Source organism: Nicotiana tabacum, chromosome 1, assembly GCF_000715075.1.
Source record: "Nicotiana tabacum cultivar K326 chromosome 1, ASM71507v2, whole genome shotgun sequence".
Classification (NCBI taxonomy): Eukaryota; Viridiplantae; Streptophyta; class Magnoliopsida; order Solanales; family Solanaceae; genus Nicotiana; species Nicotiana tabacum.
In genome coordinates, this window is record NC_134080.1 from 2,884,794 (window position 1) to 2,956,882 (window position 72,089).

The window sequence follows — 72,089 nt, forward strand, 5'->3', positions numbered from 1 at the left end:
CAACCGCAGGTGCTGTTATGACAGAAACCAAATGCTTCAACTGCAAAAACTCAATTCCAAATTCTTCCGTTACCCATCCAGAATCACCCCTAGGCCCCCGGGACCTCAGCCAATAGTACAAACAAGTCACATACCACCATTCAAACTTGTACCAATCTTCAAAATACCTCAAACAATATCGAATCACCCAAAACACATCGGATTCAAACCGAAGCTTCCAAAATCTTCCGAATTACGTTTTCGATCAAAAACTATACCAAACCACGTCCAAATGACCTGAAATTTTGCACACTCATCCCAAATGCCACAAAGTAACTATTGAAACTTCCAAAATTCCATTCCGTCCCCTATATTAAAATCTCACCTATCAACCGGACAACGCCAAAATCTCAATTTCGCCAATTCTAGCCTAAACCTTTCACGGGCTTCCAAAATGCATTCCGATCACGCTCCTAAGTCCCAAATCACCTAACGGAGCTAACCATAAAAATTATGATCCGAGATCATATACCAACAAGTCAAATCTTGGTCAAACCTTTCAAATTTCAAGCTTCAAACTGAGAACTGTTTCTTCAAAATTCATTTTGGTTACCCTAAAAACCAAAACCGACGATTTACATAAGTCATAATACATCACACGGAATAAGTCATGCCCGAGAACTAGCGAGTAAGGTGCAAAATCTCAAAACGACCGGTCAGGCCGTTACAAGCTGGTCTGTGTTTAACCAAAAATAAGTCTTTTGGGCAAAATTTAATTTTAAAAGAAAACGGGTTACTGATAACCAAGTTTTACTTCACTTTCACAATGATATCAAAGGAATTTAATAAGAATAACTTAGGAAATAATTGATAGACAAATTGCAAAGTCAAGGTAGAGAATTTCGAGAAAGCAGAAAAGTAAAGAGTATATTTCAATATTCTCTCATATTTGTCTCTACATATAGTCTTGGTTCTATTTCTAACCGTGGTTCTCCCTCTCAAATTAGTGTTGTCAATCCCTCTTCTTTTAGACCTAGGGCTCATACCCCAAGATTTTCTTCTAGAGATAAAGATTCAACTGAAGCTTTATGTAAACCCACTGTCAATGAAATTGTTCCTCAAGAGTTTTCCTTTGTAACTGATCGTGAATCTATGAAGAATCAAGTTTCTTCCATAGCTTCCCTTGATCGTGTTGATCGTTATCCAACTTTCATTACTACTGGTCTTCTCGCTCTGGTTCGAAGAGAATGTTATTGGAAACCTGACTTCCCAATTTTAGTTCCTGGTGCTAACTAGAGAATAACTTCATATCAGACTGGTTATTCCTTCGTATACACATATCCCTTTACCCTAGGCTTTAAACCTCTTATTGATCTGGTGATCATTGAATGTTGGCGTTACTTCAATGTGTGCTTAGGACAGATTGGTTCTATTGTTTGGAGAGCTGTTGCATGCCTCCGTTATTTGTCAAACTTGGCTTCTATGCCTTTTACTTTTCGTCATTTGCTTCATCTTTACTACCCTAAATTATTTCGTGAAGGAGTTTTTTCCCTTGTGGCCAGAAGCAAGAGAGTATTAGTTAGCCCTGAAGATGACAGAGACCGTGGCTGGTATGCCCACTTCATTGCTGCTCCCACTAGTGCTCTGGTGGGTGAAGAAAACATGCATTTTCCAGAAAAATAGAATTTTGCACGTAAGTACTTCTACCTTGTCTTTTTCCTTTCTAAAAAAGATACTCATGTATTCTCGTGCCTACTTTTTCAGCAACCATGGAAGTTTTTGAGGAGATTACTAACTTCCGTGTTTAGATAGAGAAGTTATTATCTGTTGCCTCTATGGAGAGAAGATCTTGGAAATATCTTTCACAGAGATTCAACTGGAAAGTTAAGACACACGGTACTTTTTCCCGCTTAGTCTTTTTCTTTTTCTCTTTTGCTAACTTAAGAGCTTCTTACCATGCCCTTTTTCCTTTGCTAGGATTTCCTATTTATGGCGTCAGTCCTGCTTCTGTTTCATCCACAAGACTTACTGTGAGTCTTGCTTAAGAAAGAATTTTGAGCAAAAGAAAGGTTGATGGAGCCCGTGGCTCTGAGGGTGAAGAAGAAATAGGAGACGCGTTATTTCTGATGATAAAGCTACCCCTCCATCAAGCTCAGTTCCCTCTAGACCTTTGGACGAGCCAGAAAGTGCCCCGTTAGTGATTTGTGATGAAGAAGTGAATGATCCCCTCCTACTTCTGTTGAACAATTATTTACTCATGGCTTCGGAAGTGAGGAAGCCTTTGAACCCGTTTCTGAGGAGTTTCCCCTTACCTCTTTTCCAACGTCAGTCCCCGATTATCCTCGAGTTACCTTACCTGAAGTTGTTGTTGATGTCCTCCCCCTCCCCCCTGTGATTGCTTTCACCACATCTGTCATTTTAGCTGCTACTACTTCTTACATAGAAGTTGATCCATCCAGTAGCAAGAAGGCGATGAAGAAAATCATTGTTGAGGTTCCTGAAGGTGGGAACTTATTGAAGAAGTCGGGTCAAGGCGACGTGTGGTTGAAATTTTTGCTTGGTCCTATGGAGAAGGAAAAGTTGGAGAGTCATAGTTCGTTGACTTGGATGAACGATATTGTTCATTCATCTTTAAAGGTTCCAATTTGATTTTACTCCTTCTTTCTTCTCTTTTCGTTTTATCCATAACCCCTTTTTTATAGATCAATTTGATAGGTACTGAACTAATGAAAAGGATCGTCCATGATGAGCAATAAATTATTGATTACCGCACCGAGGCTGGTAATTGAAAAGAACAATTTGAAGGTCTTCAATTAGAGAAGGAAGTGTTGGCAGAGGAGAAGGATGCCTTAGAGCAACAAATGCAAATTATCGCTGTTGAGTTAGCGATTGAAAAGGATTCTTCAAGTAAAGTTGGTAAGGATAAGGATATCCATGAGTCCTCATTTATTGAGAAGCTTTTGAAGGCAACCGAAGAGATAATGAGTTTGAGGGAACTCCTTAACCAGAAAGAGACTTATGCAGGAGAGTTGGTTCAAACACTTACTCAAACTCAAGAAGATCTCTGTGCCTCCACTGATAAGGTTAAATTCTTGGAAAGTTCCCTTACACCTTTGAAAGCATCTTTTTATGCTTTCAAAATAGAGAAGGAATAGTGATAACCGAGATTGATTAGTGGGAGAAAGACTTTGAGGCTCTCGAGGAAAAGCTGTCACTTGAAGTGAGTAGGGCTTTTTTGAATACTCGCCTCGAGACTATAACGGAAGCCAACCAGGAGGGTTTTGACCTTAATGCTGAGATTGCTAATCCTAAAGAGGCAATTGAAAAAACTCAGCAGAGTCAAAGCTTTCTTTCACATGAATTTGAAGTTCCCCAAGATGATGGACTTGCTCCTGGTGAAGCTAACATTTAAGCCTCTTCTTCTCAAGCTGACCCCTCTACTTCCGTCAATGATGCTTCCGTTGCTGATGTTCCAATTGATGATGCCTCCTAATGTTTTTTGTTACTTGATTGTTTTGTTTAGAACTTTTTGGTGGGAAGTTTTTCTTTTCTTTATTGGAATGGTTGTTGGTTTACCCGTATCTTGTTCTGGGGTTTGATGACAAACATTTTTTTTACAAAGTTTAATTTATAAATCTCGGCTTTCTTTTCCGCCTATTTTGATGTTTGAGTTTTTGTTCCACTTTTTGACGTTCAATCTTGCATTAAAAAATGCTTTAACAATTCGTAATTTTGATAGACAAGAAATTTTTATAAAAGAGAGCCCTTTTATAAGGGACACTGATGAAGTTGATGTCTCATCTTCATATTTGTGTAAATATATAAAAGAAGTAGAAAAAGAAATAATTTGAGGAAGTTTTATGCTTTGAACTTTCAAATTTTGTACATCATTCTTTATTTATGCAATACAACAGTTACAACTCTTTCACAACTGCTTTATTTGTAACATGTTTCAAAATTCTGGGTCTATTGTCCCATGACTAATTATTGACCTTAACCTAAAAACTCATAAGAACTTGGAGTATATCTTGTATCCATCTTGTGTCCTTTTTGCGAGTTTTACCCTTTCTCAAGGTTTCTTCAAAGGTTTTTGATTCAGGCATGATTTTTGGCTCTTAGGCTAATTCAGGCTTGAATTCTGACTTTTTGTCTTCTTTGACTCTTCATATATATATATATTATCCCCCAGTGTTAGAGCTTTGAAGTATGAAATCTCGAGCACTAGATTGTTTCTTCCTTTTGGTCCATTTCCCAAAAAGGAAAATACTCACGGGACTTGGAGGTATATATTTAGATAATGACTGGTTAACCCTTTTTCTCCATCATAAAGGTTGTAACCTAGACCGAGATTAATTCAGTATTTCTCGTGTCTTTCTGGTCTAATATCATCATTTGGTATGGGCTAGTTTTTTGCCTATCATCTAAAATGGTTAGTACAATTAAAAAGAACAAAATAAAATCATATTTGAGTGATACCTGATCATGGGTACTTCTTTTGCTAGAAGTAATACTTCTTTAAAGGAATAGCATTCCAATTTGATGATAGTACTTTGCCTTCTATGGTTTCCAACTCATATGCTCCCTTTCCAATGATGCTTCGAATTCTATAGGGTTCTTCCCAACTTGGACTCAACTTTCCTGCATTAGCTGCTTTTGTTGATTGAAAGACCTTTTTGAGGATGAAGTCCCCAATCTTGAAGTATCTAAGATGAGCTTTCCGGTTGTAGTACCGCTCAATAATTTGTTTCTGAGCGGCCATTCTTATTAGAGCCGCTTCTCTCATTTCTTCAAGCAAATCTAAATTTATTCGCATCTCTTCCTCGTTTGATTCCTCAGTTGCTTGTGTATATCTTGTACTTGGTTCACCTACTTCAACTGGAATTAAGGCTTCAGCACCATAAACAAGTAAAAATGGAGTCTTTCCCGTACCTGTCTTTGTTGTCGTTCGATAAGCCCATAAGACTCCCGGTAACACTTCAGGCCACTTGCCCTTTGACTCCTCTAATATTTTTTTCAAGTTATTAATAATAACCTTGTTTGTCGATTCGGCTTGTCCATTGGCCACATGGTGGTAAGTTGTGGAAGTTATCCTTTTAATCTGCCAACTCTGAAAAAATTCTGTGATTTTCGTGCCTATGAATTACGGGTCATTATCACACACGATTTTTTTGGAACTCCGAACCGACATATAATGTTTCGCCAAATAAAGTCCCTGACTTCTTTCTTCCGTACCTGTTTGAAGGCTCCTGCTTCTGCCCATTTGGTAAAATCATCCATTAATACTAATAAAAAACATACCTTTCCTTTAGCTTGTGGTAGTGGACCCACAATATCTATCCCCCACTTCATAAAAGTCCATGGTGAAATAACCGGATGTAATAGCTCCGCTGGGCGATGCATGTTATTGCCATATTGTTGGCATTTGTCACACCTGGCCACAAAACATTCTGCATCTTCTTCCATTTTTGGCCAATATTATCCTGCTCTTATTAGAGTTTTACCAAGGATCTTCCTCCTGCGTGATTTCCACAATGTCCCTCATGTACTTCTCTCATCACATATTCTGTTTGAGAAGGTCCGAGACATCTTGCTAAAGGTCCTCCGAACATCTTTCGATACAGGTTTCCACGAACCAAAGAGTAACGGGCAACTTTTCGTCAAAGTGACTGAACCTTTTTCTTATCTTCAGGTAGAATTCTGTACTGCAGAAAGTTAACAAATTCGTTTCTCCAATCCCAAGTTAAATTATTGAAATTTACCTCATTTTAATCTTGGTCGAGTGCCGAATGAAACAAATGTATCACGGTAGCATTTTTGCATTTGTTACTTCTGCAACATATGCGAGATTAGCCAGTGCATCTACTTCCTCATTTTTCTCCCTGGGTATTTGCATGATTTTCCATGATTGGAATTGTCTGATTAACTTTCGTGCCTTTTCCAAATATTGCTGCATTCGTACCTCTCTAGCTATGTAAGTCCCCTGCATCTGGTTAATTACCAGCTGCGAATCACTTTTGATTATAATCTGCTCCATTTCGAGTTCTCGTGCCAGTTCCAGACCTGCAATTACAACATCGTACTCTACTTCATTGTTAGCAATAGGATGGCACCTTATTGCTTCCCTTATGATTTCCCTCAAAGGTGGGATTAGAACAATACCTAAACTCGCTCCTTTAACATTCGAGGAGCCGTCAGCAAATAGGGTCCAAGTACCCAGATTAGATCCGGTGAATAGATGCAGTTCCTTTTCTGCTTCAGGAACTATTCCTGCGCTAAAATCTGCTAAAACTTGTGATTTTATCGCTGTTCTAGGCTGGTACACAATATCGTATGCATTGAGTTCTATAGCCCATTTAGCTGACCTACCTGATAGCTCTTGCTTATGCAATATATTTCTTAGGGGATAAGTGATCACTACAGAGATAGGATGATATTGAAAATAAGGCCTCAACTTTCTAGATGCCATAATTAATGCTAAAGCAAGTTTTTCTAGTGAGGATATTGAGTTTCAGCATCCAACAAAGATTTGCTAACATAATAAATTGGAGATTGTTTACCTTTATCTTCTCGTACCAATACTGCACTTACCTCCATTTCTGACACGACGAGATAGATGAGTAGCCTTTATCCATCCTTCGGTTTAGCTAGTAGGGGTGGATTTGACAAATGTGCTTTTAGATTTCTAAGAGCTTGTTGACATTCATCAGTCCACTCAAATTGGTTTTGCTTTTTCAATATTGAAAAGAACTTATAACTTTTCTTCGAGAATTTGGAAAGAAATCTTCCCAAAGCTACTATCCTACCCGTCAACATGTGCACCTCTTTTTTGCTCGTGAGTATGTCTGGCATCTCCTAAATGGCTTTGATCTGTGCAGGCTTTACTTCAATACCTCGGTTAGAAATAAGAAAACCTAAAAACTTACCTAAAGCCACGCCAAAGGCACATTTTTCTGGATTTAACTTCATATTGAACTTGCGGAGAATCTGAAAAGTGTCCGACAAAGGCTGGATATGATCTCCTGCCTGTGCCGATTTTACTAGCATATTATCAATGTAGACTTCCATAGTTTTCCCAGATGTTCTTGAAATATTTTTGTTACCAATCTTTGGTATGTGGCTCCAGCATTTTTTAGACCAAAAGGCACGACTTTATAACAGTAAGTCCCCCTGTCTGTGATAAAGGAAGTTTTTTCTTCATCTAAAGGGTCCATCTTTATCTAGTTATACCCTGAATAGATATCTAAAAAACTTAACAACCCATGACTTGCAGTAGAATCAATTAGTTGGTCTATGTGCGGTAAAGGGAATGAATCTTTAGGACAAGCTTTATTTAAGTCAGTATAATCTACACAAATTCGTCATTTCCCATTCTTTTTTGGTACTACTATGGTTTTATCTAGCCAGTTAGGATATTTTACCTCTCCTATTGACCCAATTTTAAAAAGTTTTTGTACCTCATCTTGGATCACCTGATTTTTAAAGGATCCCTGCTTCCTTTTCTTCTGTTTGAGAGGTGGATATGATCGATCTTCATTCAGCTTGTGGTCATCACCTCTAGTGGTATACCTGTCACATTTGAATGCGACCAAGCAAAGCAATCTGTGTTAGCTTATAAAAATTTGAAAAGTTTACCTTTCATTCCCGGGATTAGCTTCTTTCCAACATAAACTTTTCTATTTGGCCACTGCTCGAAAAGTGTGATAGCCTCGAGTTCCTCAATTGTTGTTTTGATATTTTCATTCTCTTCTGGCTCTTGAATGACATCAGGTCTTGAATCTACATCCGTTTGTCCTGAACCATTTTCAGTTGAGGTTATATGACCATTTTGTTATGGCGATCCCATTGCCTAAACCGAGGAGAATTCTCAGGAGGCTTAACACAAGTCCCATTAATAAATCCGATCTTATTTCTAGCAGACAATGAGACAATATGAGTGTAATTGCAAATTTTTAATGGAAAAATTCGTAATTAATTATGGTGGATATTAATTTCGAAAATTGTAAATTAATTACATAATTGGAAGCCTTGTTAAATAAATCCTGCGGTCCCTGCTGTGCGTAAATAATAAGAAATAAAAGAAATCCTTTTCCTAGTGAAAAAGAAACCCCAACAGGTTTTGGAAAAGGGTCCCCGGATTAGGGCGGACAACTTTTAAATTACAAATGTGATGCTTACATTGCTAGAGCAATAATGATTCTTCACCGGAGCTCCGAGTCAAAATGCATACAAATATTTGAAGGGGTATGTGGATAATTATTGGGGAAGTAAACATGCAAACGTCTCCGAGGATACTTTAAGGTTGAGGCTATTTCACTTTTCTGTACGGGGAAAAGCCTTGAATTGTTCCTTTATAGGACCGCAACATTAGTTTACAAAAATCTGAACTCAAGCTATAAATAGAAGAGACCAATGACCTTTGACTACAAAATTTAGCTCTCGGAATCTGGCTCAGACATATTCTAAACCATGCAAAACCTTCAAATACCTCCAAATAACTAATTTGTTATTTGTCCTCACAGCCTATGCCAGGTGGTTTTGACTTTTGATAGTTTAAAGAATACATTAGTAGTCATATGCATTTTGGATCTTAGACACGCTTTGAGTAAGAAAAGTAGCCGATGAAGTTCGAAAAAATTCAAGATTTTACAATAGTTCACCAACATTCAACTCACAAATAAAAGGAATTGGGTAAAATCTAAAACAAGAAGAAACAGAAGACAAGATAGTCAGTACCATTTGTCATCTAGTTGCCAATTTTACTACAGAAATAGTCAACTTTTGTAGTTAAACTTAAACCAACAGCTGCTTAGTTGCTTCTATTCTTTTTAACAAGCCAGCAATCTCAGACTGCATTCTCATTTTCATCTTGTAGTAATCACATTGTGAATTCTCCAATACTTTAAGCTCTTCCAACTTTTTCCTCCTCCTTTCCTCGGTCTCCTGCAAGCAGAGTTACGCAGAATATTTTGTAAGCGATATCGATATTTAAAGAAGTGACTAAATGAATGATCATTATATTATTGTATTAAAATAAATTGCAGAGGAGGATGAATAATTTTTAAAAATTAGGATTGCAAGTATGCTGAAATAATTCTTGAACAAACAACGCACTAATTTTCACAATAAAACTTAAAAGCGTGCACATTATATATAGAATTGAGTATCGATCCCTTAATCTCTCCTAAATGAAAGAAGCGCTTGACCAGTGAACTAAGCATGTGTGTTTGTTCAGTAAGATTATTTTAGAATATATATTCGAATAAGATGTTCTTGCATGTAATTTACCTATATATTTTATGAAATTTTCCGGCGAAGCGGTGTCGGATGACACCGCTTGACACTAGGTAGTGTTGAATTTGGCAAAATTTTGTCCCACATCGGTGGGCTCTTGAGTTTTGGGGGGATTTTCCCCCTATAAAAGAAGGCCTAATGTTTAGGATTTAAACACACCTCTCATTTGCCTTCTCATTTGTTTAAGGCATTTGTATCTTCTCTCTTTAGTATTTTTTGGAGTGAAATAAAATATTGGCTGTGTCCGAGGAGTAGGCAGAATTAGCCGAACCTCGTAAATTTTGGTGTTCCCTTTATTGTTGCTTTATTGTCTTATTTATTATTTGGTGGCTGTCATAAATTTTTGGTATAGTAGTTGTGACTTATTCACACTATATACATTTGGCTTCCGCAACAATTGGTATCAGAGCCAAGGTATTGTCTAAGTATGCTCTGTGGTTGCAGCATAGTCTGATCTTCCACATCAGAAAAGATTTATCTTGGTAACTGAGTCAAGGTTCTGTCTGAGTATGCTCTGTGGTTGCAACTTAGTCTGATCTTCCACACCAGAAAGGAAATAATCTTGATTTGTGTCGTCAGCTATTAAATAATATTTGTGTCAAAGATGGGAGACAATAAACAAGAAGAATCTACATCAAGTGTCAACAATACGTCATCATTGGCATCTTCGCTTATGACAAGAATTGTGTCAAATGCGAAATTTGCGGTAGAAATATTTGACGGGTCCGGACATTTTGGGATGTGACAAGGCGAGGTTCTAGATGTCCTTTTTCAACAAGGGCTAGATCTGGCCATTGAAGAAAAGAAACCAGATGTTATTGGAGAAGAAGATTGGAGAATTATCAACCGTGTTGCTTGCGGTACCATTCGATCCTACCTTGCTAGAGAGCAGAAATATCCATACACAAAGGAAACTTCTGCTAGTAAATTATGGAAAGCACTGGAGGATAAATTTTTGAAGAAAAACAGTCAAAATAAATTGTACATGAAGAAGAGACTGTTTCACTTCACCTATGTTCCTGGTACCACGATGAATGAACATATCACCAGTTTCAATAAGTTGGTCACAGATTTGCAAAATATGGATACAACTTATGATGATGGTGACTTGGCCTTAATGTTGTTGGCGTCACTTCCTGATGAGTACGAGCACCTTGAAACTACTCTACTCCATGGAAATGACGAAGTTTCTCTCAGAGAAGTTTGTTCGGCTTTGTACAGCTATGAACAAAGAAAACGAGAAAAACAGAAGGGCGGAGAAGGAGAAGCGCTATTTGTGAGGGGTCGTCCTCAAAATCAAACGAGGACAAAGAAGGGAAGATCCAAGTCAAGATCCAGACCCAGCAAAGATGAATGTGCCTTTTGTCGAGAAAAAGGGCACTGGAAGAAAGGTTGTCCGAAGTTGAAGAATAAGGCCAAACATAACAATGGAAAGGCCATTATGGATTCAAATGTAGCTGATTGTGATGATTCAGACTTCTCATTATTTACAACAGAGTCATCAACATCATCAGACATATGGTTGATGGACTCGGCTTGTAGCTATCATATGTGTCCCAACAAGGACTGGTTCGTGGAATTTCAAGAAGGAGAATATGGAGTCATCCACACAGCGGATAACAGCCCTCTTACCTCATATGGCATTGGTTCAATACGATTAAGGAACCATGATGGAATGATCAGAACATTAACAGATGTTCGATATGTACCGGATTTGAAGAAGAATCTCATCTCTGTGGGAGACCTGGAATCAAAAGGGTTTAAAATCATTACAGAAAATGGAGTGATGAGAGTATGTTCCGGTGCACTAGTGGTAATGAAGGCTAATCGGAAGAATAATAATATGTACCGCTATCGTGGCAATACAGTTATTGGGACAGCGACAGTGACATCCAATGACGACAAAGAGGCAGAAGCAACCAAGCTATGGCACATGCGCTTGGGACATGCTGGAGGAAAATCCTTGAAAACTCTATCAGATCAAGGATTGTTAAAAGGAGTAAAGGCTTGCAACTTGGAGTTTTGTGAGCATTGTGCTAAAGGAAAACAGACAAGGGTTAAATTTGGTACAGCGATCCATAATACTAAAGGCATTTTGGATTATGTACACTCTGATGTTTGGGGTCCTTCCAAAACACCTTCATTGGGTGGGAAGCACTATTTTGTAACCTTTGTTGATGATTTTTCTCGAAGAGTGTGGGTGTATACAATGAAAAACAAAGATGAAGTGCGGGAAATTTTTCTCAAATGGAAGACGATGGTGGAGAATCAAACAGGCAAGAGGATCAAGTGTATTCGCACAGACAATGGAGGTGAATACAAAAATGATCATTTCAATAAGGTCTGTCAAAATGATGGCATCGTCCGACACTTCACTGTCAGACATACACCACAACAGAATGGAGTGGCTGAACGTATGAACCGGACCTTGCTGGAGAAGGTACAGTGTATGTTGTCCAATGCTGGCTTGGGCAAAGAATTTTGGGCTAAGGCAGTTACATATGCATGCCACCTCATTAATCGCTTACCATCTGCTGCTATTGATGGCAAGACACCATTTGAAAAATGGTATGGAAAGCCTGCTTTAGATTATGACTCTTTGCACGTGTTTGGTTCAACTGCATATTATCATGTGACGGAGTCAAAATTGGATCCAAGGGCAAAAAAGGCTATTTTTATGGGAATTACTTCTGGAGTCAAAGGATATCGCTTATGGTGTCCTATGACAAAGAAAGTAATATTCAGCAGAGATGTTACCTTTGATGAATCTGCTATGGTAAATAAGGTAACAGAAGACACCAAACAAAATAAAGGTGCTTCTAAGCAGGTGGAGTTTGAGGGAAAATTTATTTTTCCTACACAAGAAGCAGATGAGGAAACAAATGAAGATTATCTTCTGGAAGGAGAGCCAGTAGAGGAGATTCCAACTCAGGAACCTCAACAACAACTTGAATCAATAGCAACCAGCAGGCCAAAAAGAACAATAACGAAACTTGTTCGTCTCATAGAGACGGTTGCTTGTGCAACCTCAATTGTAGCTGATGATGTTCCTACTACTTATAAAGACGATGTCCAAAGTTCAGAAGAAGATAAGTGGAGGATTGCCATGAATGATGAAATACAGTCCCTTCATCAGAATCATACATGGAGATTGGCCAATCTCCCGAAAGGAAAGAAAGCAATTGGGTGCAAATGAGTATTTGCAAAGAAAGAAGGATTTCCAAACCAAGTAGATGTTCGCTACAAGGCAAGATTGGTGGCCAAAGGATATGCTCAAAAGGAGGGAATTGATTACAATGAAGTGTTTTCTCCAGTTGTAAAACATTCCTCCATTAGAATTATGTTGGCTTTGGTAGCACAATTGGATTTGGAACTAGTTCAGATGGATGTAAAAACTGCGTTTTTACATGGAAACTTGGAGGAGGAAATCTACATGACTCAGCCAGAAGGATTCAAAGTTGCTGGAAAAGAAAATATGGTGTGCAAACTTGAAAAATCATTGTACGGATTGAAACAATCTTCTAGACAATGGTACAAGCGATTTGACGAGTTTATGTTGCAGCAAGGGTACAAGAGAAGCAAATACGATCATTGTGTGTATTTGCGCAAGCTTAAAGATGGTTCCTTTGTATATCTTCTCCTATATGTTGATGATATGTTGATAGATTCCAAGAATTCGGAAGAAATTGATAAGTTGAAGATTCAACTGAAGAAGGAGTTCGAGATGAAGGATCTAGGTGAGGCAAAGAAAATTCTTGGCATGGAGATAATAAGAGATAGACGTTCAAAGAAACTCTGTTTATCTCAAAAGGAATATTTGAAGAGAGTACTTCAACGTTTTGGCATAGATGACCCAGTTAGTACTCCACTTGCTCCCCATTTTAAGCTGAGTACTACTATGTCGCCAAAGGATGAAGTTGAACGAGAGTATATATCAAAGGTACCATACGCAAATGCTGTTGGTAGCTTGATGTATGCAATGGTCTGTACGAGACCTGACATTTCACAAGCTGTTGGAGTTATTAGCAGATATATGCATAATCCAGGAAAGGAGCATTGGCAAGCTGTGAAGTAGATTCTACGGTATATTCATAATACTGTAGATGTCGGGTTAGTTTTTGAGCAGGAAGATAATCAGTCTGTAGTTGGATATTGTGACTCAGATTTTGCGGGTGATCTGGACAAACGAAGATCAACTACTGGTTATGTGTTTACTTTTGCAAAGGCACCAGTTAGTTGGAAGTCTACTTTGCAGACAACAGTTGCTTTGTCTACAACAGAGGCAGAGTACATGGCTATTACAGAGGCTGTGAAAGAGGCAATTTGGCTTCAAGGATTGCTAAAGGAGCTTGGTGTTAAACAAAAAGGTATCACAATTTTTTGTGATAGACAAAGTGCTATTCAATTAGCGAAGAACCAAGTTTATCATGCAAGGACGAAACACATTGATGCTCGGTATCATTTCGTACGAGAAATCATAGACCAAGGTGGAGTCACAGTGAAGAAAATTCATACTACGGAGAATCCTGCTGATATGCTGACAAAAGTGGTGACTGCGGTCAAGTTTCAACATTGTTTGAATTTGATCAACATTGTTGAAAACTGAAGATTGAAGATGAAGACACAATCAAAATTTGTTATTGAGAGAAAATTGAAGATGTGGAATTTTGCCAAGGTGGAGATTTGTTGAATTTGGCAAAATTTTGTCCCACATCGGTGGACTCTTGAGTTTTGGGGGGATTTTCCCCCTATAAAAGAAGGCCTAATGTTTAGGATTTAAACACACCTCTCATTTGCCTTCTCATTTGTTTAAGGCATTTGTATCTTCTCTCTTTAGTATTATTTCACTTTTATTTTTGGAGTGAAATAAAATATTGGTTGTGTCCGAGGAGTAGGCAAAATTAGCCGAACCTCGTAAATTCTGGTGTTCCCTTTATTGTTACTTTATTGTCTTATTTATTATTTGGTGGCTGTCATAATTTTTGGTATAGTAGTTGTGACTTATTCACACTATATACATTTGGGCTTCCGCAACAATTGATATCAGAGCATGTACCCGTCTAAAACTCTCTGCCTCTCGGCGAGCATCATCTGCTCGATTCTGAAACATCCTCGCTTCTGCTTCTTTGATCCGCACAATACTTTCCAAGCTATCAAGATCATCTTTATTTAGTCGGACCATTCGTCTTCAACCATTTTAACATCTTTCTGCTGACGCTCGTCAAACATCATAATATCTTTTCTTCCACTTGAAGAGCTTATGTTGTAGAAGGAAGATTTGGGAGCAAGCGAGGTGGATGCAGGAAGAGCAACGTCTTTTTTTGGACCAACTTGACTACTAAAGTCCTTATCAGGAAAAGTGGATGGAGGAAACTCTGACAGCCCATCTGCGTCTGTTAATCAAAGAACTGAAATTAGATAGCCTTCACACAAACAGATAAGGCAATCATCAGCTCATGCTCAATAAGCACATAACTGATAGGTATATATCACTGGACAATATGATCTTAACTGAAACATGAACCCTACTTACGACTAAATAATTTCCCATGGTTTTTACTCACTCCGTTCCAATTTATGTGAACTTGTTTGACTGGGCACGGAGTTTAAGAAAAAAATGAAGACTTTTGGAATTTGTGGTCCTAAACAAGTCCAAATGGGCCCCAGAGTATTTGTGTGGTTATAAAAGCTTCTCATTAAGGGTAGAGTTGTAACTTTAAGCTAAATTGTTACCAAATTTAAAAAGAGTTCATTCTTTTTGGAACGGACCAAAAAGGAAATAGGTTCACATAAACTGGAACAGAGGGAGTATTTATTTAAAACAAAAGAAGAAGACGTTCCCTGGTAAATAAATTTCTGGATAAGTTCACAGATCCAACAACACTAAACAGTTAAAGACAGAGTAGTGTTATAAGGGCAGCTTTAAAATGTTGTTATCTTGCTCACTACAAAAACTGTTATTAACATTCAAAATTAAAGATCAATCGCTCAGAGCCCTTTAGGCTTTGTTGCTCAGTCCCTGAAGGATGAAATACGGAAATCATTAACCGATACACTTGAAACAGTGATTATAAATCATTGATTAACAACAATAATAAGAAAATCCGATGCAACGACGACCGTTTATATATATTAAGCTTTTATTGCACTATTTGTTTTACAAATACATTAGTACTTTATTTCATATAAAGCCGCAACAGATTGGGCATGTAGCAAATCTGGGCATCCATCTATGGATGCAATACGGGTAAAATTTGTGGCCGCATGGAAGCTAAACTTCGCATCCAGTCATCTCATTCAAGAATATCGTATAAATTTCTGCAGCACGCTCCTGCATCTCTATGTCCCTCTCTGCTGGATCACGTAGACACCACTTCTAATGCCAATAATCAACGTACACGTGAGTGCCATCAGAGCTCCGAGAAAAGCGTAGGATTCCCATGCGGGCTTTGACCAGCTACCACGGTGGTGTACGTGTTGCGCAGCAACATGACTTCCGGACAATAGAATTAGGCAGAAAACTAATTTGGACAATTCAGCAAGATTCTCAAGATTGTTTTTTCTTGTTACATTAAGTACTTTCATGGCGTTAGCCATGGCTTCCAAATGGATCAGGCACGTACATTAATATCTTGTCGTCATTCTAAAATGCATGCTCGGTGATACAAGATTGAAATTGCAGAGAAAGAAAACTAAAGCTAGAGCTAAGAGAAGAAGGAAAACTAAAGCTAGAGCTAAGAGAAGATTTAAGAAAAACTAATGCAAATAAGATAAAGGTTTTTCATTCATAACCTTCAAAAGCCATTATAGTGTTATATATAAAGAAAATGGAAGGAAGGACAAGTCTAAACAAAAGTATGCTAAAGGGGACTAATGTGTAACATCTTAAATATTAACTCTAAAAGTATAGGGACCTAAGTGTTTGCACCACAACTCAACTCTGATATAACTTCCATTTTTTTATTACTCCAATTGCGCAGATGCACCCTTTACAGTTGAACGTACAGCTCCCCATAAGCACTAATTTCCTTTCTAGAATGACCAACTCTAGCTCGTATCAGTCAGACTTATGGTACTCATGAGGATGAGACATTATGGACAGAAAACTTAGTATTTTCGGATGAAAAACATGTTGGAAATATGGAGAAAGATCTAATTAAAGATGGTCTTCCACGGCAGCCTTCAAATGTGATGTTTAAGCAATATGCAGGCTATATTAATGTTGATGAAAATAATGGAAGAAACCTTTTCTATTACTTTACTGAATAGTGTGAGAAGGGGATGTTTGGTATTTCTTGATTTATCATCTCTACTTTAAGCAAGAGCCAATTCCACCGCATCATGCGTCTCCTCTACAGGATTCTCCTCCATCTCCACGTCTACTGGATTATCTTGCATCTCTCCGATGCAACCACGATGAGTACACCATCTCAGCTTGAGATATATATATATATATATACATTTTGAAATTGAATTTTTTTCCTTTTAATTTGTTTTATATATCATACATATATTTTGACAATATATAAGATTTTCAAAAAGTTTTTACTAATATACAGAAGATGCACATGTGAGGCACGAGATGCACATGAGGCGCACACATAGCTAGTTTTATTTGATTTACTTGAGACCTCCTAAGTTTTTAAGTATTGACTTCTCAACCAACTCCAATAAAATCATATCCATTTTATAATTAAATATCTCGATAACTTAATTATTTTAATTAACTTATACGCTAAGCAACTATTAGGCGCACTTTAAATTTTTCAATCACAAATTCGCCCGTGTAAAGTGGTTATGACACTTGATAAATTCTTCAAGTTAGTTAAGTTAGAGATTTCTTCATAAATGGTGCAACGCCAGTTAAGTATAACTAGGCACTAAGCCAACATATTTTTAGCAAATTTCTAAAGATATTACTTAGCTTGCTATGAAGAGACATTTGTTGTTGTAGCTCAACTGTAAAAAACTTATATACTATCCATGGAGAAACTTATATACTTTGCTTATATACTAGTTGTAACAAACTAAAATAATTAGTAAACTTATACATTACTTGATTTCATATGATGCCGCGACAAGTTGGGCATGTAGCAGATATGGGCATCTATCTATGGATGCAATGCAGGTGATATTTGTGGCCGCATGGAAGCTGAACTTCGCCTCCAGTCATCTCGTTCAAGCATATCGTATAAATTTCTGTAGGATGCTCTTGCATCTCTATGTCCCTCTCCGTTGGATCACGTAGGCACCATTTTCTAATGCCAATAATCAACGCACACGTGAGTGCCATCAGAGCCCCAAAAAAAGTGTAGGATTTCAACGCGAGCTTTGACCAGCTAACACGGTGGTGCACGTGTTGCATAGCAACAAGGCTTTCGAACAATAAAATTAGCCAGAAAATCAATTTGGACATTTTAGCCGCTATGGAATAGTGTAATGGATCCATATTTGCTGAAGAATATAGATATACTTTCTATTGATTTCAACGCGAATTAAGAAAAAAAGAATGGAGGGAGGTTCACTAAACCAAATTAAAGAACATGTAAAATTTGCTAATTTTTATTCTCAGCTTTCTCATCACATGAATGATCTATTTATAAGCTGTAATAGCAAGAATGGAGGGAGGTTCCAGAGTGCTCCAACAAGAGCTAAATCAAAGTATTGTTTTAACGCAGCCATATTGGATCATTCTAATTCCCTCAACAAAACTAGAGAGAATCTCCAAAAGAGTGAGACTGTGTTGAACAACAATCTTAAGTTCCCGCATGTATAAGATTTTCGAAAAGTTTCTACTAATATACAGAAGATGCACGTGTGATGCACGAGATGCACGTGAGGTGCACACGAGATGCACGTAAAGTGCACACAAATCAAGTTTTATTTGATTTACTTGAGACCACTTAAGTTTCTAAGTATTGATTTCTCAAACCAACTCCAATAAAATTAGATCCCAATAATTAGTAAACTTATATACTATCCGTGCAGAAACTTATATACTTAGCTTATATACTAGGTGTAACAAACTAAAATAATTAGTAAACTTATACACTACTTGATTTTATATAATGCTGAGACAGGTTGGGCATGTAGCAGATCTTGGTATCCATCTATGGATGCAATACGGGTGAAATTTGTGGCCGCATGGAAGCTGAACTTCGCCTCCAATCATCTCGTTCAAACATATCGTACAAATTTCTGCAGGATGCTCTTGCATCTCTATGTCCCTCTTTGCTGGATCACGTAGACACCATTTTCTAATGCCAATAATCAATGCACACGTGAGTGCCATCAGAGCCCCAAGAAAAGCGTAGGATTTCAACGCGGGCTTTGACCAGCTAACACGGTGGTGCACGTGTTGTGCAGCAACATGGCTTCCGGACAGTAGAATTAGGCAGAAAACCAATTTGGACATTTTAGCACCTATGGAGCAGTGTAATGGATCCATATATGCTGAAAAATATAGATATACTTTCTATTGATTTCAACGCGAACTAAGAAAAAAAGAAAACAAGAAAGGAGGGAGGTTCGCGAAACCAAATTAAAGAACATGTGAAATTTGCTAATTTTCATTCTCAGCTTTTTCATCACATGAATGATCTATTTTTAAGCTGTAATAGCAAGAATGGAGGGAGGTTCCAGAGTGCTCCAACAAGAGCTAAACCAAAGTAGGTAAATACTTACCCACACCGGATGTTTACACCAAACTATATTAACTCACTATGATTAATTAATTTAATTAGATGCGAATACATGTAATTTACCATGGTTAAATGATTGAAGTCCATATGCAAGACACATGTTATATATCTATTGGTTTGGTGTAAACACCCGATGCAGGTAAGTTTTTACCACCAAAGTATTGTTTTAACGCAGCCATATTGGATCATTCCAATTCCTTCAACAAAACCAGAGGAAATTTCCAAAGGAGTAAGACTGTGTTGAACAACAATATTAAGTCCCCGCATGTATAAGATTTTCGAAAAGTTTTTACTAATATACAGAAGATGCACGTGTGACGCACGAGATGTACGTGAAGTACACATAAATCTAGTTTTATTTGATTTACTTGAGACCTCTTAATTTTCTAAATATTGATTTCTCAAACCAACTCCAATAAACTTTTGGTGCAAGCAAGTTCTGGTGCGCACCTTTAGCGACCAGATTTGGCATTTTTAGCGATGGACATTAGGCTTTTAGTGACCAGATTAGTGTTTTTATTGGGGAGTTTTTTTTATAAACTCATTTCAACATTTTTGGAGCTAGGGAACTCGGATTTGTGCGATTTTTGGAGCATTTTCACCATATGGATTGGGGTAAGTGTTTCCTACTCGGTTTTCATTATATTTCATGATTCCATGATTATTTTCATCATATAAGTGAATAAAATAGAAGATAACGGGATTTTTGAAAAATCTTTCAAAAACAAAAAATGAAGATTTGAAGGGCGATCCGTTATCGGAATTTGATAATTTTGGTATGGGTGTTCGGATTTCATAAAAATTCTGTCGGGTTCCAAGATGCGCGCCCCGCATTGACTTTCGAGTTGACTTTTAGTCTTAAATTTAAAGTTGACGTTTTATTATCGGAAATTATTTCCGATGAATTTATGTAATTAATTTGGCTATATATGAGCCGTCCGGAGGTCATTTCACGCGAGAAGGCTATTTTGGAATATCGGCCTAACTCCGTAAAGTTAAGTATACTGCCTAACCTTGAATGAGAAAATTACCCCTTAGGCATTGAGTCATTGATATGTGGGGATTTTGACTATGCCTTTTAGCTTTCATTTTAGACCAAAAACGCGGAATTGTGTTTCCGAAAACTGATGAAATGTGCTTAATTGCAGGAATATTGAAATATGAGCTCCCAAGATGAAATTCAACTCAAGAAAGAGTAATCTGAACTCAAGGAAAAAAATTGGCAAAAAAGCTCAGAAGTGCGGACCGCAGAATATCATCAGTGGCAGCAGGTGTAAAGAAATTCCCATCAAAGAAATGTGCAAAGTGCGGTCCACACATTATATGTGCGGCTGCAGAAACTCGGTGAGAAAAAGTTTAGAGAACCTGCATCTCAAGTCCAACAAAAGTGCGGACCACACAATTATTGTGCGGCCGTAGAAGAAAAGCTACGCGGCCACAAACATTATTATGCGGACCGCAGAAAGAGAGCAGTGCGGTCACAGTTTAGAATTATGCGGCCCTAAAATTCCAATCCAAGCTGAAGCAAAGTGCGGACCGCACATGGAGTTGTGCGGCTGTAGAACCTCCGAAAAGGGAATTTTTGTTCGAAAATTCCAACCTTGTATAGATAAAAAAGTTTCACTTTTTTAGATCAAATTTTGACATCAGCTACTACAGTAGACAGTTTCTTTTACTCTTTTTAGTAGTTTTTGCTATTTTGAGCTTTTTGAACATTGATTTCATCATTAATTATCAATATGAGTTTAATTATCATTTCTTCTTCTACTTCTTCTAATTTAAGCATGAGTAGCTAGATTTTCACTAGGGTTGTGACTCAACCCTAGAGTGTAATCTTAATGGGTATTTAACTTATTGCTTGTTTATGGTTGAGTGTTTATTATTTAGCCTTGTTCTTGCTTTTAATTGTAGAATTAATGGTTGAAATATTAGTTCATGACTTTTTGACTTGGTCTTTACTTGAGAAAGAGAGACTTAGTCTAGGAAAACTTGACTAACAAGAAATTGGGTCAATCGAGAGATTGATAAGTCCAATTAAAGGGTTGAACCTAGAGATAGTAAAACCCGACTAGAGATTTTTATCAACCGTTTTGTTCAATACCCAGTTGGACTTGAGAAAGCTAAATTTGGCAAAATCACTCTCTGACCGTGAGGTATTGAGTGGGTACTTGTGTGTTGATAGCTATAATACACCCCGTCCAATAAAACAAGCTTTAAAGTTTACAACTCATTAGGAAAACACCTAGGTGAAGGTCATAGCCCTAGGCCTTTTATATCATTTGAAAAACAACATAAACAATTTCCTAATTCATTTCTAGGTTTGCAATCTTAGTTTATATTAGACCTAGAAACAATCCAAGTCTGTGGAAGTGTAAATTGAGACAGTTTAAGCTCATACACTATAATATACACCCCTAACTCCCATTCATAGCTCCATGTGGAAAATCGACCCCGACTTCTTGTTGGATATTACTACTGCATCGACCGTATCATAACCTTAAATAGAGGTGTGACTTGAACGAGATTCATTTTTGGCACCGTTACCGAGAGCTAAAAAAATGGATTTAACTATATATTTGGTTTTGTGTGTGAATTGTCTTCTTTTCCTTCCGTGTTTGATTTTTGTGAATCAATTGTAGGTGCAACAATGGCTCTCATATGTATATTGTTATAATATATATTTCGATACAGTATTAGTATTTCATTTTAAAATATTAAATACCATATCTAATACCAATTTTTTTAAAATTTAAACCAAATACCATACGGAATACCAAATAACAAAATTTTCGACTTGGATACCAAATTATGTACAACCATATTTAGAAGTCTTGTGGGGGTGGTTAAAGGAAAGCCAATAAATTTTCTCTTGTAAAGTTTTACCAATGTTGGAATTGGGAATAAATTTTCCCTCCTTATCCACTTTATCTCTCTACAAGAAACAGCAACAATGGCGTCTTCTTCTTTATCATCACTATTCCCATCTTTCTCCGCATTCTCCTCTTCTAAACCTTCAATTCTCTCACTCACACATCCTTTTACTAAAACTTGTAAGACATCTGGACCAATAGTGAAGGCCCAGACTCTAGAATTTTCGGGATCTTTCTTTGAAGGTGGATTCGGAGGCGGAGATGATGAGCCACCAGCAACTACACCTTGGTCTGGGATTTCAGCCGTTGAAGATAAAGAGGAGCCGCAGTGTCCTCCTGGGTTACGCCCTTATGAAACTATGGCGGTTTTGAGACCCGACATGTCTGAAGATGAGAGACTTGCTCTTACCCAGAAATACGAAGAGGTATGAATTATGAATTTATGCAATTTTTTATACTCCCTCCGTCCCCAATTTATGTGAGAATATTTGACTGAAAAATGAGAAGTTAAAGTTAGACTTTTTCTAGATATAAAATGTTACTTTTGGACAGACTAAAAAGGAAAGAGCGTTCATATAAACTAGTTGATTTTCGTTTGTAAATTTTGAGTTTGCAATTGCTGATTTTTTACTATTTGAGCGTGAGAGTCGTAGAAGTTCAGAGTGCTAAACATTTATCTGTTGAATCTAATACTGCATCTTTCACAATTTGTTTGCAGTTTATGCTTATTTACAGTCAATTTGTTGACTGACTTTTTGAGATAAAAATGAGCTAGGCTAATTCATTTTCCTATAATTAAAATTGGAAAAATGACACTATATAGCCGCTCTCAAAATAATAACCAAAAATATATATAGTTTTTGTGTATATGTACATTCTATATGTTATATTCAAAAATTATACAAATTTTATACACTTTTTTCGGCTACCAAATGTAAATAATTTCTGACGCGGGCTAAAAGTGATAATACCCCATTAAAATTTGGATGCCGAAAACTGCACGAGAAGTATTATAAGTTGCACTTCTCTTCGTATCCAAATGATGAAAAATTGTTTCTTGATATGTTTGTTGAAGTTAATGAATAAGAAGTGAAGAGTGCCACACATTAGGACAGATGGAGTAAGTATTTTGAAGTTAAGCTGCCTATTTTGTCATTTGATACGCTTCAGCTGGTTTCCATGTGAATTAAGAAATGATTCAAATGGAGATAATTTGTACTCATTTGGAATAGGAAGATGGCTAGGGACAACAAATCGAGGAAGAAAAATAGTTGTTATTCGGTTTGCATTCATAATGAAAAGATTAGTTACGGTGAAAATGTAGCCATGTAGAGAGCGTAATTATTCCCTTGTATACGACTCTCAATCTTGCTTACTCTTCTCTTCAGTTCTTATTTCTCTTGGCTACAAAATCCTCTATTTTATTTTTCATTGTGAAAGGGTGGAAGCATGAAACCAAAAGAAGTTTTGAGCTTTGCAATTGATAATTTAAGCACAGGAGTATTAGAGAATACACTTCCATTTCCTCCGTCTAATAATCTGAGCTGTTGATCCAATAAAACTCTTAGAACTGCGGTGCATAATTTCATATTTCACCATAACTTAAGCTGGCATAGATATGATCCGAGTAACGAAGAAAATTATTTCTTGGCTTCTGCTACATTTTCATTATTCTTTTTCCCATGGAATGACTTTGCTTTTAATCTTTTTTTTTTTTCCATCTGTTGCTTGAGTCCAAATAGATGTAAGATATTTCCGCGCACAGGCACAAAACTTGATGTAGGTGGATGGCTCTAAGTTTCTTTGTAGTAGCTAGATATTGTGTTATACTTTCATTCAGAGGCAATTCAGGATTCAAACTCTATAGGTTCATCCTCTAAGGTTCTTAGCATTGAACCCATTGTATTTTTATAATTATGGGTTCATTATGAGTTCATATCTGCAATTTGTTGAAATTTCAGTGGATTTTTTCACATATTTTATGCTTCGCGTTGAAAGTACTGGGTTCAGATGAACCCGCTGCTGCAACATTGCATCCGCCCCTTGCTAATCACTGTGGCCTGCAGTAAGTCAAGCATGCCTAGGAAAGAGGTTTTCTTAGAATTCTCCCCTTTTCTTATAATGTTCTTAATACTCTACCTCTTACCAGTGGCATTTAGTGGTTTAACGAAATTATCATCACCTTCAACATATGCAACTACTTTGTGATTTTCTATGATTTTTGGCTAGTACCGGTAAATCGTTATGTTTTGCCTTAGTTTGATCATTGATTGGGTAATCAAGATATTAGGTGGTTGAGTTAAAAAAATAAAGAAAAAGAAGAAAAGATGGAGAAGCAAAACAGTTACAGAGGGAGAGATGATTTTCTTTAACCACTGAATCTGCAACCTTTAACCACTATGTTTCCAATGGAAAAGCTATGATTTGTTGGCTCTCCAAGTCTCCATTACCCCACACAACTCGCTGTCTCCACCTGCACAAACTATTGCCGACTTTAAACCTTTTTTGCATCCTTTGAACTCAAAGTAGCTCTTTTTTCACTTTCTTTTTTAGTTCCATTTCTGTCTAACAAGAATATTTTATTCCTTTTGTGATTAATTTTTAACCAGGTTCAGTATCTCTGAGTCTCTGGTTGCTCAATTTCATGCCCTTCCTGAGCCATTAACTGATTAGACATACTAAGAAAAGCTAACCATAGAATTATGTCTTCTAATTTAAGGGACAAGTTCCTAAATATTAACTTTGTTAACTTGAGAAATCTGTACAGTGTTATTGCTCGGATTTTCACCTGAAGCTACAAACAATATGTATATTCTTATTGCAGTGTTAATGCTTCAACTTGTCCTGGAGTAAGTAATTTTCATGTAATTGTTTGCGTTATAGATTCATTGCAACTGTTTTATGGAGTTACATCAAGTTCCGACACTATCTCCCTTCAATTTCAGTTGCACACAATACTGGCTATTTCATGAATGATGATGCAACTATTAAGTCTTTAAGTCTTTAGACCAAGTGTTTTCATAAGTCCTCCAATGTCGTTTTGCTTTTCTTTCTGTTGGGCAGTTGCTGGTTGCTGGTGGTGGTATGTATGTCGAGGTCTTCAATCGAGGGGTTATTCCACTTGCATACAGCATTAGGAAAAAAAATAAAGCTGGAGAGACAAATACATACTTGGACGGTATCTACCTCCTGTTCACCTATTTTACCAAACCTGAATCCATTGCAGCCCTTGAGGCAACAATGGTGGCTGATGATGATGTTATCCGATCATCCACTTTCAAGATTAGGAAAAGGAAATACTAGTTTAATTAGTTTGTTTAATTTGTATTTTTTCAGCTGTAAAAGACAATTACAGGGGGGAGGCAGGTTTTCCTCATCTCATCTCTCCTATGTTTTAGTCTTTTTCAAAGCAAAACAGTACCTTTTTGTAATATATTATTTATATTACTGGAGTTGCCATTACATTCTGCTTTAATATCCTCCAATTTGGCTGAACTATAATAGTAGAGCATTATTGAGCACTTGATAGTCCTGTGTAACTCCTGGAAACAGCCTCTCTGCCCTTTGGGGTAGGGGTAAGGTCTGCGTACATACTACCCTCCCCAGACCCCACTGGTGGGATTATACTGGGATGTTGTTGTTGTTGTTGTTGTTGATAGTCCTGTGTAAAGATGATTATTGATTTTTACTTTTCTTGAGTCTTTGGTTGTCAGGTCAGATTACAATTTCTCTTTATTATAGAATTTAAAACCACTTGTGTTTTAACCATGGTGTCGAGGTCAACTGTGTGCTCCTCGATTAATTTCACAGGGCATAGGGGTATGGTCTGCGTACACTCTACCCTTCCAAGACCCTACTAGTGGGATTTTACTGGGTGTGTTGTTGTAATTGGACACTTTTTGAACTTTGTTTATGAGCCCAAGTTGACTGTTGGTACTGAAGGAAGTTGAGAAACAGTATTCTTTTCTTTTTGTTGATGCCCTTTTGCCCTATCTAAACGAGTTTTTGACCAATATTGTTCCTTATCTTTGAGGATATGTCTATTTTGGTCCCTCGAATATAACCCTGAGCATATTTAGTCCCTTAAGTATGCTAAAGTGAAGCACCTTTAGGCTCACTGACATAATGTGTTCAAAAACTAACAGTGGTAACCAACTCTGATTCATGAAGCAAATCTTCTGCTCTGAAGCAAAACTTTTTTCTCCTTTTATTGGATAACGCAAATTATCACTTTAATTCCTCATTTTTAGATAATGTCTTCTAAAATTTTGACCTTGAAGATATCCCCGTCTATACCAATTTTCAATGAGAAAATGACACTGTATAACCGTTGTAAAAATAATAGCCGAAAAAATATACTCCCTCCGTTCCAATTTATGTGAACCTATTTGACTGAGCACGGAGTTTAAGAAAAATTGAAGACTTTTGAAATTTGTGGTCCTAAACAAGTCAAAAAGGGGCCCAGGGTATTTGTATGGTTATAAAAGCTTCTCATTAAAGGTAAAATTGTAAGTTAAGCTAAATTGTTACCAAATTTAGAAAGATGTCATTCTTTTTGGAACGGTCCAAAAAGGAAATAGGTTCACATAAACTGGAACAGAGGGAGTATAAAATTTGTATATTATTTTGTATATATACGTTTTGTATGTTAATATACAATAATTATACAAATTTTATATACTTTTTCGCCTATTAGATGTAAATAGTTTCTGGCGCGGGGTAAAAATAATAATATAATCTGGTTATTTGTTTGCTTCAATAATATGCCTAGAAGTAACCTTAGCAGCACTATTTTTTTTTCTTTCAAATTTTAACTTTTCTTTTTGAAAAAATCAACCGAAATTATTAAAAGTAAAAGTTTCAACGTTAAAATCTTAAATTTACCAGTTTTGTACTATTAGTGGGTGTTTGTTTATAAAATATTTTCGATAAGCAAATTAAAAAGACGATGAATGCCGAAACCAACCCCGTAATTGATCTTGGACAGATTCTTTTAGTGAGACTAAAAGTGCTCCACTTTAGCATACTTAAGGGACTAAATATGCTCAAGGTTATATTTGAGGAATCAAAATACACCTACCCACAAAGATAAGGGACAATATTGATCAAAAACTCTATCTAAACTGCCATGGCTTCCAAAAGTAGGACTAACCATTTTGTGGGTTGTGATTTAGACATTTGGTTCAAATTTTTGTGCTGATTGCTTTAAGACAAGTGTGTTGGCTTCCACCAGAACATCCAATCATAAAATAGTCAGTATATTGTTGATTTGTAAGAATTTTTTCCAAAGTCAGGCTACTTTATAGTAGATAAGTTTAATTTTCTTTGATTTCTTTTGCTTTATGGGAAATCTTGAGAACCAAGATTTAATGGTGTCATTTGAAGATGATCTCAATGTCCACTTTGAGAGGGGGAAAATAATGAAAATCTTCTCCATCCCACAAACAATAGTAGAACTTTATTCCAAGATATGCTTGAAAATCATGAGAAAGTAGATATTCATAATTTGTTTGTGTCTAAATTTTGATGGATAGAGTCCCGATACTTGTGTGATGTAGATAATAGATATTCGGCAAAATTTGTATTGTAAAGGTAGCAGATACTAAAAGAAATAATTGAGATGCGCGCAACTTGACACTGTGATGTCAAGAAAAAGGAGAGCTAGTAGGTTTGACATAATAGTGTCAGGTGTTTGCCATAATTATATTATCATATTTGGTTTTTCTATTTGTTGAAGGAAAGAGCAATATAATTACCTTAATTGAGTTTTCCTTTTTGTAGAAGGAAATTATAATTCTCCTATACTTGGCTAGTCCTTTTTCTTGTAGGAAAAAGTTTGGAGTTCTATAAATTGAAGGTTCGTCCTTCTCATTCAGTAGCATCCACAATGTAGCCATAGGGGATTGAGAGTAGTATTTAGGGGGAGAACTTTTCGGGACAAGTGTTAGTGCGTCACTTGTGTTTGCCTCTTCGTGAGGTTGTTCTCTCGATGTTTTGTACTCTTTTTTATATAGTGGATTGCTCATCTCCGCGGTGGACGTAGGTCAGTTGACCGAACCACGTTAAATGTTTGTGTCTCTTTTGGTATATTTCTCCTTTGTTGTATGATTTATCGTCGCTCAAGGTTTGCTTAGATAGCTTTCGTATGACACCTGATTTTTACGTTTCTAACAAATAGTGCATATTGAAGATATTTCTTAACAATTATTTTGTTATTTAAATTAGTTAATCTAAGTGATCACCCCGTCATCGGCGGCTAGTGCTCACCCTGACCAGGAAACAAGATTTTGCACTAATGCATGTTTGCTCTTCATATACAAGTCTTCTAACAATTGGTAAACTTGTCTTCATTTGAAAAGTTGAATCACTTTATGAGCACATGATTAAATTGAGATAGTATTTTTTTTATCCTTTGGCTGACTTAAAGGTCAATCTCTAATGACTGCTAGTTTCTTCTTTGTTTCTTTTTCGACTGTTGTTCGGGTCAATTTAAGCATAGTTCGATTATTCTATCGAGTACCCTACATCCAACCAATACAGTTACAGAGTAACTCCGTCCATCGAAACTTTAAAAATTACCTTGTATTCTTTGTCTCTGTTACAAAATAAAACCTAATCTCCATGATTTTCGTCCCACTTTATTGACCTGGCTACACCCTTGGATACCTCTTACACTGCTACTTAGCACAAGCCATGAGCTAGACCATAGGAAATATTAGTCGATATACCCTAAAATACCCTAAAATGGAATTGTTTTGTTCTCTTCTTGGCTAGGAAAATTATAATAATTACAATAAAAAAATTGGAAACTCTGCTCATGCGAGCTTGAAGAACATTGTCAATTCCAAGCTGACATAAAGATGAGTATTGCAGTAAGTTGACAGCCAGCGTAAAAATGTTCAGTGTGATAAATGTTCTCAAATTAACATGAATATAGTAGAATGGATACATACTCCATCTAGTTTAAGATTAAAGTAATTAATTTTTTTTTTATATATTTTTTTTTTGAGAATATACCTTGCCTTGGTGGATGAGACTGCAAATGTGATATATCATTTCCAAGTTTATGGATGGGACCCTTTTATGGAATCAAACTGCAGTGATAGGTGCATATGAATAGATACATGTTTTAGGGGCCACTTGTACTATATTCTTATTTATTTTCATATAAAAAAACTCATTTATGTGCAACACTTTGAGTGTAGTATGTGGAAGAACCACTCGTTTTGTGGATGTCAAACAGAATAAATTCCAAATGTTTTAGATTATATAAAAGAATTATCACTAAGGATTTGCTTTCATCCGTTTAAATCTTGGCGAGAGAGTTATTTGGTACATGTGCCGATGGTAGTCGGTAGAAAACAAGTAACAATAACAACAATCCAGCATAATTCTACTAGTGGGGTTTGGGGAGGGTAGTGTGTACGCAGACTTTACCCCTACTTTAGGATAGAGAGGCTGTTTCTGATAGACCCTCGGCTCTCTCCCTCCAAAAACTCCCCACCTTGCTCTTGGGGCGACTCGAACTCACAACCTCTTAGTTGGAAGGGGAGGGTGCTCACCACTTGAGCAACCCACTCTTGTCTGGTAGAAAACAAGTACTCGATGGAACAGTCGAGGCACGCCCAAGTTGTATGGACACCAAAACTATAAAATAAAAAAATCTAAAGAAATTACCCCTAATTGTGCACAGGGACGGATCCAGCAAGAGTGAAGCGGTGTCGCGTGACACCGCTTCGTCATAAATTTTTGTTAAATGTATATATAAATAATTTGCAAAATACCATATAAGTTACATAAATTATTAAGTGTGACACCACTTTCCATCAGCGCTTCTTGGCCAATTGGTATAGCGCTTGATTTCTTTAGGGAAGGTCACGAGTTCGAACTTTTTTGGAAAGTGTTTCATTCAGTGGTTAAACACTTTTGGCTTTTGTTGTTTCTTTTTAATTTTGGGTCAATTAAGTTATTTTGTTACTTTTTTATTCTTTAATTCTTTTACTTTTTTGTTAGAACTTTTTAAAATAGTTTTACTTTATAAGTGTACTCTATAAATTATTCGGGGTTCTCAAATAGATACTTTTATTTATAATTCAACTTAAATTTTAATAAATTATGTTAAAGCATCTATCAAACTTTCAAAATCAAGTTCAGAATCTCAAAATTCATCTAACTTGAAAGAAACGGCCAATGGTCGAAGCAACATCGACAAAGTAAAGGAATTAATTTAAATTCCTTAAAGGTTGACGCTGAAAGATTGACAACTCGGTTTTTTTTTTTTGGAGTACAGTGTAACCAAATATGTGATCTTTTGCTTCTATAGTTACTTGATTCAAAATGAATGCATTAACTAAGGGAAAGGAAATGTATTTTCAAGTATAAGATATACACCCGAGCGGATGCATCATGGTCGAAGCGCTGTCGAAAAGGTGTAATTTTTTTTCTTCTTTAAATGTGACACCGCTTACAAAAAATTCTGCGTACGCCACTGATTGTGCAGAGCACAAAACAACAACAACAATAACGACAGCAACAACAACAACAACAAATCTAATGAAATCGCACACGTGGGATCTAGGAAGGGTAATATATACGCGGATCTTATCCCTACCTTAGGAAGGAGGAGGAGATATTTCCGATAGACTCTGTGCAGAGCACTAAAGTACTTTCCAAATTTATATAAGAAAATCATCTATTTCTTGACTAAATTCAAGAATGACTTTTACCTTCCAACCCCAATGAGATTTTGAAAACTCAAGAAAATAGAGATTGAGAAATATCTAGTGAAGTTAGGTTTCAGCAAAATTGTCCCAATAAACAGTTGCACTATTGGTTTTCAATTACATGACAAGGTAATAACTGAAAGGTAAGTTAGGCTTATCTGATCAGTGCTCACCACCTTTGATGACAATCTTTTGAGGTTGATTGATTATCAGACAACTTATGTTTATGGGAATCTTGTCAAAAGACAAGTGAGAAAGTAAGATATTTGTATATACCTAAAGCAAAAGGGTAAAAAAATGTACCTCTTTTCTATCCTAACTATATCTTAATTTTACGCTACTTATATACCCTTATTGTTAGCAAATCGTCTCGTATTTGTACTTGAGCCTAACAAAGTTACACCTAAAGTATAACAAAGGTTAAATTTTATACCATAGTCAAAAGTAGAGCGTAAATTTGAACCATTTTCCTGAATTAATTTGACACGTAGAATCCATCCAATCCACGTTAGAACTCCGTTAAAGTCAAGAACATCAAATACGAGGTGATTGGCTAACGGCAAGAAATATGAATTGCCCTAAAATATAATGGATGATAACAACAACAACAATAACAATGGCCCAGTAAAATCTCACAAAGTGGGATCTGAGGAGGGTAGTGTGTATGCAGACCTTACCTCTATCCCGATAAGGGCAAAGATGTTGTTTCCGATAGACCATCGGCTCAGAAATATAACAGATGATAAACTTAAGATATTTTGTATAGTAGAGTAGTAAATTGTGACTTTTTCCTGTAACCTATGTATAGTTTTCAGATGCTATTCCAAAGAGAAAACTATGATTGAATCCTATGCTAAAAAAGATGAAGATGAAAGAGTGGGCTGAGGGACCTGGAATTATTGCCTTTTCTTTTTCTTTTTGTATGATATAAAATCTCAGTGGCAAGTTATGAGCAAGTCACATCATTGAAAAAGTGTAAATAAAGTAATCATGTTATATTGATCACTTACTTGATCTCAAAAGCACTACACATTTTAGCAGTCTCCTAAGCATTATTGGTACTGTCCTTATCAAATCTCAATTAAAATCCAAAATAAACATACCTTTTAACCTTTTTCATTTTTTCCTGATACAATGTTTTTCATCTTTGTTTGTATATATAAAGCTTAGGGGGCGGTCTTTACTGGATCCTGCATGAATACAGAATACTTTGTGTACCGAGCTGTCCTATATATAATGCTATAATGTTTAGGGTTTATAAACCCTAAACCCTAAACTCTAAGGTATCCTGATACAATGTTTGTTATCTTTATTTGTATATATAAAGCTTAGGGTGCGGTTCTTTTCCTGATCCTGCATGAATACAGGATATCTTGTGAACCGAGCTGCCCTATATATAATGCTATAGCCTTATAATCTTTCTCATTAAACCTTTTAACAAACTGAGTTTTAAGAGTTTTTGGTTCAATGGGGATCCCTGAGTCTCCTAGTCCACCTCATTTGTATCCTCAAGCACTTCAACTTAAACTTTATCAAGCTTTCATCTTCTCAATTCCAATACTTTTTTCTATAATTTTGTTTCTTTTGTTTTACTTGTTTTATCTCAAAAGAAGGGCTTCTATTGGTTCTATTTCCCCTGCAACAACAATTACAAGGAGTTCAACTCATGCTATTATTCATGTCAGTAAATATCTCCTAGCTGATTAGTCTATGTTTAAATTTCATAATATTTCAAGAACCATAGTATACAAACTAAAAAAATTGGTAGTTTGCTAATAGTTTTTTTATTTTATTTTGCAGGGTGAGGTAGATATAAAGGGGATGCTCAAGAACAAGCTTCCTGTAGTAATATTTGATGAAGATTCAATGATGAGAGATTCCCAGTAAGTTAACTTTTGTTTGTGCTACTGGACAAATCCATAGTCTTTATACAAAAAATTTGACAGGTCTAATTCAAGAGTTTGACGGGAGCCTTGGTGTAATTGGTAAAGTTGTTTTCATGTGATCAGGAGGTTACAGGTTCGAGCCGCGAAAACAGCTTCTTGCAGAAATGCAGAGTAAGACTGTTTATAATAGATCCTTGTGGTCCGGCCTTTTTCCGTACCCAGCGCATAGCAGGAGCTTAGTGCACCGGCTGCCCTTTTTTAATTCAAGAGTTTTAATGGGAGCCTTGGTGTAATTGGTAAAGTTGTTGCCATGTAACCAGGAGGTTACGGGTTCGAGCCGTGTAAACAGCCTCTTGCAGAAATGCACATTCTGGTTCGGTCCTTCCCCGGACCCGTGCATAGCAGGAGCTTAGTGTACCCGGCTGCCCTTTTTTTAATTTTAAGAGTTCCATTTCATCCTTAAAACTTTAGACAAGTCCTTATAACTTTTTATCTACTTCATATCTTAGTTCAGGACTATAATTTTAGAATATAGACAAACTAAATGCTGCCAAAAGTTACAGATAAAAGGGTGCCTGGATTCTGATAATGATTTTTAGCTAACATGTGGTTCAAAAATTTGAAGAGGAGTCTTGGCGTAACTGGTAAAATTGTTGTCATGTGACCAAGAGGTCGCGGGTTCGAGCTGTAAAAGCAACCTCTTGCAGAAATGCAGTCTAAGACTGCGTACAATAGATCCCTGTAGTCCGGCCCTTCCCCGAACCCTGCGCGTAGCAGGAGCTTAGTGCATCGGGCTGCCCTTTTATGTGGTTCAAAGACTTCATTATTTGAACATACTACAGCATTATAAGGGTGAATTTAAGGCAATTTTTTGTCAATATAGTACTTACAATTATGAGATATTTTGTCACAGGTGTTGTGTTTGCTTGGGAGAATTTGAGATCAAAGAAGAGTTGCATCAGTTACCTTCTTGTAAACACATTTTCCATGTCGAATGCATACGCCATTGGCTTCGTTCGAATTTCTCTTGTCCTCTTTGTAGATGTCATGTTATTATTACAAGACAAAATCCGCAACCTCAACAGCAACCAGCTTCTAATCTTGAACATAACAATCAAGTCAGATTAGATATTGAAGAGGAAAGTGAACAACGCGATAGAACGATTAACACAGCCAATATTAGCAGAGAAGAGCAACATGTGGTGATAATCGAAGAATTTTCTAGTGCTAGTTCATCCTCTGGCACTACTGAAAATAGTGAAAGAGATTCTTCTCATGTAGAAACTCTTGTTATCAGTATTAAGGCCTAATTTTGCTGCATTTCTTGAATTGTATATTTAGCATTGGGAGTTCAGGAATGATAGATTAGCAGAGAAGTTTAGGGGATACCATTTTATACACATCAGAATCTGATTATTAGATGGAACTTTGCAAAATCATGCTTTTATTTACTTCTCAGTAAAAAGAAGAAAAAAAATAGCACACAAAAGTGTTACATATATATTATACAGTATAAGATATGACATTACTGTATGGATCAAAATCCACTCTAGAATATTTGAAATAAAATAATACTAAGGAAAGGGTTTTCGTGCCGTGGGTAGAGGTCGGGGTGCCAGTCATGGTCGAGCTCAAGCATCGTCAATGAAGCTGTAACGGTTAGTTTTCAAAATAGGGTATTAAAGGAAATATTCCGTGGATATTCTCTGTCCATGTACTATTAGGGTTTACTAGGAATGTGTCTCATATAAATAGAAGAAACAGTGAGAATAGAGGCACGTGAGATTCAATTGTAAGAAAACACTTTGAAAAAAAAAATTCATTCTTCACTCAATACAAGACTTTACTTTTTCATTAAGATTCTCAATCCTCAATCGTTTGAGGTTCTGTTGTTCAATCATTGTCAGATGGAAGATTCTTTTGTTTCACCTTTTGCTTATTAAATTATTCCTCTTAATTACATGAGTGTCATTATATTATTCTTAACTAAGATTAATCAATGTCTAACTGAAATTAATTACCTGAACCAAGGTTTATGTTTTTGGGTCAAACAATTACATATAACAATTTTTTTGTTTTGTTTTGGCAAGACATATGACAGTCAGTCTTTTTTTTAAGCGAAAGAAAAAGAATATTGGAAATTGAAAATGGAAAAAAAAATTGTCGGAAACTCAATTTTTCGTTTTGACATGAACTTCAGTGATGGAAATATTGAATTAATTATTTCGTATGAATATTAGCCCTGGAATCAATAAATCCAATATGTAGTAGATCTTTCTAGAATGAGTCTGTTAATTTTACGAAAATCTCCAAAATATAGGTAGACCTTTTTGAATAATTCAAAATAGTAACCTAATTTGTTCCGGATTTAGTATTTACTAGTTTATCTAATTCATATCTAAATAAAATTTATAGCCAAATTGAATTTCCTAATTCTACTTAAAGCGGGTTTTATACTATTATAAATAAAGGTGCTGCTACCTATTTTTTATGCGAAAATTCATAATTTTATTCCTACAAACAACATGGAGCGGCGGATGTACATGGATACTTATGGTTGCTTGAGCACCCATTACTTTTAACCGGATTTAGTAAATTTGCATAGGCAATTATAAAAATAGTTAGATAAATATGGAGTGAGCACCCATAACTAAACTTTTTTTTCCTCTTCTTTCAGCTACAGTTGTACTTCGATATATGTTTACACCAGTTGAATTGAAAGAGGATGAGAATTTATGTTCTGAGATAAAGGAAGATGTTCGAGAGGAGTGTTTAAAGTTTGGGCCCGTGGGATTAGTCAAGGTGTGCGAAAATCACTCACAGGGTGTTGTTTTGGTTAAATTTAAGGATCGAAGGGATGCTCGTAGGTGGATTGAGGCGATGAATGGACGATGGTTTGCTGGTAGGCAAATTCATGCTAGTGAGGATGATGGAAGTGTTAATCATGCTTTAGTTCGAGATTTAGATGAAGAAACTGATAGATTGGAGAAGTTGGGAGCTGAACTTGAAGCTAGTTCATCGACATTGGCGGACCCAGAATTTTGTGCAGACGACAGCACAGCATAGTGGCAGACCCAAAATTTTGTGCAGACGACAGCAACTACAACCACTAGTAAGTGCAGCAATCAAACTCTTTTTTTTTTGTTCATAGCTGATAGCAGGGCCTCAAAACAACATCATTTTGAATTATTTTTTTCTTTCTAGAATGATTATCTGCTATAACATAGTTCACATTTACAAGCAATATATGAAACAATGTAGCAAATTACGTAAATAGCTTGCTTGTTTAACAAACCACTATAAACTAACTAAACAATAAACCAGTTTAAAACTAAATAAAATTTTGGTTCATAATTGTAGATCCGCCTCTGTTCATAGACAGGGGCGAAGGCACACTTGGGTTAGGGTGGTCACCTGACCACCCTTTGACCATCCTTTGTCGGAAAATTACACTGTTTATATAGGTAAACTATTAGATTTTAGAGGTACATAACATGTATTGAACACCCTTTGTCGGATTATTTTTTTTACTTATTTCAAGTTTGAACACCCTTAAGAAAATTCCTGGCTTCGCCACTGTTCATAGATGTGCTTTTCCATGTGTAAATAGTAGCAACACCAATTTTTGCTTGCTATTCAATCGATATGTGTATGCACTTTTTGAATAGAAATCAAAAAGAGCTCAACTTGTCGCACGCCAACTAGATGCAAAATCTATTTACGTATTAATTAGAGAAACTAGGAAATATCAATTCCTGAACAGTTTTATGTTTTCTGCAACAACTTTTAATTATTCTTCAACATAACTGATTCAAATACAGTAGAATATAAAGAAATACAACAATATACATTCTATGAGATCTCCATGATCCTTTTATTTCTGAAATATCAACTAAATCTAATATTGGCTTATTCAACTAAACCTAAGTAGTAATAAGACTACAAGAACACTAATTCTCTGTGGATACTCTATTGCTAAGCTAGTGAATACAATCACCAAAAATCCGAAGTAAACAACAACAGCAATAACAACAAACTCAGTATAATCTCATAAGTCGAGTTTGGGGAGGGTAATATGTACGCAGACCTTACCCTTAGCTAGAAAATACAGAGGTTGTTTCCGATAGATCCTCGGCTCAAAGGTCCAAAGGAAAAAAAAGAAGAAAAAACTTCTTTGTTGTTACACACTTCTTAGAATAAAAGCAAATGCCATATAGAGAATACCAACAACAAATGTGGAGATAATAGTGACCTTTGTAGGCATTCTTCCTTTATCAGCTCTCAAAACCATAGCTTCATAAATTGGCAAACAATTTATTACTACAAAACCAGCAATAAACATTTGGATTAAGAGACCATCCAAGCTTTGATCACCCTTGAAAATATCTACTAATGCTTTGACAAATGCTACTAAATTGATTATTGCTGCTGTTGCTAACATAACGAACATAGGCGAAACAACCCCAAACTCGAAAATTCCTTGATAATACCTTTTACCTTGGTCATCATCCACTACTTTGCTTGTCAAACTAAACCCTTGTGTAGCCATGCCTAAGTGTTTAGTTACATACTCAATTGTTCCAAATAGAAAAGATGTTAATCCCCTTATCATCCATATTCTTTGGTCATTCCACCACCTTTTCCATGTCCCTTTAGCGGACATAAATACCAAAAAATCTTGCCCGTACGCTCCAAGAAATAGAAAAACGTACAAGAAAAACCAGGGATCTGAAACCTGCAGCCAATGTTTTAAAAGAAATGCGATTTTAGATGATCATATGTTATATCTATAAGCAATGGGAGGCAGGATTTGCACTAAGGAAGTTCAAAAAATAAAAAAAGGACTGTGACTAGTAGGAATCGAACAAGTGACCTCACAAAGATTGAACCCCCTTGACTATAGAATTATGCCTTCAAGTTATGTCAAGGGGATTCAAAATATAATATATAAAGATATAAAACAGATTTTGCCTTATATATAGAGTGTAATTTTTTGGCGAAGGGGGTTCGGGTGAACCCTCTTCCGCCCTCCTAAATCCGCCCCTATCTATAAGGAACAACAACAAAAACAAACAACAATATACACAGTGTAGTCCACAAGTGGGATCTGGGGAGGGTAGAGTGTACGCAAACCTTATCTATGCCTTTAAGAAGGCAAAGAGGCTGTTTTAGGTAGACCCCCGGCTCAGGAAGAAAAAAGGAGAGAGGCAATAACAAGCAAACCAATCTGACAACCGAAGCAAAAAGACAAAACCAACACTAAGGAATGCAATCAGAAAACCGAAACAAACACAACAACAAGTAATAACAGAAGTTTAGGGATGCGAAAGACACTAAGGGGTCGTTTGATATGAGGTATAAGAAGGTATAAGAGTGGTATAAAAATTTAATACCACCTTAATACTCGGTTTGGTTAGCAAACCATGTATAAGTTATCCTGGTGTTAATTTTAATACTGGGATAACTTATACCTTATAGAAGGTGGGGTAATTAGCACCGGTATAACTTATACTTTCTTTTTAGAAATTATGCACTTGTCATTCTTAATACAACATACCAAACAATGAATAAACAACAATCACATCATAACTAATCCCAGCATAACTTATCCCAATATAACTTATACCGGCATAACTTATACCGGTATAAATCGTATTCCAACCAAACGACCCCTAAGTGATGTATCAAGAACTAAAGTTACTATTCACTATGTGTTTTTGCTTGCTATATTTTGTACATAACTTAAATTGGTGCATACCTTTGGAAAGATGGGAACCCCATTGAGGAGAGCAAGTTGAGGAATGAAGGCATATAGAGAAATTGGTATTGACCAAATGGGCCAAAATGCATAATGAGCATAACAATGGGCCATAACAAAGCCCATGGACGGAACACCGAAAGTTAATGGGCTATATTTTGAGAAACCAACTTCAAGTAGGCCCACAGACCACCTCTTGTTTTGGCTGACCACATCATGAAGAGAAATAGGTACATCTCCTAAAAATGCAGGCCTTTTAGGATTGCAAAACACAGACTTCCAACCTTCACATTGAAGTCTATAACCTGTGTAGTAATCCTCCACTAGTGATCCATACCTAAAGCCCATCTGCATAATTTTGACAGAAATGTATATTTTTAGCTGCTCCAAAAAAATAGCCGTTAAAATATGTATTTTTGTATATGTATGTATGCTATATACGTATTTTATATACTTTTTGACTAGCAAAATACAGTTAGTTTCGATCGACTAGCCAATTTTATATTTTGACCTAATTTTGGAATATGTCGGCTTGTCGCAAGGAGATTTAAAAATATATAACATATATGGCAAGTTCGAATGATTGCCACGAAAAAAAAATTGTTGTTGCAGTTATACTCCACATTCACTGACTTGTGCTCTTGTTGCTTCGGCTCTAGCAACTTTTTTCGTGGCAACAAAATCTTACATATGGCAAGTTCGAACTGATAGAGTTGGTTCGAACTTGCCATATATATATATATATAATATGACGAACCTAAATAATAGAGGGATGGTTATGGCGGGTAAATCCAGCAGTCCAATAATTGCTAAAAGCTTGACGCTCTTCATCGCTGTTAATATAATCATCGTCCACTTTTCCTCTCTCGATTACATTTTCTATCCTTGTCTTCATGTTTTCGTACATCAACTGCAAAATTTCTTGGGCCTGAATGGGCTTCTTCACATCATGATCTGGGAATAATTCTGGAATTTCGGGTTTCTCGAACAAAGATGGATTCCCAAAGAAAGCCCGACGATGAAAAAAGCATCCAGTTCCAACATAATTGGGCCCACGTAGCCCATCCATGCCCACTGGATTAGTATGAAATAGGCCTTTTAGCTCACTACCATAAATATCTGCATCGTTAAGCCCATGAAATTGTTGAGGAAACTGGACGTAGGCTAAATTGGGCCGTAATGTTTGGTCCAAAAAGTAGCATAAAGCCCGTTTAGGTGTTGATGGATCATTAGAGTACATGTCACAATCCAGTGTCAAAATTATTGGTGCATTTGTCATAATTCCCGATACTCGAAGCTATAAAAATAATTACACAATCAGGTCACTTAAAGGACAATTACATATAACTATATACAAGCGTAAGTATTATAATCAAGAAAAGATTATAATAACTTGTTGTAACCGATCAAACTATGTTGATTTTGTAAAAATTATTTATACTGTCAGTGTATAATATTTGACGAGATTTTACTTACCAAAGCATTGAGGGCACCTGCTTTAAAATAATGAGGGAAGTTTTTGCTTTTCTCTCTTGAAAGATAAATAAGATTTGGCATTCCGTGACCTTCTATATCTCTGTCTTTGCCACTTTCTAATAATACCTGCTCCAATCATTTTAGGCAAAATGTAGACTATTAGCAGCTGATGCAGACAGGGGCGAAACCACCTTTTGTTAAGGGTGGTCAACTCGAGATATTACGAAAAATTATACTATGTATATAAGTAAAATATTTGATGTAAATGTATATAATATATATTGAACATCCTTTATTGGAGTTTTTTTTTTAATTCTTTCAAGTCTGAATACCCTTACGGAAACCCACCGGATGCAGATGTAGATGCATGCAAATGCACTCACTTGATTTTCAATATGTTGTTATATAGGGATGTTGTTATAGAGAGATCTAACTGTATGACGAACCTGAATAATAGAGGGATGGTTATGGCGAGTAAATCCAGCAGTCCAATATTTGCTAAAAATTTGACGTTCTTCCTCGCTGTTAATATAATCTTCCTCCACCTTTCCCCTCTCAACCACATGTTCTATCCTCGTTTTCATGTTTTCGTACATAAACTGCACAAAAATAAAAAATTATAAATTGTTAAATTCCCTTTACACCGAATATTTTTAGTAATTTCAAAGGGCAGAATAAAAATAATAAGCTGTCCTTATAAGAGCTATGACATTATTATTAGCAATCAAAATTTATGAATCAACACATGATTACAACAAACATGACGTGTATATATATAGTATATAATTAATTCGTTATTTTGCGATATATTAAATGAGTGATGATAAAAAATATCTGATTCATTCCATGGCTATAGCGTCAGAAGGATTGAATTCAAAGCAAAATGACAAAGAGAAATAGAATGGAATATCTTCAGATAAATATTGAAATTAAATAAACTTTTTGACCTTAGACTAGTCAAGAAAATTGTGCAAGTTGCTTATCCTACTACTACGTACACAAAATTAGCTATTATTCTCCGTGATTTCCTTGCCCCTATATGCCCCTTCAATGATTGCTATAGACAATGAATATACCAAAATATATTACTAGAAATTAACCTAATGTCTTTTTCTTGCTTTTTCAAATTTATTTATTGTACCTTTCTCATCTTTGTACTTAAGAGCGGATCCAGCCTATTACATTTTTATTTTCGTGAACCGGGGCAGATTTAGGGGGCAGAAAAGGGTCACCCGAACCCCTTTCGCCAGAAAAATTATACTTTATATAAGGCAAATTTGTTTTTTATATTTATATATTAAGTTTTGAACCTCCTTAAAACAGTCCAAAAGTGTAGCTTATTGGTCGAGGGGTTCAAAACCTTCCTAAGGTCATAGGATCAATTCCCACTAGCTAAAAAAAAATTTAACTTATTCTTATTTAAACCCCCTTCGTGGAGATCCTGCCTCCGCTATGCCTCCGCTACTGTTCGTGAACCCAATAGCTTTTGCACATATCATGTATATGTGTTAAAAAAATTCATTAAATATTCATAATTTTTTATTGCGAACCCAGTTATTCATTTTATTTTTACTTAGGTCGCTATAGAAACCTATAAATTTTAAATCTTGGCTCCGCCTTTATTTGTATGGTATCATTTTTTGTCATGTAATTAACAAAGAGTTGTGGAACGTGACCTGTTATGGGGTATAAATGGCAAATAGTTCAAAGGTCTCTATCTAAATCCCCATCTCTGCGGATATTTAACGTACATCACACATTCTTGAATTTTTCATCACAAAGTAAAACTAATAATAATAAAACTTTATATTAAAATAATCGCATTATAGTTCAGATGACACATATTTTCAAGAAATACAGGCATGCACCAATAACTTGAACTTTAATATAATTAGGAAATCAAATGACTAACTATGTCTTAATATGAACAAGTCAAAACAAGCATATTTTGTTAAAATAAAACTTAATCTAATACTCAAAAAGAGAAATACACTGTATACATGTCTCCAAACTCTAATCATCTGGAGAAGTCGAGGATTATTGGTAACTTATCAATCACGATAATATTTAAATATCATGTTAAAGTTAATTCGTAAAGTTAATACATTGATTGTGAAGTTATTTTATATTAGGAGAGTAATTTAATAAAGGGCAACCCGGTGTACTAAGCTCCCGCTATGCGCGGGGTCCGGGAAAGAGTTGAACCATAAAGGTCTATTGTACGCAGTTTTACCTTACATTTTTGCAAGAGTTGTTTCTACGGCTCGAACCCGTGACCTCCTGGTCACATGGCAGTAACTCTTAGGTATATTTAGAGGCGGACCCATGTGTATGGGTGAGGGGTCTCCGAACCTCGTAAACTTCGGATGAAATCCTGTATATATTATACGTATATGCCATGAAAATGGTTAATTTAAAGCAGTTGGTCTGGTACCCTGAATACTAAAACCCTTTAGGGGTACTAATTGAGCAGAATAATGTGCCACGTGGCGTAAAAATTCTGTGTCCGCCACTGGGTATATCAAACTTAAAGACTTTATGAAGACCTTATGTCAAAGGTTTAGGAGTTTTCACGTAAAACATATTGAAACAGCTGAAAATAAAACTTAGAATGGATTTATAAAAATAAAATAAAAAGAGCAAAAAGGAAAACATACCTTAATTTTCTGAGTCTCAGAATTTTCAGAATAATTAGAACTAAAATACGCATCTGGACACCTTTCAACTATTTTATTTTCCCTACAAAATGGCAACCAAAATACAGCAAATTTTGCAGCTTCCATAAAAGCAAACAACGTAAGCTCAGAACCTCCATCATCAGAAACATAAACTGAAACTTTCTCAACCGGATAATCATACGCCATAACCGATAACGCCGTATTCACGACGTTTAACGGCGGCTCCTTGTAAGGATCCGCCGTACAAATAAATATATCAAGTGCCGGAAAATTTCCGGCACTAAAATTTTTGAGTTTTTCAGGATATTCAGTACGTGTTAGTGGACACATACGAAAAGATTGAATTGTTAACCACATAAAGGCTAGAATTAAATCGGAAATTAATATTAAAAATAATATGGAGAAAGAGATAAAGGAAGTAGAGTTTAAGAGTTTGAGTGTGTGGTTATAGAAAAGAGCTAGGATGGCAAAAAGGTAAATAAGTGCAAATGCACGGTTGAGGATGAGCTGTAGACGTTTCACTTTGAGGGAGTGAAGACCGCCGTTGACGGTGGTGGTTGTGGCGGCGCCGGTGGCTGTGGTTTCCATTTTTGCGAGGCGCTGATGCTTAAAGTATGTTACTAGGGTCGATGGACGGATAGTGGTGAGCAGCCCTTCTATTTATAGCAAATTATGTACGTGTTTGGAAAATATTTTAGTTTAATTGGTAAAAATAAAGGAAAAATATACTGTATAGCTGCTATAAAAATAATAGCCGGAAAATGTATAAAATTTGTATATTTTTTGTATATATATACAATCTGTATGTTATATACAAATTTTATACACTTTTTCAGCTAAAAGATGTAAATAGTTTTTGGCACGAGTTAAAAGTGATAATACCCCAAAAATAAAAAGTCATTTGAAGCGGAAAAAAAAAAAGGAAAGAGAAAGTTCAAAGTAATTGAAGTTGTGTTTACATATAAATTTTTTTAAACCTCCCTATGTTTTAATTTATGTGACACATTTCATTTCTTAAGATTACTGTTTGAAATATGATCAACATTTTGAAACCTTTTTTTTTTTATCATATTGGCGTGAGAAGAATTGCACCTTATAGGAATTTTCATATAGTTTTTAAATATTTAAATTTTAATTTTAGTGAATTGAATTAATCTAATTTTAGCTTCAAATATATATTAAAATGACTCTTCATAAATAAAATATATTATTTATTGAAATAAAAAGATTAAGAGCAATAAGTTTTCGAAAAACGAGATATCTTATTTGTTTTTTGAATAGATTATAAAGGAAAGAATATAAAATACAACAAATGAGTACTAGTATCATTTAGCAAGTCAAAAAATGTAATATGGTAATTTGTTCCAAAAAAAAATAATATTAAGATTCTCTGCGTTCCTGTGATATGTTGGACCATATCTCGATAAGAAAAATCATGTTTTGTCACGTATATTACGTAGAAGGAATCCAATAATTCAAGCAGTTAATATATTGAATGTCTCTTTTCTATTTTTGGACAATCACCATGGAAAAATGATACTGTATAGTATCCCTATTGTGTTTTGCCGATGTGAGACTCTGTCTAAAGTCTGGGGTGGTATATTATTAGTGTTGGATCTGTAGTTCTCCTGTATTTGTAAATAATAATTCTGGAAAAAATAAAACGTTAGCTTATAAACGTAAATTTAAATGCGACAGTAATTAATTCGAGCCCACTGAATTCACAATGTTTCCTTAAAGAATTTAATCCCCTCTTAGTACCCAAGGTTATAGATTATTTCCTCCCAGGATAGAACGAATTACACACTGGTGTAGCAGTACTTCAAACCCCAGTGTTTCAGCGAACACAAAGTTCGGCAGCAAATTACACTTATGGATGCTTTGTTTGTAGTTAAAAACAATGCAGAATAAGGAAGACAACTCAGAAGTCGAATGGAAATTCTTAGAGGAAGGAATGCAAAGTATAGCCAATGTTGAATTCTTATTGAAAAGAATATCAGATTGCAATTCGTTTTTCCAGTGTATACGCAGTGTATACAGAGTATATATCCAGTATATACAGAGTGTATATCCAGTGTATACAGAGTGTATATTAAGTGTATACAGAGTGTATATTAAGTGTATACAGAGTGTATATTAAGTGTATACAGAGTGTTTCGAGTGTTTTTTCCGATGTGTTCTTCTTTCTCTCCAACTTATGCTCTATTTATAGCAGTTATTTGAGAGAAATCACCCCCTCCATGGTGCAACAAGCACTAGGCTATCATGGAGGAAGCACTTACATGGTGGAATGTACACTTGCTTGGTGGGAGGAGCACTTGCACCATTGTGGGAGGTGCACTAGGCTGCTTATTGCTTAGTATTGCAACACAATACACAGATTGGAAAATATCCGTTACAAACACGGATTATATCACGTTAATATTCACTATTAACAAATAAATTTGGTCCAAAAAATTAATCAATCGATCGATCATTTGACCAAATCCAAATCCAAATCCCATTTCTCATTCACTCTAATTTTAAGACTATTTCATCTTAAATAAAAACTCAACAATCCCCCACATGAATGGGAAATGGCTATATCACGGAAGTATGCATGAAAAACTTGTGTGATTTGCAAGCAAGGATTAATTGCATCTGGATAAGTAGGTTTCCCTTTGAACTTTCCGTAGTGAACTTATGTCAGATATACTCGGTCAATCGGTAGATTTGATATCTTTGAACCGTCGAACTTTAGTGTATACCTAGACAACCATAAGTCACACAATCAATCCCTTAACCGTCTTTGGTTCTCATTCTTGTGTTCGTTTCAGTCATGAACACTGCCTGGTTTCATAAGTGCGTAGAGAATTGGCCTTGCAAAATTCTCCTTGAAGCGGCTAACACTTCACACTTACATAGGTGATTCCTAAACGTGTCATCCCGCAGATACACTATTTGATATACCCTGTATCAAATTTAGAAATCATTAAAAAGTCTTAATGTTTTATCCTTGGTACTGAACATTGTCTCATCACGAGAATGGACTAAAAAATTTTGTTGACAATGTTGAACCGTCATTAATGACTTTGTTTGATCTCCTTGAACCTAGATCTTGGGATCTCCAGTCTTCTAGGTAGAGTTACCGCCACAATGACTTGTTCTCGGCCATAGTCCCATTCCCTTCGATGATTTCTCAACTACCTCTCTAGTTAGGCCTTTTGTAAGTGGATCCGATACATTATCACTTGACTTTACATAGTCAATCGTGATAATTCCTCTAGAGAGTAATTGCCTAACGGTTTTATATCTTTGTCGTATATGACGAGATTTACCGTTGTACATAACGCTCACAGCCCTTCCAATTGTCGCTTGGCTATCGCAATATATGAATATTGGTGTCAATGGTTTGGGCCAAAATGGAATGTCTTCCAAGAAATTCCGGAGCCATTCAGCTTCTTCACTGGCTTTATCTAAGGCTATGAACTTACCCTCCATTGTAGAACGGGCAATACATATTTGTTTGGACGACTTCCAAGATATCGCTCCTCCACCAATAGTGAATACATCTCCACTTGTGGACTTTGAATCAGTTGAACCGGTGATCCAATTTGCATCACAATATCCTTCAATCACCGCAGAATATTTACTGTAGTGCAAATTAAATTTTTGGGTATGTTCTAAATATCCCAAAACTCATTTCATGGCTATCCAATGAGATTGACCTGGATTGCTCGTGTATCGACTCAGTTTACTTATAGCACAAGCTATATCTGGTCGTGTACAATTCATGATGTACATTAAGCATCTCAACACACGAGCATAGTCCAATTGTGATATGCTTTGACCTTTATTCTTTGCTAATGCAAGATTCACGTCAATTGGAGTCTTTGCAAGTTTAAAGCCCAAGTGCTTGAATTTTCCAAGTACTGTCTTAATATAATGAGATTATGACAATGCCAGACCTTGAGGAGTCTTTTGGATCTTAATCCCCAGAATTAAATTCGCAATTCCCAAGTCCTTCATATCAAACTTGCTAGTTAGCATACGCTTAGTAGCATTTATGTTGGCAATGTTATTACTCATTATCAGCATATCATCCACATATAGGCAAACAATGACTATGTGATTTAGAACATTTTTAATGTACACACATTTATCACATTCATTTATCTTAAAACCATTTGACAACATTGTTTGGTCAAATTTCGTATGCCATTATTTGGGTGCTTGTTTTAGTCCGTAAAGGGACTTAACAAGTCTACATACCTTATTTTCTTTACCTCGAACCACAAACCCTTCAGGTTGTTCCATGTAAATTTCTTCCTCCAACTCTCCATTTAAGAAGGTCGTTTTAACATCCATTTGATGAATTTCAAGACCATACACTGCAGCTAATGCTACTAACATCCGTATGGACGTAATCCTTGTAACTGGGGAGTATGTATCAAAGTAGTCAAGACCTTCTCGTTGTCTATACCCTTTGACAACAAGTCTTGCCTTAAATTTATCAATAGTGCCATCATCTTTCATTTTTCTCTTAAAAATCCATTTAGAACCCAAAGGTTTATTTCCAGGAGGAAGATCAACCAATTCCCATGTATGGTTGTTCAATATGGATTCTATTTCACTATTGACTGCCTCTTTCCAGAACAATGATTCCGAAGAAGACATAGCTTCTTTAAATATTCGAGGCTCATTTTCCAATAAGAAAGTCACAAAATCTGGTCCAAACGAAGTAGACGTTCTTTGATGTTTACTACGTCTTGGATCCCCCTGATTAAATGTACTTTCTTTTGTTTCTTCCCGAGGTCGTTTAGATCCTTCACCAATCGACTCGCATTCCTTTTTATACAGATATATATATTCAAAGAACTCAGCATTATCTGATTCTATAGCTGTATTATTATGAATGTCGGGATTTTCTGATTTACTATTAGTCGCATATCCTATGAAACCACAATCAACTATTTTCGGTCCTATTTTTACCCTTTTGGGTTTAGGAACTTGCACTTTTGCCAAACACCCCCACACTTTAAAATAATTCAAGTTGGGCTTCCTTCCTTTCCATTTTTCATATGGAATGGATTGTGTTTTGCTATGGGGTACTCGATTTAGTATTCGGCTGGCCGTAAGAACGGCTTCCCCCTACAAGTTCTGTGGCAAACCAAAACTTATCAATAATGCGTTCATCATCTCCTTTAATGAACGATTCTTTCTTTCCGCAATCCCATTGGATTGGGGCGTGTAAGGGGTTGTTGTTTGATGAATAATCCCATATTCTAAACATATTTGTTCAAAAGGAGATTCATATTCACCACCCCTATCACTTCTTATCATTTTGATTTTCTTGTTAAGTTGTGTTTCAACTTCATTTTTGTATTGCTTGAATGCGTCTATTGCTTCATCTTTACTATTAAGTAAGTAAACATAACAATATCGAGTACTATCGTCAATAAAAGTTATGAAATACTTCTTTCCATCGCGAGATGGTATTGACTTCATGTCACAAATATCTGTGTGAATTAAGTCTAAAGGATTTGAATTTCTTTCAACCGACTTATAAGGATGTTTAACATATTTAGATTCCACACATATTTGACATTTTGATTTTTCGCATTCAAACTTAGGCAATACTTCCAAGTTAATCATTTTTCGCAAGGTTTTATAATTGACATGACCCAAACGTACATGCCATAAATCATTTGACTCAAGTAAGTAAGAAGAAGCTGAAGTTTTGTTATTAGTTTCAACAACTATTACATTCAGCTTGAAAAGACCCTCAGTAAGGTAACTTTTTCCTACAAACATTTCATTCATACTAATCACTACCTTGTCAGATACAAAAACGCACTTGAAACCGTGCTTTACAAGAAGTCCAGTAGAGACTAAGTTCTTCCTAATCTCGGAAACATGAAGGACGTTGTTCAAAGTCATGACCTTGCCATAAGTCATCTTGAGAAATATCTTACCGTATCCTTTAATTTTTGTTGTAGCAGCATTTCCCATAGAGAACGTCTCTTCGGGTCCAGCAGAAGCATATGTAGAAAATGCTTCCCTCACAGCACAAACATGGCGAGTGGCTCCAGAATCAATCCACCACTCCTTTGGGTTTCCTACCAGGTTGCACTCAGAAAGCATGACGCACAAGTCATCAACATCATCATGCTTTTATACCATGTTTGCTTGACCCCTTTGCTTGTCTTTCTTCCGAGCACGACACTCCATAGATTTGTGTCCGGTTTTCCCACAGTTGTAGCAGTTTCCACTGAACCGCTTCTTGCTTGGGTTGTATTTCGGACCAGAAGCCTTCTTTCTCTTTTTGTTATCTTCAACAATATTTGCTCCCATTATTGTTGAATTTCCACGGCCTCTCCTTTCAGCAGCTTTATTGTCCTCTTCGATTCTCAATCGAACAATGAGATCTTCAAGGGACATCTCCTTTCATTTGTGTTTCAAATAATTTTTAAAGTCCTTCCACAATGGAGGCAACTTCTCAATTATTGCTGCTACTTGGAATGCTTCATTGATGACAAGATCTTCAATGAAAATTCCGTTAGTAAAATTACTAAAAAATTTACTTTCAATATCAGTATTTATTTGAAACATACCTTCAGCAAGTAGATCATGAATAATCACTTGCAATTCTTGGACTTGGGTAATAACAGACTTGCTATCTACCATTTTGTAGTCCAAAAATTTTGCGGCGATGAATTTCTTCATCCCGGCATCTTCAATTTTGTATTTCTTTTCAAGCGCATTCCACAATTCTTTTGACGTCTCCACGCCACTGTATACATTATTCAGATTATCCTCCAGTTCGCTAAGAATATAATTCCTGCACAAGAAGTCAGAATGCTTCCACGCCTCAATCACGAGAAAGCTATCATTCTCTAGAGTTTCATCTGGAAGATCAGGAACATCTTCCTTCTGTAGACATAACATAGTCAAGTAGAAGAACATCTTTTGCTGCCAGCGCTTGAAATCCATCCCGGAAAATTTTCCGGGTTTCTCTGCCGGTGTCAACGCCGGAGATCGACTTGTCGATGTGTTGGCAGTCATCATCGGAACAGCTTGGTTTCCGCTTTCATTTGCCATTTTTTTCTGTTAAAAATGACACAAACAAATGTTTAGAAAACGTTTTAAATTTGGAGGGAAAAAAAATCACGTAGATTTTAATTTCCAACAAACCGCCACGAAGGCTTTACTCTCCAAATGGGAGTACACAAAAATCACAAAGGTTTTAGTTTCCAGAATATTAAGAATAACACAAATACAGAAATAAAAGTTATTAAATTCCTTAAGCTTGTTGGATCCGTGGTTCTCCTGTATTTGTAAATAATAATTCTGGAAAAAATAAAACGTTAGCTTATAAATGTAAATTTAAATGCGACTGTAATTAATTCGAGCCCACTGAATTCACAGTGTTTCCTTTAGGAATTTAATCTCCTCCTAGTACCCAAGGTTATAGATTATTTCCTCCCAGGGTAGAACGAATTACACACTGGTGTAGCGGTACTTCAAACCCCAGCGTTTCAGCTAACACAAAGTTCGGCAGCAAATCACACTTATGGATGCTTTGTTTGTAGTTAAAAACAATGCAGAATAAGGAGGACAACTCAGAAGTAGAATGAAAATTCTGAGAGGAAGGAATGCAAACTATAGTCAATGTTGAATTCTTACTGAAGAGAATATCAGATTGCAATTCGTTTTTCCAGTGTATACGTAGTGTATACAGAGTGTATATTAAGTGTATACAGAGTGTATATTAAGTATTTTTTCCGATGTGTTCTTCTTTCTCTCCAACTTATGCTCTATTTATAGCAGTTATTTGGGAGAAATCTGCCCCCTCCATGGTGTAAAAAGTACTAGGCTATCATGGAGGAAACACTTACATGGTGGAATGTACACTTGCTTGGTGGGAGGAGCACTTGCACCATTGTGGGAGGTGCACTAGGCTGCTTATTGCTTAGTGTTGCAACACAATACACGGATTGAAAAACATCCGTTACAAACACGGATTATATCACGTTAATATTCACTATTAACAAATAAATTTGATCCAAAAAATTAATCAATCGATCGATCATTTGACCAAATCCAAATCCAAATCCAAATCCAAATCCAAATCTCATTTCCCATTCACTCTAATTTTAAGACTATTTCATCTTAAACAAAAACTCAACAATTAGTAGACTGATTTAGCTTCTTTGAGAAGTATCTTGCCTAATTTTGTAGGGGAGGGAGGAACTACCCTGTAAAATTTGGTCTAATTGCATTATTTGAATTATGTGAAAGACGTGTACACGAGGTGACGAGTGTGTGCCCGGGCTTATATATGAAAATTAACCAGTTCCACTGGGTATTTTTAATTTAAACGGTTGAACGGGCGACTATTTGAGTTAATTCTTCCAAATTTATATTGATTCAATTAGCACCCAATTTCAAGGGGTAGAATCTTTAGATGAAAAATAATTGAGCACTCGACTTAAAAAGTTCTGAATTCGCCACTGGTTCATCCCACCAACATAAGTTGTCATTGTAATCCTGCCCATTAACATTGCAGTTTATTAATCTAGTCAAGTAATTAAATATTATTTCAGGTATACAACTTAAACCCAACACGAAATGTCCTAACAAAGAATATATATTTGTCAAAATTTGATATGATAATAGCCATAAATATAGGTGATTGTGATCAACAAAGAAACTACAACTAGATGCTTTCAGGTCATTAATCATGTCTAGAATATTATTACTAAAATATACCATTAATCTTCATTAAACGGAAAAGAACATCTCCACCTTGTTTTGAGGGTTTTTATCGACTAATTGTAATTAACGTAAAAGATAAAAAGGTCACATGCATGTTAGAGAATTTTGTGATTTTCCCAACCACGTGGATTGACTAGAATTGGTCATCAACTTCTTATTATCCGGAGCCGAGAATCTATTGGAAACAGTCTCTCTTCCTTCACTAGGTAGGGATAAGGTCTGCGTACACACTACTTCTCCCAAGACCCTAAGGACGTACACAGAATTTTTTGTAAGCGATGTCGATATCTACATAAGGGTGTAAAATAAATAACGTTAATTACCACATTTCTAAACGAGTAATAACCTTAGTGCATTAGTTTTGTGGAGGGTTAAGTTAGAAGAGGTGTTGAGTTCAATTCTACTTAACTTATGATTTTTAACAAGATGCTCTTCAAATATTTGCAAAAAATATGTTCTATTTCAAGTTCGAACCGCCGGCCTCTTAAAGCAAAACCAAGAAGCTATTAGCATATGTCAGACTAGAATACATGTCAAGTGGTGTCATTTTATATTTATTACTCGTTTTGACAAAATATAATTACATTTGCTTAGTAAAATTTTCTGACGAAACGGAGTCGCGTAACACCACTTCGTCCAAGGTATGACCGTCCCTGTCAGATCCTATATGTGGGAATATATTAAGTATGTTGTTGTTTGAACTTAAAATATAAACTTAATAAATTTGGCATTTAAAATTCTTAGTACTGAACTTATTATATCATGAATTTAGGTTAGATATTTGTTAAATTTTTTATGTATTTTCACATAAAATTGATACTTATTGTCTAAAATATAAAATTTAAATGAACCTGATGGCGAAACACATTCTTTGAAAAAGCATTATGTTTATTTCGTTATAAGCAAGTGAACTTTAGTATGTTCATTTTGCAATATTTAAAATAACAGGCGCTTATGTTTGCATAAACCGACTCTTAGCAATTATATTATTATGAAATTATATATTGTCTCTTTTGGTCTTTTTTTTTGCTTTTTTAAGCCAAGGATCTATCAAAAATAACTTTTTTTGTCCTCTCGAGGTAGGGTTAAAATATACACTATCGTATAAAATATACACTATCGTACCGCTTCAGATGTTATAGAAAATTTCTAGGTTGATTTCTATAAAGAATTAATAATAGTATTATTGTTATGAATAGTTTGTACATTAGATGCTATATTGGATGTCCATGTTATGAATAACTTAAAGATTAAATCTCCTACTTTATGTCCATCATCTTTACTTTTTATGCCTATAAAAGGCCATGTAATTGCAATGGAAAGATACACCAAAGTGAAAGAAGAAAACACTTCTCCCTTCTTTCTATCTCTTCTTATTTACATTTTACTGCATTGCTTTTATTTTATAACACGTTATCAGCACGAAGCTCTAATTTTATTCTTAACTCCCGCTAAGTTGAGTCATATTTTATTAAGGTATGTATCATTATAATCATTTTATTTATGGCAGTACATATCATATGCTCACTGTTTGCAGATTACTTGTGCGCTTGGGCATCTTAAATAGTTTAAGTACATTGCAGTGATAAAATAACTATTTCCTTCCATGCTCAACTCTTAGAGGACCTCAAAGTCATCAAACTAGCTATGCACTAATGTTATACTTATAATATTCATGGACTCCCTGGATCAAAATATATCTTTAATGCATTTTGAAGAACTGTGAGAAATGAATTGACAAGCAATAATTTTATAGTTTAATTACTTTATATTTATCGGAACGTATAAATAATGTTAGTCATGTTCAATTCTATTAACACATATATATCAATAATATAAAGTGAAATGAAACAAGTATGTAATTTCTACTTTATGGCAAGAATAAAATGAAATAGTAGATTGTTAACATGATATAGCTCTATTTTCATTTCTTTTACCTTAATCGTTTTGTTTTCATTAATTGTTTATTATTATAATTATTTATCTAACTTAGTCATCTTTTATGATAGTTTTCACTATGTCAAATTTATCAAAACTTGAATTTGTGGCACTTGATATCACCGGGAGGAACTATTTATCATGGGTCCTTGATGCTGAAATTCACTTTGACGTTAAAGGTCTTGGAAATACTATTATACAAGGAAATGAAGCATCAAATCAGGATAAAGCGAAGGCCATGATTTTCCTTCGTCATCATCTACATGAAGGGTTAAAAACTGAATATTTAACCGTAAAAGATCCACTTGAATTATGGATTAATTTGAAGGATCGGTATGACTACCTAAAACTTACAGTATTACCGAAAGCTCGGTATGAGTGGATACATTTAAGGTTGCAAGACTTTAAAACTGTAATGAGTATAATTCTGTTATCTTTAAAGTAAGTTCTCTACTAAAATTATGTGGAGACACTATCACATATAAGGACTTATTGGAAAAAACATTTTCTATTTTTCACGCTTCAAATGTGGTGCTACAACAACAATACCGCAAAAAAGGTTTTAAGAAATATTCTGAGTTAATCACATGCCTACTTGTGGCAGAGCAGAATAATACTTTATTAATGAAAAATCATGAAGCCCGTCCCACTGGGTCAACTCCATTTTCGGAAGTGAATGTTGTAGCAGCATATGATAAGTTTGAAAGAAAATAAAATAATTACCGTGGTCGTGGACATGGTCGTAAACGTGGCAGGGGGCGAAACAATTATCGTCATTATGGTGGAATAAATTGGAGAACAATAAGGGTTCTCAAATTAATCATAGTAAAACTAGTATGTGTCACTGATGTGGTATGAGAGGTCATTAGGCACGCATTTGTCGTACGCCAGAACATTTTGTCAAACTTTATCAAGCCTCCTTTAGAAAAAAAGAAAATAATGTGGAGGCACACTTGACCGTTCAAAATAATGATGATGAAGCAGGTCCCTCAAACAAATATGATTCTAAGGCACATCTTGCATATAAAAATGATGATTTTGAAGGCCTAACAAATATTACTCATTTAGAAGCTGGAGACTTCTTTGAGGATATTGACTGAAGAACTAATCATCTTACTGGGGAATGAAGCTATAAAAGTTGTTATTTTTATGTTTGCAACTAGTTTATTTTTCTTGAGTGTATTTTCTTAATGCATCACGTGTTGCTAGTTTCTACATTCCTAATGTATTTCTTAATGTTTTTCTGCTTGTCTTTCATATTTCTTATGATGTATTATTTGTCTTTTTTTATGAAGAATATGAAAATTCTCCAGTCTTCAATTGGACTCAAGATTAATAAAGATGATATATGTCTTCTGGATAGTGCTACAACACACACTATTTTACAAGATAAGAGATATTTCTCTTATTTGGTAATGAAAAAAGCGAATGTTAATACAATATCCGGTAGTACAAGATTAATTGAAGGTTCTGGAAGAGCCAATTTATTACTACCAGGAGGAACAAATTTGGCTATTGATGAAGCACTATATTGTAGTAAATCTCAAAGAAACTTATTAAGTTTCAAAGATATTCGCCAAAATGGCTATCATATTGAGACTACAAATGATGAAAAGATTGAATATCTTTATATTACTACAATAATGTCCGGTAAGAAATATGTGCTTGAAATGTTACCTGCTCTTTCCTCCGGCTTATACTACACAAGTATTAGCAGGATTGAAACACATGCCGTAGTAAACGAGAAGTTTACTAATCAAGATAATTTTATTATTTGGCATGACCGGTTGGGCCATCCTGGTTCTAATATGATGCGTAAAATAATTGAGAATTCACATGGACATGCAATGAAGAATCAGAAGATTCTTCAATTTAAGGAATTCTCTTGTGCTGCATGTTCTCAAAGAAAATTAATTATTAGACCATCAACTATTAAAGTTAGGATGGAATCCCCTGCATTTCTGGAACGTATACAGGGTGATATATGTGGGCTCATTCACCCTCCATGTGGACCATTCAAATATTATATGGTTTTGGTAGATGCATCTACAAGATGGTCACATGTGTGCTTACTATCAACTCGCAATATGGCATTTGCGAGATTGTTGGCTCAAATAATAAAGCTAAGAGCACAATTTTCAGATTATGCAATTAAGACAATTCATTTTGATAATGTTGGTGAGTTTACATCCCAAGCCTTTAATGATTATTGTATTTCAACCGGGATAACAATTGAGCATCCGGTTGCTCATGTTCATATACAAAATGGTCTAGCAGAATCATTGATCAAACACCTCCAATTAATTGCTAGACCAATGCTTATGAGAACAAGACTTCCCATTTCAGTATGGGGTCATGCTATTTTGCACGCAGCAACACTTGTGCGGATAAGGCCTACAAGTTTTCATAAAGTCTCCCCATTGCAATTGGCTTTTGGTCAGGAGCCCAATATTTCCCATCTTAGGATCTTTGGTTGTGCGATATATGTTCTAATTTCTCCACCACAACGCACAAAGATGGGTCCTCAAAGAAGGTTGGGGATATATGTTGGATTTGAATCTTCTTCTATTATAAAATATCTAGAACCGATGACTGGAGATTTATTTACGGCAAGATTTTCTGATTGTCATTTTGATGAATCAGTATATCCAACATTAGGGGGAGAAAATAAGCAGCTGAAAAAGAAGATAGATAGGAATGCATTATCACTGTCTCATTTAGATCCTCGAACAAATTAATGTGAACAAGAGGTTCAAAAGATTATTCATTTACAAAATATTGCAAATCAATTGCCAGCTGCATTCACTGACCTACCAAGGGTGACTAAGTCACATATTGCAGCTGCTAATGCTCCCATTCGAGTTGATATCCCATTAGGACAATTAATTAAAGCAAATGAGTCTAAGCCATGCTTGAAACGTGGTAGACCAATCAGTTCTAAAGATAAAAATCCTCGAAGAAGAAAAAGGAGCAAGTGATCAAAGTGAACATAACACAGAGATAGTGGCTCAAGAAGAGCCCCATGACGTAACAAATGATAAGACCTTAGGGGAGGTCCAGGTACCTAAAAATAATGAAAATGAAGAGATATCAATAAGTTACGTCTTAACCGGAAAAAGATGGAACCGAAATAATTTTGTTATCGATAACATTTTTGCTTATAATGTTGCTATTGAAATAATGCAACAAAATGAGGATCTTGAACCAAAATCTGTCAATGAATGTAGACAGAGAAATGATTGGCCAAAATGGAAAGACGTTATCCAAGCAGAGTTAACTTCACTTGGAAAACGTGAAGTCTTCGGACCCATAGTTCGAACACCTGAAGGCATAAAGCCAGTAGGGTATAAATGGGTTTTTGTGCGAAAACGAAATGATAAAAATGAAGTCGTTAGATAGAAAGCACAACTTGTGGCACAAGGGTTTTTCCAAAGGCCTGGAATTGATTATATGGAGACATATTCTCCTGTAGTGAATGCTATCACTTTTAGGTATCTCATAAATATAGCAATGCAAGAAAAACTTGATATGCATCTAATGGATGTTGTTACAGCCTATTTGTATGGATCATTAGACAACGAAATTTTTATGAAGTACCCGAGGGATTTAAAGTGCCAGAAGCATATAAAAGTTTTCGAGAAACTTGTTCAATAAAGTTTCAGAAATCTTTATACTGATTGAAACAATCAGGTGGTATGTGGTACAATCGCCTGAGTAAATACCTGTTGAAAGAAGGGTACAAGAATAATCCAATTTGTCCTTGTGTCTTTATAAAAAGGCCTGGATCTGAATTTGTTATAATCGTCGTGTATGTTGATGATATAAATATCATTGGAACTCCTGGGGAGCTTCCAAAAATAGTAGACTGTTTGAAGAAAGAATTTGAAATGAAAGATCTTGGAAAGATAAAATGTTGTCTTGGTCTACAAATTGAGTATATGAAAGATGGAATATTTGTCCATCAATCAACATACACCGAAAAAAATTTAAAGCGATTCTATATAGATAAAACACATCCATTGAGTACCCCGATGGTTGTGAGATCACTTGATATAAAGAAAGATCCATTCCGACCTCATGAAAATGATGAAGAGCTTCTTGGTGCCGAAGTACCATATCTTAGTGCAATTGGGGCATTAATGTATCTTGCCAATAATTCTCGACCAGATATAGCTTTCTCAGTAAGCTTATTGGCAAGATTTAGCACTTCGCCAACACAAAGACACTGGAATGGTATTAAACATATATTCAGATACCTCCAAGGGACCATTGATATGGGTTTAGTTTATTTAAATGAATCCAAGCCATCATTGATTGGTTATGCAGATGCAAGATATTTGTCTGATCCACACAAAGGTCGATTTCAGACAGGTTATTTATTTACAAGTGGAGGTACAGCCATATCATGACGTTCGACAAAACAAATTATGGTTGTTACTTCTTCAAATCATGCAGAGATAATAGTCATACCCGAAGCAAGTCGAGAATGCGTTTGGTTGAGATCTATAACTCAACACATTCAGCAAACATGTGGTCTTTCTTCGAAAGAGAATATTCCAACAATATTGTATGAAGACAATGTTGCATGCATAGCTCAATTGAAAGGAGGATATATCAGAGGAGATAGAACAAAACACATTTCACCAAAAAAAAAATTTCACTCATGATCTTCAGAAGAATGGTGAAGTAGATGTACAACAAGTTTGTTCAAATGATAATTTGGCTAATCTGTTCACTAAGGCATTACCAACCTCAATATTTAAAAAACTGATATATAAGATTGGAATGCGTCGTCTTCGAGACATTAATTGATTTTTCATCAGGGGGAGTAACTACACGCTGCACTCTTTTCCTTAACCAAGATTTTATCCCACTGGATTTTTCTGGTAAGGTTTTTAATGAGGCAGCAAGCAATGCATATTATAAATAACTATGTACATCCCAATATTTTTTTGTAAGTTCTTAATGAGGTACATTATCTTACATGGACATCCAAGGGGGAGTGTTATGAATAGTTTGTACATTGGATGCCCATGTTGTGAATAACTTAAAGATTAAATCTCCTACTTTATGTCCATAATCTTTACTTTTTATGCCTATAAAAGGCCATGTAATTGCAATGGAAAGATACACCAAAGTGAAAGAAGAAAACACTTCTCCCTTCTTTCTATCTCTTCTTATTTACATTTTACTGCATTGCTTTTATTTTATAACAATTATGATTTTTAGACCATTATGTTAAGGTTATTACATGAATGGATAACTAATATCAAGGAAAGTTGATTATATCTAGAGGAGATTTTCTTAAAAAAAAGAATTTATGATTGTTCCAAGAAGTCAAAGTTGGTGTGCCTTGTGCTACGTAATAACAACAAATTATCTTATGTTTATGTCCCCTCGCAGATTGAGAGGGATTCGAACTACCGGTATCTCTATAAATACTTCAATTTTCAATGGTATAGCAAATATTGATTAGTCGGATATTTCTATAACATCATCCTTATATAATAATAATTTATTATAAAAATTATATTTTTTTCGGAATCGATTTTTATATTATATATATATATATAAAGATACTTCATTATATCAGCAAAAAAAATCGAAACAAATGATACTGTTATAAAAAGATTTGACGATACTGATCTCTCAATTTATCATTTTCATCTATTATGTGGACAAGTCCTCACATTTATGTAGTCACATTCCACATATAAAAAACTAGGAGTGTCATTTTTGTTTACCAAGTATTTGGACCTAAAACACATCAGTCTTCTTGTATTTAGCTGGAAATATAATTTAATTGGACGGCGTTTTGGAAATATAATTTTTTTTTGGTTTCCCATCTGGTGTATGGGGCTTCGACTAATTCGGATACACGTCGCATATAAGGCCGTGGCTTATTGTAGGGGAAAAAAGTATTCCCTACCAAACTTTTCTCATTCTCATAGCTCAAACTTGAGACCTCTGACTAAGGTAAATCGATCTTATTCATTCCATTATAACTGTTACACGGCGCCTTCCTGAGATTCCTTGGAAGGGCTACGTAAAGCTAAGTAACTAATGTCAGTGCAGTTATTATCTGCCAACTGAGGTCCCCTCCGTACGCTAGACTAGATTGTCAATGCCGTACGGGAAAATCAATGTCAAGAGCAATTGAGAGAACAGAAATGAGAGTTGAGAATGAAAGAAAGCTTGATTGCATTAATGAAAGCTATTACAGAAAGGCAACGCGGTGTCGAGGGGGAGAGACACCAGTACAGAGAATTGTTTGCTTGCTAGAAAGTTTGATTGCTTGATCCCCCCTAATAATTCTTAAAAAAAATAAACCAAAGCTACAAGACTAGACTTGATTAAACTAGAGAAACACAATGGAAGTACATGGAATAAAACTACTCTATATTTGCAATGAAAATGACTTAGTTTTCTATAAGGCAGAAACAGGTCTGTTATCAGCAGCATAGTCTTTGGTATTAGGGTCTGCGCGCGCGGCGCTGTTGACATCTGTCTGTGGTTGGGCGCTGGTGAGGGATATTAGTGGGGCGACAGAGGTACATGCGCGCTTGTCACTTGACGCGGCCAAGACCACGGGGCCGTCCGTAGCGCTAGGTATTGGGAGGCTTGCTAGGACGCCACGGGGCGCACCCAAGGGGTCATAGGGCATGGCTGAAAAGTCGCCCATGACATAACACTCGTAGTGTATGACAATGTTTAAGCCCAGCCCAGTAGTGTAAATTGAGTAGGAATAGAGACCAAGTGGTTGTTCTATTAAAAGTTAATCCAATAGTAGTCCTAAAAATATTGGCTTGATAACTGACACATTCGTCTCTTCTACAAAACATGGACTTATTATCAAGATTGACAGATATTTTGGCACCTACGTGGTGTTGAAATTTATGGAAGAACATGAATAATAACATCAATTATCATATTTTTAGATAAAAATAGTCTTAGTCTATTGATTTTGTTGAGTATTAAGTAGAAAAGGTTCTGAGTTCAATTCTACTTCATCACAATTTTTAACCGTAGAGACTCTCTCAAATATTTGAAAAAACAATGTGCTAGTTGAAGTTCAGACCTTCAACCTCTTAGAGCAAAATCAAGAACATAACCAACGTACCAAAAGACAGTTTATGTCAAGTGATGTCATTTTTCCAACTTATCTGTTTCCACACGGTATTAATACATCTAATTAGTTAAAAAAAATCGACAAAGCGATATTACGTGACACCGCTTCGTTAAGTATGGATCCGCACCTGCCTACGTATGATTGTCAATTGGCTATTATTGTCACGACCCATTTTCTGAACAAGTCGGGACTGACACTCGATCACTAAACATGACCGAGCGAACCATCTCTGCTTATCAAATCTATTATACCTCCAAACTTTATATGCAACAAGGCAATACTCCAATCAAATACTTTTGATTAATTTAAACATTTAAATAAATCAACTCCTAAACTTTATTCATAGTAACTAATGAAATACTGCTAAGTTATTATCAAAAACATCTAAATCTTAATCCAACGATTATGTCTATGAAACCTCTACTGATAAACCGACGCACTGCTCAGGAAATGAGATTTTCTGACCGTTTGTCTAAGTAACAAAGAAATAACTAAATAAAGATGACTCTAAGGAATACTCCACGAACAAAAGTGGAGCTCACCAATAGCACTGGAAGAGAAAGAAGTCCTAACCCGTAGCCTTCTCGGCTGCAAATCTGGTTCCTACATTGTACCGCAGACCAACGTAGGTTCTTAAAAAAGAACGGCAGTATCATCCATTGTACTCAATGAGTCTCAACAACAGGGGGCGAAAATTTAATAACATATACATTATGAGCAAAGGTTCTAGATGCATGTAAAACATAAAGCTTATAAGAATAATTCTAAATAATTGCATAATAGCAGTTTATGAATATTCTAAAAGAAATTCTTTTCTTTTTCTTTCTTATAAAAAAATACTTCACTTTATACTTTGGGAGTTCCAACTTTCCTGACTTAATTCTGTCTCAGTCACCGTGTGATCGGCACGGGTTCGATCCCAACCTGATCGAATAGGCCCAATCCACGAGGTGTCACTCGCTTCATGGTTCTCAGCAATCATATCTCATACTTTAGCATGGCTAAGTAAATTATCAGCAATGAGACCCTCGGCTTGTGTGCTTACTTTGGCACAAGTAGTTTCAGGAAGCCAACGCCTTGGTCAGGATCCTAGGCCTGGACGATGACCCTTTCTTAGAATAAAGAATACTCTCAAAAAAAATTTATTTCTAAAACTTCTTCTTGTGACTTTTCAAGTCTAAATCTATTATACATACTCATACCGGTATCCTTAAATGTAAGGCATGACATAAGAATGAAATAGACATTCAAAAATATTTATAAAGATACTTGATCCTTCATGAATTTTCAACATGAAAATGGCATATAAGAATAACATAAAAACCTGAAATTTATGCACATATATCCAAATAATCATCTAAACTTTAGCTAGAAAATAATTCTAAGCTAATGGGTACTTACTACTCCAATTAAGTATATATTAACTCTTTTATGCAATTCATCAAACACCTTATGTGCGTACTTTTGTGAGTCAAACCACTTTAGTAAAGGGTTATATCAACTCACCTCAATTCTCCTTTCAAGCAACAATGTAAGTTCTAATTCTTGTAATCAACTCAACGATCAAATACTATAATGATAAGTCACAATAAGTATCCAACTTCCCAAAAGCATTAATCTTTTGTCAACTCTAAGAACTTTAGGTTCAACTTCTAAATTTCTAAGTTTTGGGATGATGTCTTGTTCTAACAATCCTTTACTGCCTCTAACAACCTTAACCCATCATAGCAATCCAATAAAAATGAAGAATTTTTATACCAAAAACTTAACTCGTATTTGATGGGTGTTCTTGAGGTTTTGTAAAACCTTCCTATGAATTTACCTTATTAGGTGTTAGATTCTAGTATATAATGATGTTATAGCTTACAATTCCGTAAAAAGAATTACCTCAGTCGTGGCCTAAAAAAGGTCCTACGAAATAGCTCTCAATGACCGATACGCTACTTTATTCTTGCTCTTAGACCTCTCGTTCTTTTCCAAAGGCTTTAAGCCTTTTTGCCTCTACGTGACTAAATAGAACTTGGTTCTATGCTTTAAGCCTTTTGTTTCTCAACATGCGCTTTGGGCCCTTTTTTCCCCTTTTTATATTTTATTTTTATTTTTTTTACTAGTAATTAATGATATTCACTTTTAATAATTAATAATATTAAAATTATTAATATTTTCCTAATTGTTATCCAATTATTTAAGTGTATATACATACATATATATACATATACATACATATATTTCACTATAGGTAAGATAAAAATAATAGTAATAATAATAATTTAGTTCTATAATTAGCGTATCTTGAAACTTTTATAAATTTGAGGAGTATTACAATAAATGTGTGACATAAAATGGCAAGTGATTAGTAATTCACGAGAGAATAATAAGTATCTTCGAAGGAACTAAGAGACAAATGTTTTAATTGAAGAAGAAAAAACATTCTTCTACTTTGCAATGTCAAAGAATTATATATTTTTTGTTTTTTGTTTAATGCATATCTTTTGTGGAAGTGTTGTTTTTACATATTGATTATTGTTGATTATTGATTTAAGTAATTTTAGTTTATTTTATTTTTATTTTTATTCTTCGGCCTCATAGAGCAGCCCAGCCCAACCCTACCGAGGTCCCGAGCTAAAGTGAAGCTGGGCTTAATAGTGTCATGTTTAAAATGGGCTGAAATTTTTACCTCAATCCTTTCAAACTAACGGGTTGGGTTGGGCCAGCCTTGTGGGTCGCATCCATTTGACGGCATGTACAATCCAGTGTGGCCCGTTAATGATTCATTATTTTTAGCTACTATATAGATTATATACGGATTCATAAGCGGATCCAGGATTTAAACTCAATGGATTCAATATCTGAGCTTTCAGCATAGAATCCATTATATTTTTAAAGTTATAGATTCATAGCTACTATTTGTTGCAATATTAATGAATTTTTACACATAAATTATGCTCCGCATCAAAAGTATTGGATTGACATAAACCCGATACCATAAGGCTAGATACGCCCCTGTATGGATTATATATAATTATACAAAAATTATACATAAATTATACATATACCAGCTATTCCTTAATTTAATCAATTGGATGGACGGCTATTTAGGTTAATATTGAAACCATTATAGAGGACAAAGACCTTTAAAGACGTGTACATAGCCTAAACAACAGATATTTGATTTATTTTATCACGAATGGATAGTAAATTTTTTACTGGAACACTAAGGCCTCATTTGATTGCACTTAATGGAGATCTGAATCTTAATTATTCAGATCTCATATATTAAGTGCGTTTGTTTTTCAAGTCTGAATCTTGATTATTCAGATCTTAATCATTAAGTGTGTTTTTTTTTTCTTTACAATCACTTAATGGATCTTTTTTTCTTTACAATCATTTAATGGATCTGAATAGGTTTGTATGACTAAGATCAATAACAGAGACTTAATTTCATTAAGATGCTATCACATATATTTATTATTAACTGCCGCCACCGCCTATCATTATCAACTACCACCATGCCACCGCCGCCACCAACATGCCACCATCATCCTCAATCATAGCCGCCACCATTATCGACCATCACCACCCACTATCCCCACCACTCCAACCACCATCATTCTCACCCCACAATCAACACTCATCCACCTCAACTACCACCACTGACCACCCCATCAACAACCACAGTCGGCACTGCCCATCATTATAACCTACCACCACCCACCTCAGTCACAAACTACTACCACCACGCGCTATTATTAACTATCATCAACCACCACCACCAACCTCAATCAGAATTGCCATCACTATCAATCACTACTAGCTACTAGCATGAACCAACATCATCAACCAAACTACCACCAACCACCGCCTCTAGTCAGCATTCACCCGTTAGCCATCACCACCAACAACTATCATATTTTTAAAAACTATATATTTTATTGATAGAATATTTGATTCGTTATTTCATTTGAATTTTAAGTTTATTAATTTTCAAATAAAGATAAATTTTATACATTTAGATGTTAAAAATCAAATAATCTTAATTATTTCTATTCAGATCTTAATACACATCTTAATATATTCAGATATCTTAATCTTAATACACAACTTGATATTTAAATGTGTATTCAGATTCAGACGTTTTAATCTTTAAAAAATAAATGAGGCCTAAGACTGCCGTATAAAGCGAAAAGGAAAATGATTCTACGGTAGCATAACGAAGAATAAGATAAAATTAAAAGTCTTCTAAATAATGGCATCTCTTGTATGCACAAAATTCGTGCTATTATAAAACATTTGCATTATTCAATAAATTTTAGCTATTTTTTATATTTCCTCTATCATTTTGTACGGACATTTGCTAGTTAATAAATAAATCTAGTTTAATTGTTAATTTCTTTTTAAAGGGTATATACAAAAAGGTAGGAGTGTCAAATCAGCGGGTCAACATAGACTGAGTCAATAAATGAGGGGTAAAATTCAAAAATAGCTAGATTTACAAGTGGTAATTGAAAATAGCCACAGTTTCTAAACTAATTGAAATTTAGTCATTTTTCATGTAAAGATAAATTTGAACGAAAACACTGTTCAAAATCAAGAAAATATTCCAGCATAATACACTAGAGTTCAAATTTTTTACAAGTGAACTTCCAGCATAATATACTGGAATTCCAGCATAATATACTGGTTCAGCGTAATCTCCAACACACGAAAAGTTCCAGCATAATATGCTGGAAATTCATACACATGTGCACCAATCTCCGATATATTATGCTGGAACTTTCATAGTGACTATTTTTCAATAATTTTGCAAATGCCGACTATTTTTCAATTATCATTCCGAAAACTGGCTAACTCATAAATGAGTGGGTCATTAACCCGCCCAAAAATATCTTGGGCCGAGTCAAATTAGGCTAAAATTTGGATCATAACCCAACCACCCAACTCTTACCAAGTTTTAATTGTGTATTGTTTTGTTATTAATTGCTTAATTACCAAATAAGACCTTTTCTTTTGTTATGGGATCATATATAACATATTAAATATGGAAAAAAAAGTATTCCATAAATATTTTAGCAAAGTTGCTTATGGATCAATTTGGGCTAATCCATCCCAACTTTGGATGGCCTGAAATGCATTGGATCAAAATGGGCTGACTTCAACAATTGCGCGGGTCAGCGACCAACCCAACCTTGGGCAGATTAAATGAGTTTGGGCCCAAATTGTCCCCTCTACATAAAGGATAGGCATCAAGCAATTTCCACCATCTCATTTAATTAAGTTGAAGCAGAATTAACAGGACAATGCATTGTGATACAGAATGCTTGACTTCTTACAATGACACAAAAATATTTACAGAATACATAGAACACTAAACAAAACATCAGACTCCTCCATTAGAAACACCATTAACTATTCACAACTTCTAATACTTCACAACTTCTATTCCTATACTAGTTGATTCCTACTACAACCAGTTAAATTACTTAGCTGCTCTCAAAACCGAGCATGAAGTAGCTAAAACCTCGATGATTTTACAACCGCAACTCTTTCCAACAACCTAACATGAAAGAATGAAAAGGGAGTTTTACGTCGTGCTATGTTAACACCCCTTTTTCTTTAGAAGCGATATTTGGAGACTCGAGTCGAAGAGATGAAAAAAATGATTCAACTTAGAAAGCAATCGCTTCATTGTCTGCACACGATAGAAGTTTGTTTCCTGCACTCCATTTTTTGATATCTTGACTGGAAACAATGAAAATCCTCCTCACTACATTGCAAAATTCTCTGCAGTTTAGTAATTGAGCAAATAGTATTAAGATATGGAAGTAGCAGACATCTTATATATTGGTTAGGTTCTATATTTCGGTCTTGAATTGGTGGAAAAGAGAACTTACAGCCATGGATGATCACCCATAAGCATCATATCTCCTTCGTCATCTGTAAACACGATCTCCCATTTATTTCGTGGATGAAGCTCTCCTTGGATTTCAAACATCTCCTCGAGTTCCTTTATAAGCTCATTATATCCTTTCAGTGCGGTTAAATCCACTGCACGACCCACAGCTACCCCTTGCATTTGAACCTTCTCAAGTAATTCCACATGCAAAAAAGTGTTTGAGCTTTAATAATATCTTTCAAGACTCAAATAAGTTTGTGACACTAAAATTTTCTGCCTTTTGATTTATTACCTTGGTGCGACTCCGGGTGGAACAATTCTGCTTGCTTTGAACCTCTTTTAGGAGTAACTGCAACTGGCCTTGCTTTTGATCTTTGAAATCAATTGAAAGATCGGAGTTTTGATCTGAATCACCAGCAGGCACTGTGTTTGGAGATGCTCTCTCGGTGGAGACATTAGAAATGTTCGCTGGTTTTGGCAGTGGTGCTTCAGCAGTGCTGATTAAGGTACTTTTCAAGTCAATACCAAATAATCTACAGGTTGTGATGGTTTCACATTTTCTTTCATCAGTAGGACTAAGAATCGGCTGATTAGTCCCTTTACTGAATTGCGAGGACAAAACGCTTGGATAACCAGACCAAGCTGAAGCACTTTTACTGTCTTCTGTCTCATCCACAAGCATACTTGAAGAAGCATTTAAATGAGGAAGCCGCCAACCACAACCACTGTCTGTATGAGATGTTAGCGTACTGCTGTTAATGCCAGTGGTGTTAAATTGAGGCGAGTCAATGGAAGGATTCCAAACCGCTGATGCAACTGAGGATGCAGGTTCTAGCAGGAAAAAGGCAAACTAATTAAGAAAATGAAAATTAATTAAGCAAACACAAGTAAACACCATGCTGTTTAGAATTTTCGTTATAACCTGAAATTTTCGTTTCAATATGTGGTCGATGCCTTTTATTCTTCCCTGCCATTGGCGGGACAAGTGGATTTGGAACGGAAGCCACAAAAGGTTCTATTTCCCAAGGAGAAACTCTGTCGGGCCGTGAAATGGATGCCGGCTCGTCCCATTGAACCTGGAATGGAGGGAAAAAAATGATGATTACCAACCGAACCTAATAAATATTGCTGTTTAACCAAATTATCCAAACCTTCAATGATCGCCATGTAGAATCTTTCCACTGAGGAAAGATCTTCAATCCCAACTATAGTGCCTGTAAATCTGAGAAATAACACGAGAATAGCCCAAGAAAAATCGCGGTACAGGTCAGTATTAAGCAGTTGGCAAATTAACATCTAAGTCGAGACTTATTGACATTTATATCTCACTACCTTCTCTCAGGACTCTCTTCTCCTTCAAACTGCATCTTAAATCGCATGCCAACTGAATATCCATGCTTAACAGTCTCTAAGTATTTGTTGAGGCCTATGATAAACTGACTGGTTCTGAAATGTTTCGTCACAGCAGAAAAATTTAAAGAACATATGAAAGATTTAGTATGTTCTCTGGCAGCGAAAAGTGAACTCTATTTTACACAAGGATGGTAAATTGAAAGGAAATGCATGTGACAAACATCGGCTTGTAGTAAACAAACAAGGTCTGGGTTGTAACAGCATGAGATGCTGTAGCTAGGACTCCTAGGTGCATGCTCTGACTTGATATCACTGATGATGGCATCGAGCTCTGTTGGCGAGCAAGCCGTCTAACACCAACCCGTAGTTCTCCATTCTCACCCCTAGAACCAGCATATCCACAGAATATAATTATTATGAACAAATCAACACTAACTGTTCTAGAGATATGTCATGCATCTGTGGAGGCAGAAACCGAGCTACGGGTTTGGCCGAACCTGGTAGCTTTTACTCAAACAGTATATTTGTGTTAAGAAATCTAGTAAATATGTACCAATATTAAATTTAGAACCTAGGCATTAGCACTTAAAGTAATCGTTTTAAAACCCAGGACACATAAAGTAGAAATCTTGGCTCTGCCTCTGATGTCATGCAATGGTCATGAAAATATATGCAATTAAATATCACACTTGTAGAAACCAGGACTAAAGAGAAATACCTCAAGAATACAAAAGAATCCCCAGCAACTAATCGCTTTGAAGAAACAAAGGTACTCCACCCTGTGGTAAGTAAATGTCTCCGAGGTTGGCCTGTTAATTATAACATCAAGGGTAAGTTTATGATCCCTACTACGAAATGTTGCAATCTCCTTGTTCCAGAAGAAATACCTCTAAATATATGTTTAAAGTGCCACTCGGTGCCATGAAGGTCTTTAGCGATCAATTCCTGTGTCGGAGTCTGCTGGTTCATGTCCTAACAAAGGTAACAGCAAAAGAGCTAATGCATCAATTTGTCAAAAGGAGACAAACTGTAGCCTATATATGACAAGATCAGCTAATATTTACCAGGGATGGAAGACATTCATTAGCATGTTTCCTAAGAACAGAAAATCCGCCATGAGTGCTCGTATCCGATGCAGTCAAAACTTTGCAAAAGGAATGAACTTTTGGCCTCTGAGGCTCGGGAAGGCATGGATCTTGACTAGTCGGCTCGGCTTGCTATAGTCAATTAAAGCCAACTTGAGTTGAATACTACAACATACAACATAAATCTCCAAAGAATGAAAAGTGGTCTTTTAACTTCTTACTTCGGCTGCTTCGGGCATCAAAGTAATTTGAGCATAGACCTCATCAGTATCTTGCTCAGCCTACAACAATTACGTGGAAAAATCACTCATCAAATTTGTTTCATCAAAAAAAAATGCTTGAACCCCACAATTAATATGTCACTGTTTGGATGAAATACTACAATATAAGTACATATAGTGCTAAAAGATACTCCGATCACCGGTCGATGGTCTATCGGAAACAGACTGCCCCTCCGAGGGCAGGGGCAAGGCTGCATATAGTAAAAGTAAATATCTTTAAATATCAAAAAAGGAAAGAGCAACATACCAGGAGCTGAGTGTGAATAACACGACAGAGGATCTTTGGTTGAAGATTGAATGATGGAATTCTCAGATTCAATTCCTGATTCATTGATGCTTCCAACTATCCAAACCAAAAATAAAAAAAGGTAGGACAAAAAAGTAAAGACACAATTTTTACAATCCCCATAAATAGTAAAAACCCAAAATAGATATTCAAAAAGAGAAAAATCCAATAATTGACACCAAAATTTAACTCCATAAATCCAAATCAAGAACTTAACTTCAAATCAAACATATAGACCTAAAACAGAAAAAAAAAAAAAAAAAACCAAAATTTATACTAAAAATAAAAAAAATAAAAACTTACTTGCTCCATGTGACCTTGTGGAAAATAGTAAACTCTTTCTCCATCTTTTGGTACATCAACTAATGGACCTGCACACAACTTCCATAACTCATGGTACAGATCATCTTTACCTGAAACATTTCCACAAAAAATTAAAAAAAATGGTCCAAAATTCTCAAATTACAATTCAAACACTAAAAAAAAACAATAAAAATCAAACCTTTAGCTGAAAAATTGGTCTGCTGTTGAGACTGATAACACCCATTATTCTCCATAATTTAATCAAGAAAGCTAAACAAAATGAGACCCAAAATTCTGAATCAAGAAACTAACACAAAGAACATCCCAAAAACTGGGTAAATTCACCACCCCTTTATAACAACAGAGTTATAAAAGTTCTACTATATGTGTAGTACTTGAGAAAAATAAATGCAAATAATAGTACTATTACTACTGCAACAGAGGGAGAAGGAGGAGCAGACAGCTAATAATTTTTTTTTTTGTGAGGTGAAAAAAATATGTGGGGAGAGAGACTGAGAGAGAAATGGAGAAAACGCCGTTACAGAGTAGAGAAAAAACAGCTTAATATATGGCTTGATTTGTTGCTTTCTATCGTCTACTGCAGAGAACGTGCTTGTCTCCTTTTTTCATCTGTGTAGTGCGAGGGAGCAGAGCCTTAGACAATGGGGGTTGGTTGGTTGGTTTGTAACGCTTCTCACTTTTAACTATGGTTAGTTTCTAACTATGTAATCTGATTATTACTATCATGGACTGTAATGTAATGAATAGAACCTTTGTTCTTAAATATAATCATACGTCTTTATAGTAGCATCTCTATATAATAAACATTCACTATAAAAGCTAAGTTTTCTCGAATAGGATATTTATGTCCTTTATAATAGCATCGGCTGATGATGAGCCGACCCCGACTATAACAGCCAAAAAATATCGAAACAAACAAGATTGTTATATAGAGGTTTGACTATAGATATCTCGGATTTGAACCTGAAAATAGATGATAAGGGAATGTTTCCGTGGGAGATGCAATCTTAAAGATACTATTTAAAGATTAGTCGGTACTTAATTTGTCCTGGTTGAACTAAAAAAAATTAACTTCAAGGTAATTCAGAATATTTTTATCGTGGAAAATTAAATTGGAAAGCTGAAATTAAGGACACACTAGCTAATTCTTAAATAACAGTTCTTTAGAACGACTACCTAATGTCATTTCTACACGCTTTTTCTCTTAACAAGCCTTGCAGTCATACGACTTATAGCGTTTTTCAGAGACGAAACTACATAGCCCTAAGGGTGGTCAATAGATCATCCTTCGTTACAAAATTATACTGTATATATAGGTAAAATATTGAATTTTAAAAGTATATATCATATATTGAATACCCTTTATCGGATTTATTTTTTTTACTTCTTTCAAGTTTGAACACTCTAGATAAAATTTCTCGCTTCGTCACTAGCCTGTTTGGCCAAGTTGCAAAAATGAGCTTATTTTTAGAAGTATTTTTTTTCAAAAGTATTTTTGATAAGAAATAGTTTATGTTTGGTTAATTAATTTGAAAAACACTTTTGAATAGTAGTTAGTGTTTGACCAAACTTTTAAAAACTGCTTCTAAATGTTCAATATTTTTGGATAGAAGATACTTTTTTCTATTACTCCAAAACTGTTTTCACTCTACTTAAAAGTATTTTTTTCTTTTTCTAAAAGTTTGGCCAAACATTTTAACCTAAAAAAAATTCTTTTGATCTTGAAGAAACTTGACAAAACAGGCTATTAGTTGGGTCTCATTATAGTATATCAAGTAAAAATTATAAAAATATATTTTAAAAACTGTGGGACCAGGTTGTTTGGATGACGACAGATTTTGACGGAAAAGTAGAGCAATTGATACTGTACTTTAAGGTTTGTTACTAACGGCGGTAATGTACCGGCCTGCTAATTATGAAATATTGGCTGTTTTTTGGTTTTTTATTTATATATTGAAAAATAAATATTTGCATAGTTAGTTAGTTCACAATGAACGAAAACAAATTACCCTTACCCGTACTGTAAGGAGTCGTTTGGTAGAGTGTATAAGAATAGTGCGGAATATAATGCATGAATTAGTAATGCAAGCATTAGTTATGCAAATATTATTTTTTATCTATTGTTTGGTGTGGTGTATTAAAATTATAATGCATTACATAATTTTTAAGAAAAATAGTTGTTTATAAATATACCCTCATATTCTCTATCCTTAAGGGACTTTAAGGATAATTTTGTCTTTAATCATACTAATGCATGCATTAATAGCCTTGGTATTACTAATGTTATGATTTTCTATGCATTACTTATATATAGGATAATACCAAGTATGATGTATAACTAATACAAGTATTAATTATACATAGGTTGAAAAAATGTACCAAACAATGTATTAGTAATGCATAAAGCTAATGCTTGCATTATTTTTTCTAATACCTCCTACCAAACGACCCCTAAGAGTAAAACAGTACGGGTAAGGGTAATTTGTTTCGAAAAAATAAATATAATTCTTTTATTATTAATTCGAGATTTCAATTTTGAGCTTACAAAATTGAAAAAATATTATTCCTTCTGTTCATTTTTACTTGTTCAATATACTAAAATATATTTTCAATTTTACTTGTCCACCACACTAAATCAAAAGAAAGACAATCTTTTTTTTTTTGTCTTACCCTTATTATTA

General features: G+C 35.4%; 5 protein-coding genes across 6 annotated transcripts; 2 read left to right on the forward strand and 3 right to left on the reverse strand.

The window, feature by feature from the left end:
* Positions 1-4,477: 4,477 nt before the first annotated feature.
* Positions 4,478-5,442, reverse strand: LOC142164667 (uncharacterized). Its single transcript, XM_075222966.1, has 2 exons — positions 5,278-5,442; positions 4,478-4,978 (listed from the first exon to the last, which is right to left on the reverse strand). The coding sequence occupies exons 1-2, from the start codon at positions 5,440-5,442 to the stop codon at positions 4,478-4,480; spliced, it is 666 nt and encodes a 221-aa protein (XP_075079067.1).
* Positions 5,443-21,840: 16,398 nt separating this feature from the next.
* LOC107813387 (small ribosomal subunit protein bS6c alpha-like) lies at positions 21,841-25,303 on the forward strand. Its single transcript, XM_016638657.2, has 2 exons — positions 21,841-22,266; positions 24,905-25,303. Exons 1-2 carry the CDS (start codon positions 21,922-21,924, stop codon positions 25,142-25,144), a joined length of 585 nt encoding a protein of 194 aa, XP_016494143.1. The 5' UTR covers positions 21,841-21,921; the 3' UTR covers positions 25,145-25,303.
* Positions 25,304-31,774: 6,471 nt separating this feature from the next.
* Positions 31,775-33,886, forward strand: LOC107813388 (putative E3 ubiquitin-protein ligase RHA4A). The gene is made up of 3 exons (XM_016638658.2): positions 31,775-32,244; positions 32,365-32,447; positions 33,364-33,886. The coding sequence occupies exons 1-3, from the start codon at positions 32,032-32,034 to the stop codon at positions 33,758-33,760; spliced, it is 693 nt and encodes a 230-aa protein (XP_016494144.1). The 5' UTR covers positions 31,775-32,031; the 3' UTR covers positions 33,761-33,886.
* A 2,327-nt stretch (positions 33,887-36,213) lies between these two features.
* Positions 36,214-43,007, reverse strand: LOC107813389 (cellulose synthase-like protein G3). Of its 2 annotated transcripts, none has more exons than XM_075227843.1 (6): positions 42,342-43,007; positions 40,131-40,283; positions 39,685-39,810; positions 39,083-39,505; positions 38,209-38,556; positions 36,214-37,185 (listed from the first exon to the last, which is right to left on the reverse strand). In XM_075227843.1, the coding sequence occupies exons 1-6, from the start codon at positions 42,948-42,950 to the stop codon at positions 36,631-36,633; spliced, it is 2,214 nt and encodes a 737-aa protein (XP_075083944.1). In that variant the 5' UTR covers positions 42,951-43,007; the 3' UTR covers positions 36,214-36,630. The 2 variants fall into 2 exon arrangements, with proteins under 2 accessions (XP_075083944.1, XP_075083919.1); XM_075227818.1 differs by having other exon boundaries at positions 39,065-39,505.
* Positions 43,008-65,424: 22,417 nt separating this feature from the next.
* On the reverse strand, positions 65,425-70,044 carry LOC107806638 (auxin response factor 9). Its single transcript, XM_016630832.2, is given in 15 exon segments — positions 65,425-65,967; positions 66,078-66,265; positions 66,372-66,910; positions 67,002-67,155; positions 67,231-67,267; positions 67,269-67,301; positions 67,412-67,525; positions 67,654-67,815; positions 68,151-68,241; positions 68,320-68,404; positions 68,497-68,649; positions 68,739-68,798; positions 69,046-69,141; positions 69,388-69,497; positions 69,587-70,044. Coding segments are annotated over 15 exon segments (1,992 nt in total). The 5' UTR covers positions 69,642-70,044; the 3' UTR covers positions 65,425-65,852.
* Between the last annotated feature and the right edge of the window lie 2,045 nt (positions 70,045-72,089).

What these genes read in the sequence shown, in the direction of transcription:
- LOC142164667 (XM_075222966.1), bottom strand. Translation starts at nt 5,442, where the DNA reads ATGGAAGAAGATGCAGAATGTTTTGTGGCCAGGTGTGACAAATGCCAA. An exon ending in TACCACAAGCTAAAGGAAAG is followed by an intron (nt 4,979 to 5,277) that starts GTATGTTTTTTA and finishes AAAATATTAGAG; the next exon opens with GAGTCAAAGGGCAAGTGGCC.
- LOC107813387 (XM_016638657.2), top strand. Translation starts at nt 21,922, where the DNA reads ATGGCGTCTTCTTCTTTATCATCACTATTCCCATCTTTCTCCGCATTC. An exon ending in TTACCCAGAAATACGAAGAG is followed by an intron (nt 22,267 to 24,904) that starts GTATGAATTATG and finishes TCTGTTGGGCAG; the next exon opens with TTGCTGGTTGCTGGTGGTGG.
- LOC107813388 (XM_016638658.2), top strand. Translation starts at nt 32,032, where the DNA reads ATGGGGATCCCTGAGTCTCCTAGTCCACCTCATTTGTATCCTCAAGCA. An exon ending in CAACTCATGCTATTATTCAT is followed by an intron (nt 32,245 to 32,364) that starts GTCAGTAAATAT and finishes TTTATTTTGCAG; the next exon opens with GGTGAGGTAGATATAAAGGG. An exon ending in TCAATGATGAGAGATTCCCA is followed by an intron (nt 32,448 to 33,363) that starts GTAAGTTAACTT and finishes ATTTTGTCACAG; the next exon opens with GTGTTGTGTTTGCTTGGGAG.
- LOC107813389 (XM_075227818.1), bottom strand. Translation starts at nt 42,950, where the DNA reads ATGGAAACCACAGCCACCGGCGCCGCCACAACCACCACCGTCAACGGC. An exon ending in CTGAGACTCAGAAAATTAAG is followed by an intron (nt 40,284 to 42,341) that starts GTATGTTTTCCT and finishes ATTTTTGTGCAG; the next exon opens with TTTATGTACGAAAACATGAA. An exon ending in GGGTTCCCATCTTTCCAAAG is followed by an intron (nt 37,186 to 38,208) that starts GTATGCACCAAT and finishes CATTGGCTGCAG; the next exon opens with GTTTCAGATCCCTGGTTTTT.